The following is a 68981-nucleotide window of genomic DNA, read 5'->3' on the forward strand; positions in this document are numbered from 1 at the left end:
CAAAATGAGCATAGCCTAGGTCTAGGAGCACAAAGGTCATCCAACGGCCATAGAGGTTTGGGATACAAACCAAAGGCTAAGAAGGATGTGCCCTCTTACCATAGAGTTCCATATAGTTATGGAATAAACCCTAGGTCTAGAGGTCAAGTTAAGGATACAAGGGAAGATATCCCTAGAAGTATCTTTGCAACCAAAGTGACTAAGACATCTAAGAAGTCTAAGAAAGTCACTAACAAGGTCACAAGGGAGGTTATCCCTAGAGTTGACCTAGAAAATGTGACCAAGGCTTCTAAGAAGCCCAACAAGGTCACTAGGAAGGTATCTAGGGAAGTTATCCCTAGTGAGTACCTAGAGCATCCAAGGAGCACCAATAGGTGTTGGGTTCCTAGGAGCATTTTCTCTACCCCATAAATGGGTTAGAGAGTGTCAACTCCGATTAGAAGGGTAGTTAACCCAACTTTGAGGAAATTGACACTCAAGGAGCATTTTTAAGGTTTTTGTTAACCTTTGAAAATGAAATGGAACTATTATTTACTCCTTGAAAGAGTAAAATGTGCCTAGTGGTGAAAAGTTGATTTTAATCTTAAAAGGCACATATTGGGAAATTCATAAGAGCTACCAAGTTGGGATTTTGGTATGTTCTTAGGAAATTTAAGGCAATCCGGGCCTTAACTTTAAAGTGCTACTCTTGTGGAAAAATGAAATATGCCAACATTTGAGGAATATGCTTAATTTCAATTGGCATAAATTAATCAAGGGAATTAGAAATGCCAATTTAGGTTTTGGCGTTTTCTTGACGCACTTAAGGGCAATCTAGGTTTAAGTTGTAAGTTTAGCTAAGGTTTTAAGGATACTTAGATAGGTAATCTAGGTATATTTTATTTATGCTAAACCTTGCCATGATTGTTTGCTCATAATATGCCATGACATCATATTTTATCTTATGTGTATTTTGCATTCATGACTTATTATGAAAAATACAAGAATACCATGTCATGACATTCATACATCATGTAGTTATAGGATATTTTCTTTTGAAAATTATTTCCTTTTGATGTATGCCATAACATTATCATGCATTAGTTTAATTCCTTGTAATTAAGGATAAATGGCATTTAACAACACTTATTAACAAGTGACATCCTAGGTGGATGTCTAATATCTTTGAAATGTCTAGATAGATATGCATGATCCCTAGATTAGGGCAAAACCAAAATCTACATCTCACAAAGACTATAAGGTGACTTGTATGTGCTTTAGTGCACATTAGATACAAGTGAGATGTTAGGATGATGAACAAAGCTCAAGATGTTGATTTAGTGCATTCATTTGAGTTTTTAAGTTCATCAAAACACATAGTTATGTGGTTTCCCATCATTGGGAAAGCTAATGTACAAGTCATGTGCATTAAGCCCAAGGAATATGGTGGGATATTGGTTTTGAAAAAGTTTTTAAAAATGATTTTGGAAAACCTTGGTGAAGGCTATCTTTTGATAGTAATCACCATTGAATAGTTAGACACAAACTTGAAGAAAACACTAAAGTTTTTGCAAATTTCAAGTTTGTGTCAATCTTTGAAAATATGATGTATTTTCATAGAAAACTATTTTTCCTTGATAATATATACCCTAAACAATGTCTACACGAAATTTCATAATTTTTGGATTTTTGTAGAATTTTCTAGGGGTTTCTGAAGTTGACTGAAATGGAATTTCAGCAACTATCAGAGCTCCGATCGATCCATGGATCGATTGGAGTGCCTGAATCGATCCATGGATCGATTCAGAAGGCAAATCTCGCGAGCAGTAGCTCGCTGGATCGATCAGCCGATCGATCCAGGTAGTCTGAATCGATCAGTGGATCGATTCAGAAAGGTTCAATCGATTGGAACCCAACTCCAATCGATCCAAGTTGCTGATTTTGGCTGGGAAAGCCTGATTTCAGCACTTTGAACCTATTTTTAGTCTAGGTACTCATTCCAAACCCTTAAAATACATTTGTATACATAAAAAAGGGTGTTTTCGTGTTGAAAACAAGGATGGAATGGTAAAGGAAGACTTCATTGAAGTTTAGGTTGAGGTTTGTTTCAAATTTTGAACAGTTGAACCTCAAAACTTCTAAATCTGGGTTTCCTAAAGGTTTAGGGATTCCAAGTCATTGTTGGTGCAATGACAGAAGTTTCCACCATGTCTTTAGGGGGAGGGACTCTTTAAAGACATGAAAATTATTTTTCATGAACCTTGGAAGGTGGTTAACCTTCTGTTGTGAACTTGCTCAAGGTTGAGCATTTAAACTTGAAATGGGGATAAATGGGGAGTGGATATCCTCATCATTTCAAGTGGGAACTCAAGATGTTAGAAAATGCTCAAGGTTGGGTATTTGTCTACATTGAGGAAGAAGTTAAGGATAAATGAAGGGTATGGGACCTTCAATATTGAGTTGATCACAATGAGTAAAAGTGTGATTACGATGAGCAACTCTTCAGGGGGAGAGTCTTCAACAAATGGAGTTGTTGAAGTGTGCCCAAAATTGGAGCATAGGTTGATGTGTGTCCAAAGACGGGTTGATGTGTTTTATTAGTAGGGGGTTGATGTGTGCCAATAGGGGGAGAATGAAAGGAAGTAAGTTAGGTTTTCATTACCTAGAGGGAGTTTGCCCTCTTAGGGGAGAATGGAAAGCTTAATTTATGGGTTCATTACCTAGTGGCATGAAGAAGGAGGCTATAGGATTAGCCTAACTTACATGTGGGATTGTAAGTGTTATTGTGGTATTGTCAAACATCAAAAAGGGGGAGATTGTTGGTGCAATATCCCTCAGGTCAAGGGTGACCTGGTTAACCAAGCTGAGTCTTGGTTAGGGTTTAGATGTTTGACAATAAGACATCAATCGAAGAAGAGTCAAGTAGGTCAAGGTTGACCGGATACTTGACTGGGAAGTCCAAGTGGCATGTTAGGCGGAAGGAAGTCCTAGTGAGTGAAGCTGGCGGAAGGAAATCGTGAAGTGAAGCGGTGAAAGTCCTAGTGAGTGAAGCTAGGCGAAGGAAATCCCGGTGAGTGAAGCCGGTGAAAGTCCTAGTGAGTGAAGCTAGGCGAAGGAAATCCTGTGAGTGAAGCCGGTGAAAGTCCTAGTGAGTGAAGCTAGGCGGAATGAAAATCCGGTGAGTGAAGCTAGGTGAAAGTCCTAGTGAGTGAAGCTAGGCGGAAGGAAATCTGGTGAGTGAAGCCGGTGAAAGTCCTAGTGAGTGAAGCTAGGCGAAGGAAATCCTGGTGAGTGAAGCCGGTGAAAGTCCTAGTGAGTGAAGCTAGGCGAATGAAAACCCTAGTGAGTGAAGCTAGGTGAAAGTCCTAGTGAGTGAAGCTAGGTAAAAGTCCCAGTGAGTGAAGCCGGGGAGAGGAAATCCAGATGGATCGAGGATGATCGGACATCCGGTGTTGGGAAGTCCAAGTAGGTCAAAGGACGGATGGATACTTGGCAAGGAAGGAAATCCAGATGGATCAAGGATGATCGGACATCGGTGTTGGGAAGTCCAAGTAGGTCAAGGGATTGTTGGATACTTGGCAAGGAAGGAAGTCCGGATGGGTCGAGGTTGACCGGACATCTAGTGGAAGTCCAAGTAGGTCAATGGGTGACCGATACTGGCACGACGAGTAAAAGTCCAAGTGGGTCAAAGGGATTGACCGGACACTTGGTGGGAGTCCTAGCAGGTCAAGGGAGTGACGGATGCGAGACATGATGTACCAACAGGTCGAGGTTGACCGGATGTTGGTGAGGAGGTTTGGGACTTGGTTTTGGGCAAAACCAAGTCTTGGATCGATCCGTGGATCGATCCGGTGGATCGATCGGTGGATCGATCCGATTCTTCCAGTCAGAAGCTCGGATCGATCCGTGGATCGATCCGAGGTCCCGATCGATCGGCCGATCGATCGGGACGATGCTGCAGCATGCGGGATCGATCCGTGGATCGATCCAGCGCTTATCTCAGAAGCTCGGATCGATCCGTGGATCGATCCAAAGCCTCCCCGATCGATTCGGAACATTCGAATCGATCGGGATCCGACCGTTGCGTCGGGTTTAAAGCCGCAGGCGAGCGTGGTCTTCGGCAGAACTTCACGATCTCTTCTCCGATTTACTCCAGCATTTCGCCAGCTCCTCCACAACACTCTCCAAGCTCGTGATCGCCAGTTCTTGAAGGTTCTTGGAAGCTTTCCAAGTCAAGAGGCGGATCAAAGCCAAGAAGAGAAGCTAGGGTTAGGGTTTGTACTCATTGTAAGGCTTGTAAGCTTGTATTTCTTGTATCCTTTCCCTCTCTTCTTGTATTGAGTCTTGTAGGGCTTCTCCGCCCTTGGTAGTTACCACAAAGGAGGTTTTATTTAGTGGAGGGTGTGTGCGTTGGTGTGGATCCTTGGATTAGTCACCTCTTGTGAGGTGGATACCAAGTAAAATCCTAGTGTTAGCGTTTTATGTTTGTTTCTGTATTTTCCGCTGCACATCCAAGAAGAAACAAGCAACGCCAAGCAACGAAGCGCACCAAGCGAACGCGACGAGCTATTCACCCCCCCTCTAGCTACTTTTGGTCCTAACACCATCAAGGTATTTTATATTAATTGAAAAGTAATCTCAAAATTTATTTGAGTAAATACTCATTCATATATAGAGAGATTCATTAGTCTACACACTCATTCGATGTATATTTCTGGACGATCCTCACAGGTTCAGATGCTCGGAACCATCCCAGGCGCCCCGATTTACTTTTGAGAATCGGGACGTCCGGACATGCGAAGGTCTCCCAGGAGTGTGTACCGAATGAGTGTCCAAGTTAACATCTCATTATATATAAAGTGAGAGATTTATTAGCCTACACACCCATTTAGTCCACACTCATAGGCGACCCTTATAAGTGCGGGTGCTGGGAGCCCCTCCCAAATGCCCGATTCACTTTTGTGAATTGAGACGCTCGGACATGTGAGAATCTCCCAGACATGTACACCGAACGAGTGTCCAAGTTAACATCTCATTATATTTAAAGAGAGTGATTTGTTAACCTGTACATCCATTCGATCCATATTCATAAATGATCCTCATATGGCCCCACGGGGTTATCCGGAGTGGTTAGTGCGTAGAAGATTGCCCAAAGAAATCATGGATTCGAACCGCGGGGTAGTCAGGGCGTAAATCCCTGGTCCCCGTGTCCCTCTTCCCACTGCGCACTAACTTCTCCGATTACCGTGATTAACCTCCCTCATGATAGCTTTGGGCGAAGTCCACGGGAGTGCTGGGAACGAACATTATCACCTTTTGCCCAATAAATGATCCTCATATGTCCAGATACTCAGAGCTCCTTTCAGACGTCCTAATTCACTTTTAAAATTTAAGATGCCTTAAAGAACATTCGGATGGCCAGATATATGAGAATCGTCTGAAAATAGGTACCGAACAAGTGTATAAATATATATAACGAGTTAATCCGTGGGAGCGATTTTTTTAATTTAATTTTCTAACAAAAAAAACAAAATTAGAGAAGGGAGGAGCAAAACAAATTTAGCTCTGTTTCTTGGATTCACGCTCACAGAAGTGTTCCACTTGGCGAACGATCGAGTAAGTGTTTTGTCAAAAGTTAAAAAGCTCTGATACGCAACGCTGTTTGCCTTTCCATCAAAAGCCATCACTTTTGTCTTTAAACTCCCTTAATCTATTCTATACCCCGTTGCGGCTCCCCTCCCTTTTCATCACGTGTTTATTTGCGCCTCCTGTCCTGTCATGTCTACAAAACCCCCCTTCGTCTTCTTCTCCTTCTCCGTCCCGGTCCACCACAACATCCAAAGAGGAAGCGGACAATGGAGGTCCAGGAGATGGAGTTGAGAAGAGGGCCTTGGACGACGGAGGAGGACCGCGCCCTGATGAACTACATCGCCCTCAATGGCGAGGGGAAGTGGAATTCGCTGGCTCGTCGCGCAGGTACTCGTTCACTCACTGCACCGGAACAGAGTGCTCTGTTTTTCTTTCCGGGGAAGAGTAAAAAATGGGATTTTTTTTTTAAAAAAAAAAACAGGGCTGAGGAGGACAGGGAAGAGCTGTCGCCTCCGGTGGCTGAACTATCTCCGGCCGGACGTACGGAGGGGCAACATCACGCCGGAGGAGCAACTGCTCATCTTGGAACTCCACTCGCGGTGGGGGAACAGGTGGCTCGTCGAATTCTTACTCTCTTGGTGTGTTGTTTGGCGAAATTGATGATTTGATTGTGTCTGCGTTCTTGCGAAGATGGTCGAAGATAGCGCAGTATTTTCCGGGGAGAACCGACAACGAGATCAAGAACTACTGGAGGACGCGGGTGCAGAAGCACGCGAAGCAGCTCGAATGCGACGCCGGCAGCCAGCAGTTCAGGGACGTCGTGCGCTACCTGTGGATGCCCCGCCTCCTGGAGAGAATCGGCGGCGGAGGCTCCAGTACGTCCGCCGCTGCGGAGTTCGGGGTTGCGACTCCGGCGATCACGGAGACGGAGGCAAAGCCCAGCCCGGAGAATTCGACCGCCGCTGCGTCGTCGTCGTCGGTGGATTCGGTCAGCGCGCAGTTCTCGCCGCAGCCTCCTGTTTCCGGCGGCCTGATGCATCCAGGCGGCGAGCTGTGGCCGGAGTCGCTGCCGAAGGCCTTCGACTTCCCGGACTTGGAGCAGATGGTGTGGCCAGCAGGGGACGATCTGTGGAGCGCGGACGACATCTGGTTGCTGCAGCAACAATTTTAACCGGAATCAATGAAGAAAGAAGCATAAAAAATATCTTATTTCTGGAGAAGAACTGCACGCATCGATCATCTTCTTCAAATAATTTCCTTTTTTTTGTCTGTCACTGTGATTCTTTGGATGAACCTGTGCATGATTAATTGGATTCGAGATTCGATAACAAAGCAACTCGATGATTAATAGTAGATTAAATGATGGGAATTTGTTATTAGAGGTGAATAATGATGATGAATGCTTATTTGGTTGGGGATGGAATACACTGAGATAGTGGAAGAAGTCGCCGTCTCTATATTTGTTGCGTGCGATGTATGTATATATATCAAATATTTTAAATACTTTTATTTAATTATAACGGATACATTTATTTATTCGTAACTTATTCAGAATTATTGTATCGGATGCATGACATGGGAACAATTTAGCAAATGTTTGCTTAGAAGGAAAGTTAAACAGCAAATAGAAATGAATCTTTTCGCTTTATATTTGATTGATGATTTTATTAATGAATTGAATGACAAATTAAATTAGTGATTTTATTTTATTTTTATTTGATAATTTAAGATTTTAGAGTGATTGATTCAGTCCTATGAAAATTTCTCATCAAATTATGATAAATCATAAAGTACTCATAGCGAACGGTCCAGTATTCTATTTACTTTACTACTATATCACATCCGTTGGAGGATGATTTTATTTCTATTCGACCAGCTATATTGGAGTCGAGATTAACGTAATCTAGATAGTATCTTGGCTCCTTGCATATGATAACCTCAATCCGATTTAAACTATCACACGTAATTTTAATTATATGATTATCAGATAATTATACAATTAAAATTATAAAAACAAAATAACATAATATTATTTGGTGTGCAGGCATAGGGACGACGAGGTTACGTAGGCAGCACTGTCGACGGACGACTCCCCAGGTTTGTGTGCAACGAGTGGGCAGGATCACCTGGACCAACGATGCTTACCGGAGGATGGTGTGTGGATCAATAATAATCTTCAATCAAATATGCCCTAAAAGATACTTCTTTATTCTTTTAGGAACCTTTAAAATAGGTCTACAGGGCTATGAAAATCGTATCATAAGAATGCTATCAAGAATATCATTTTGATGCTACTAAAATTCTTGCGTGAATAAATGAAGAGGCTTACCATTGTATGGAGAGAGGCAAAGAATATGGTCCGAGCCTAATTAATAAATTCGCTAACCATGTGAAACCACCACAATAATCTGATTTTAATGAAATTGATATGATTATTTTAGTGGTCTGACAAGTCAGAGCTCGTTTGGGTCTTTGGCTACGCCTCAGGACTGGTCAATGAGTGGCAAGAATTATAATACCATATCATTCCACGCGTGCTTATATTTGGTGGTAGCCATTAGCCATGAGCCCATGGCCCCCACCATTACACGCATAATTAGGCACTTAAGCTTCAAGCAATAGTGACAAAGACGAGTTAACTAAGAGTATTACACTAATATTAAATGAGATTTAAATCTATCGACAATGTGAAATGAGAAAAATGTGAGGAATTTTTGTTTGGATAGTTTCTCTAACATACTTACCATGCGACCATATGTTTCCTCTAATTGCTAAGCATAACTAATGCATAACTCACAGATCAGTAGGTGCTGAGGAGACTTGTTGCAGGTGCAAAATTCACTGCGTTCATCAAACTTTTTGCCGTTGCCAACACCGGTAAGCTCAGGCGTCGTCCACGTCGGCAAGCAACAGCCCGGTTCAGGTAGAGGTTCATAAGACAATTGGTCTTGCAAAAGCTAAAATCACCTTACTAAGATCAGTCATACACAAACACAAAGGGACGTTGATTGGGATTGCCAAATGTCAATGCTGAACAGCATACAAAATGCAGACTTAGGATGCAAAGATTGGGTCTAATGCACTGTCTATTTTCCTATTATTGGAGCTTACTCCACAAGCAAGGAAATCTCTAGATTAAGTGTGAGTATCCTTTTAAAGCTAACAAGGCAAAAAAGAAGGGCAGAGAACCTACTGGTTAGTGTGTTTTAACAGTTGGATAGATTGATCAAGATGGATAGCTTATAAGCATTTCCACTGTGTTGTTTGCTTGGATGGACAGATTGGAAGATGCATAAGAACAAAAGTATTGGAAAGCATCAATCCCAACTTGATCCACCCAATTAGGGGAATCAAAATGAAGTAAGAAACCCCATTTCAGTTTTCCCAGTATTCCATCCCTTCTAACCCATCTAGCAAAGTAAACAGCAGTATCATCCTCGTCACTCATTGTCAGCCAAAGTACAGACCCTAACCATGATTAACTTGTAAAAACCAGTTTACTGCTTCATGATATAACTCTATAAATAGATATTAACAATAGATATAAGACATCCAGGTTTCAACAAAGGGATGCAGAAGAAGAAAACAGGGAATGATCCGCTCAATCAATCTCTTGAAGGTTCTTCCCTCAGCTGTCACATAGTGCCTCAACGCACGGAGACACACTCCCAAAATCAAGATCGTGACAGAGTACTCTGCAATCGAACTCCACGAAATGAACAGGAAAGAAAAACAAAATTGGCACCCAGAACAGCCCAACAGTATTGAATCTCCATCAAAATATCATAGGACCCTAAAAGATCTCATTTTGAAGAAACTGTTAATACTTTCTAATTTTAATTGTTAAATGCCGAAATGATCCTTTAACTAATTGAAAATCAGCGAAGGAAAGCAAATAGAATCTACCACGCAGATCTACTGGAGAAATCGCCAAATCCAACGTCAAACCAACGCAAAGATAAAAACAAACATCAACAGAATTGAAAGGGACTAAGAATAAAGAGGTACGAACCGATCATCTTGGAGATAAGCGTGAGCTCGTCCTTCGCCTCCTCGATGAGCTCCTCGACCTGGCCGCACCCCAGGCGGTTCTCGATCTCCTCCCAGTCATCCTCCTCCAGGCAAACGTTGAGGCGTTGGCGGGTGAAGCTCTCGACGGCCTTGCGGTAGCCCTCGTCCGGGGGCACGACCTGGATCTCCCTTAGGGTGCGGGTGTAGAGGGAGATCAGCACCTCGCGGGCGTTGGGCACCACGTCGAGCCCCACAATCCCGGTCGTCTCCTTCACCTTCTTCCCTACTTGCGTCGACATAGCCCGCCATCCGCCGCCCAACAGCACTCGCCGCAGGAACATCTTCGCCTCAAAATCGAACTCGATCACCGTGGAAGAGCGCATATAAACAGACAGAAAAGGGCAACTCCAGGATGGCTGCGGAATCCGATCCGACGGCTCCAAATCGTCTATTGATAGGTCCAGTAATTTGACGATTCATGGGCTAAAAATTCTGGGCTCATCTTAGGGATATTGGAACTGCTAAAATATCCTCAATGATTACTTTAAGGAGGTGTTGGGTAGGCGAATTTATGATGTTGGAGTGGGAATGAAATTTGTTTCATTCTCATTTTTTTTGGTAAAAGGTGAATACGTTCACCCCTAGTATCCCGTCAATCCGTCCCAAGGTCAATACGGAGGAGGTAAATCACGGGCGGCTAGTAGCCTTTGAAATAGTGACTAACACATAAGGGAGGTATTTACCTCGGCTTTGCCAAGATTCGAACCACAGACCTCATTGTGGCAACTCCTCATGTGCTAGCCACTAGACTCATCCGAGTGGACTCATTCTAAACCCTAAGACCCATTTGAACCTCAGACCTCATTCTCATTCTTGATGCTTGGTAAATGGGAATAAGAATCAAAATATAAATTTGATAGCCCTAATTTCATAACCCACCCACTCCTAGGTTATTGTTAAACTCATTCCTCCTTATTCATTTGGTTTTTTTTTCACGGCTCATCCCCCCTCCTCCGAACCTTTTTCTTCTTTTCTTTTTTTTTTCTCTTTTACTTTGCGTGTTTCATCTCAGTGCCTTTCTTCCTCGCTCGTTGTCGCGTCTTTGCTTCCCCGCTCGCCGGTCCACCCGCGACTGCTTCCCCGGCTGCTCGCCCGATCACCGGTGCTTCTTCTTCCCCAACCCCACCCGCAATTCTTTTTCCCCGACCCCGCCCGTGGCTCTGCTTCCCCGGTCGATCGCCCACGCTTCTTCTTCCCTGATCGGCCGCGTTTCTTCTCCCCCCCCCCCCCCCCCCCCCCCCCCCCCCCCCCCCCCCCCCCCCCCCCCCCCCCCCCCCCCCCCCCCCCCTACTCGGCCGCCAACGCCTCTTCCTCTCGGCCACCCCTGGTAAGTTGTGATAGACAATTTCTTTATGTGTACGTATCAATAAAATTAATTGTGTAACTTGTCGTATGTAAAATGTGAATGCATTTTAATTCTGTATGCATCAGTGAATGTGAACACAATCAAATGTAACTTGTCATAGTAAATTAATTAACATGTCATTAATTAACTGCTAAAGCATATGCATTTTCTTTAATCATATAAAAAATTAAAGTGGAGAGGTCATGCGAAGTCTATTCATCAGGTTTTGTTTAGATCAAGAGCTTGCTGCTTCTATTAATCTATGGCGATGAATTAATATTTCACAGTACTTGCTTATTCCTAATGAACCAATGGGCAAGAGAGTCTCTTCTCTTTATTTGATTTCTAATTACCTTTGTGAAACAGATCATTCCATCTGTGCAAAATGTCGATTCTGACTTCAAGTTACTCAGTGCATAGGTTGAGGGATTTATGTAAATTATTAGCTCACAATTTGAGTCAATGTCACCTTGGGTTCAAGGTAAATCCTCAAAAATGCCACAAGTTCTTGAGATGTTGGATAAGTATGATTTCGTTGGTAAGAACAAGTATAAGGCTGCTCAAGTAATTTGTGAAGATCTTGTGAAGGTTGAGTTATTGTTCAGTTTGGATCCCTCTGAAGTTGAAGATTTTATACTCAGTTGTGTGGAATAATATGTTTGTGATGTCGTTGGATTTGATGAATACTTTTTTACTTCTATCATTTTTGATATTGTGATAGATGTTTTGATTATGCAAGACCGTTGACAGAGTTGTTGCCACCGTATTACGTTTTTTTAATAAAATTGTTCAGTTCATGACTCTATGTGATTATTTTTATATTTTACTTATAAGGGTAAAATGAGAATTTTGATCGATTTTCATTCCATAATTTAAGCCAAACCAAGCAACATTAATGGGAATAATATTCATTCCAGTATGTATACCAAGCACCATCAATCTAGTAATCATTTCCATTGTCATTAACCCCTCAATCAAAATCCATTATCATTCTCATTGTTAAATATATACCAAACGCCCCCTAGGGAATCTTTGGTTGATGGATTTGGGTAAAATGAATGAAATGATAGAAGATAGTGTTTGGATTATAAATTTAGAAATGACAATTTAGAAATGATTTCTAAATTTATGAAAATCAACCAAACTCATATAACTAAGTATATTTTATTCTCATTCTCATTCCACCTCATTATCAAACTCATACTCATTATCATTGTCATCATTTAACCAAACACCACCTAAGAATTACCCTTTAATATTTAATAGCATCAAAATCATACCCATCATTTAACTAAACGTCACCTAAAAATTACCTTTTAATATTTAATAACATCAAAATAACACAACGCTTCCATTTTATTCTTTTGAAATTACCATTCAAATTATGATAAATGTCATCTATGATAAAAGATAAATGCAAATCAATTCATATGATATAAACAAAAACAGATAAAAAAATATACAAAAAACATTATATTCATTTTGGAAAGCATTCAGCAAGTATCGTATGCACCTAAAAGACTAAGAAAAATAAACTACAAGATGAACACTTTACGAACAAGTGCGGCAGTTGAATAAAGACCTACTACCAGTTCGACAACATTCAGTAAGACACAAACTGTACTGGAAGTATCAAAAACCAAAGTGCGCAACCTCTTCATCTTCACCTTCATCTTCCTCTGTCTCTTCCTCAGAGAATCTAATATCCTCCAACTCCTCTTCCTCATCCTCCTCCTCTTCCTCATCCTCCATCTTAAGAGATCCTTTGTCTTTTAGACCAGTGTTAAGTACGACTGTTTGCCCTTTAGATTTCTCCATGTCTTTGGGAGTCTCTCCATGTTTTCCTTCCTGCGGTTAGTTTCTAGACGCTGTTTCTCGGCCCTTCTCTTGTCGAGGTCAGCTCTGTATAGAAAATGGAATAAATCCCAATAATAATTGAAGTCGATTTTAGAACAAAATAAGTTCGGTGGTTGGTTGTTACTCTTAGTTCTCCTTGTATTCTTTAACACTTGATTCAATTGCAGTGAAAAAGGCTTCCATTCCATCACCAGAAACTGCTGAAACTCCCACGGAGTGCATATTTTTGTAAAACTCTTCGAGCGCCAGAGCAAGACTTCTTGCTAAAGTTGATGTGTAGGATGAATCAGTGTCCAATGCTGCCTGAAATGCTTCAAAATCCTGCATCCACTGATACCAGAACAATGAACTGTAAATTGTGAAGAAAAAGAAATTACGAGGTACATGCAAATTAATATGTAGCCTAGGTTAAGTTTATTACGCAAAGGTTAAGTGAAAGGGAAATCAGTGATTTCCTCAATCTTCTGAATGATTTTAGCAAAAAAAAAAACACTTGACTATCGGCCTCTGTCGTGGGAGAACACAAACTATGAAGAAGGTAACGTCACAAATTTGGTGTCATCTTGTTTTTAAGTTGGAGCATGGATTCCATTGAAACAAGAAAAGATAGACACGATCCTCTTTAGTCTCAGAAAAGTGACATCAACCCTCTGTTTGGGAGGAGATGAGGGAAGGGTAACTAAAGGGAAGGGGTACTCCAAACCTTGTTTGGAAGGGAGTGAGCTAAGGAAAGAAAGATAAGGAAGGGTAAGCTTTAACCTTCCTTACCCATGAAATGGAGGATTTCCTTGCACCCCAAGGGTAAGAGGATTAAAAAAAAATTATCTCAATTTTATCCCTGTTTCATAATATTAATTCCCTTCCTCTCGCCTTCCTTCTCTTCCTCCTCGCGTAGGCCCTCACTTCACCTTCTCCTCCGTCACAATCTCCCCCAATCGACATGGCCTATGCCATGAGTTCAAACCCTCTGTCCCCAATATCACCTGTCCCCGTATCCCACTCATCGCCCCAGCCCACTGTTGGCGGCCTCCGGCCGCTGCCCCAATCAATACTATAACCCTTGGGGAAGGTGAACCCAAGGGGGTCGCCATCAGCACGATCGGTGCCGGAATCCGGCCAGATCTAAGCAAACTTTCCTCTACCGTTGATCTAAGCCCCTGCTATGATCCGGCCGGATTCCGGCGCCGATCGTGCCGCTGGCGACCCCCTTGGGTTCACCTTCCCCAAGGGTTATAGTATTGATCGGGGCTGCGGCCGGAGGCCACCAGCAGTGGGCTGGGCCGATGAGTGGGACACGGGGACAGGTGAAATTGGGGACAGAGGATTTGAACTCATGGCAGAAGCCATGTCGATTGGGGGAGATTGAGACGGAGGAGAAGGTGAAGTGAGGGCCTACGCGAGGAGGAAGAGAAGGAAGGCGAGAGGAAGGGAATTAATATTGTGAAACAGGGATAAAATTGAGATTTTTTTTTTATTCCTCTTACCCTTGGGGTGCAAGAAAATCCTCCATTTCATTGGTAAGGAAGGTTAAAACTTACCCTTCCTTACCTTTCTTTCCTTAGCTCACTCCCTTCCAAACAAGGTTTGGAGTACCCCTTCCCTTTAGTTACCCTTCCCTCATCTCCTCCCAAACAGAGGGTTGATGTCACATTTCTGAGACTAAAGAGGATCGTGTCTATCTTTTCTTGTTTCATTGGAATCTATGCTCCAACTTAAAAACTAGATGACACCAAATTTGTGACGTTACCTTCTTCATAGTTTGTGTTCTCCCACGGCAGAGGCTGATAGTCAAGTGTTTTTTTTTTTTGCTGAAATCATTCGGAAGATTGAGGAAATCACTGATTTCCCTTTCACTTAACCTTTGCGTAATAAACTTAACCTAGGCTACATATTAATTTGCATGTACCTCGTAATTTCTTTTTCTTCACAATTTACAGTTCATTGTTCTGGTATCAGTGGATGCAGGATTTTGAAGCATTTCAGGCAGCATTGGACACTGATTCATCCTACACATCAACTTTAGCAAGAAGTCTTGCTCTGGCACTCGAAGAGTTTTACAAAAATATGCACTCCGTGGGAGTTTCAGCAGTTTCTGGTGATGGAATGGAAGCCTTTTTCACTGCAATTGAATCAAGTGTTAAAGAATACATGGAGAACTATGAGTAACAACCAACCACCGAACTTATTTTGTTCTAAAATCGACTTCAATTATTATTGGAATTTATTCCATTTTCTATACAGAGCTGACCTCGATAAGAGAAGGGCCGAGAAACAGCGTCTAGAAACTGACCGCAGGAAGGAAAACATGGAGAGACTCCGTAAAGACATGGAGAAATCTAAAGGGCAAACAGTCGTACTTAACACTGGTCTAAAAGACAAAGGATCTCTTAAGATGGAGGATGAGGAAGAGGAGGAGGATGAGGAAGAGGAGTTGGAGGATATTAGATTCTCTGAGGAAGAGACGGAGGAAGATGAAGGGGAAGATGAAGAGGTTGCGCACTTTGGTTTTTGATACTTCCAGTACAGTTTGTGTCTTACTGAATGTTGTCGAACTGGTAGTAGGTCTTTATTCAACTGCTGCACTTGTTCGTAAAGTGTTCATCTTGTAGTTTATTTTTCTTAGTCTTTTAGGTGCATACGATACTTGCTGAATGCTTTCCAAAATGAATATAATGTTTTTTGTATATTTTTTTATCTGTTTTTGTTTATATCATATGAATTGATTTGCATTTATCTTTTATCATAGACGACATTTATCATAATTTGAATGGTAATTTCAAAGGAATAAAATGGAGGTGTTGTTTTATTTTGATGTTATTAAATATTAAAAGGTAATTTTTAGGTGACGTTTAGTTAAATGATGGGTATGATTTTGATGCTATTAAATATTAAAGGGTAATTCTTAGGTGGTGTTTGGTCAAATGATGAGAATGATAATGAGTATGAGTTTGATAATGAGGTCGAATGAGAATGAGAATGAGAATGAGAATAAACTATACTTAGTTATATGAGTTTGGTTGATTTTCATAAATTTAAAAATAATTTCTAAATTGTCATTTCTAAATTTATAATCCAAACACTATCTTCTATCATTTCATTCCTTTTACCCAATTCCATCAACCAAAGATTCCCTTAGGGGGCGTTTGGTATATATTTAACAATGAGAATGATAATGGATTTTGATTGAGGGGTTAATGACAAAGGAAATGATTACTAGATTGATGGTGCTTGGTATACATACTGGAATGAATATTATTCCCTTTAATGTTGCTTGGTTTGGCTTAAATTATGGAATGAGAATCGATCAAAATTCTCATTTTACCCTAGTAAAATATAAAATAATCACATAGAGTCATGAACCGAACAATTTTATTAAAAACGTAATATTGTGGCAACAACTCGTCATAGCCTTGCATAATCAAAACATCTATCACAATATCAAAATGATAGAAGTAAAAAAGTATTCATCAAATCCAACGACATCACAAACATATTATTCCACACAACTGAGTATAAAATCTTCAACTTCAGAGGGATCCAAACTGAACAATAACTCAACATTCACAAGATCTTCACAAATTACTTGAGCAGCCTTATACTTGTTCTTACCAACGAAATCATACTTATCCAACATCTCAAGAACTTGTGGCATTTTTGAGGATTTACCTTGAACCCAAGGTGACATTGACTCAAATTGTGAGCTAATAATTTACATAAATCCCTCAACCTATGCACTGAGTAACTTGAAGTCAGAATCGACATTTTGCACAGATGGAATGATCTGTTTCACAAAGGTAATTAGAAATCAAATAAAGAAAAGAGACTCTCTTGCCCATTGGTTCATTAAGAATAAGCAAGTACTGTGAAATATTAATTCATCACCATAGATTAATAGAAGCAGCAAGCTCTTGATCTAAACAAAACCTGATGAATAGACTTCGCATGACCTCTCCACTTTAATTTTTTATATGATTAAAGAAAATACATATGGTTTAGCAGTTAATTAATGACATGTTAATTAATTTACTATGACAAGTTACATTTGATTGTGTTCACATTCACTGATGCATACAGAATTAAAATGCATTCACATTTTACATACGACAAGTTACACAATTAATTTTATTGATACGTACACATAAAGAAATTGCCTGTCACAACTTACCAGGGGTGGCCGAGAGGAAGAGGCGTTGGCGGCCGAGTAGGGAGGAGGAGGAGGAGGAGAGGGGGGGGAGAAGCAGGCGATCAGGAAGAAGAAGCGGGAGATCGACGGGGGAAGCGGGGCCACGGGGGGGGGGGGGGTCGGGGAAAAAGAATCGCGGGTGGGGTCGGGGAAGAAGAAGCACCGGTGATCGGGCGAGCAGCCGGGGAAGCAGTCGCGGGTGGACCGGCGAGCGGGGAAGCAAAGACGCGACAACGAGCGAGGAAGAAAGGCACTGAGATGAAACACGCAAAGTAAAAAAGAAAAAGAAAAAGAAAAGAAGAAAAAGGTTCGGAGGAGGGGGGATGGGCCGTGAAAAAAAAACCAAATGAATAAGGAGGAATGAGTTTAACAATAACCTAGGAGTGGGTGGGTTATGAAATTAGGGCTATCAAATTTATATTTTGATTCTTATTCCCATTTACCAAGCATCAAGAAGACGATCAGAAGACAAGCAGTAGCTCCTGCTACTAACCTGATCGGTCCCTGGACCGTTCAGGGAACCTCCTGATCGGTCCCTGGACCGATCAGAGAACCTCATGATCGGTCCCTGGACCGATCAGAAGACGATCAGTAGCCTTCTGTTTGGTTACTGATCGGTCACCAGACCGATCCTATAAGTCCAAGTATCACTGGATCGGTCACCAGACCGATCAATGCCTTAGAGCTTCCCAGCCCTAAACACTAAGGCCTTCCTGGTCTAGAGAACGAGCTACCGAGCCCTCTCTGACCTAGTCTAGAGAACGAGCTACCGAGCCCTCTCCGACTTTCACATCCGGTCCAGAGAACGAGCTACCGAGCCCTCTCTGACCTAGTCCGGGGAACGAGCTACCGAGCCCTCTCCGACTTTCACGTCCGGTCCAGAGAACAAGCTACCGATCCCTCTCTGACCTAGTCCGGAGAACGAGCTACCGAGCCCTCTCCGACTTCGTCCGGTCCAGAGAACGAGCTACCGAGCCCTCTCTGACCTAGTCCGGAGAACGAGCTACCGAGTCCTCTCCGACTTCGTCTGGTCCAGAGAACGAGCTACCGAGCCCTCTCTGACCTAGTCCGGAGAACGAGCTACCGAGCCCTCTCCGACTTCGTTCGGTCCAGAGAACGAGCTACCGAGCCCTCTCTGACCTAGTCCGGAGAACGAGCTACCGAGCTCTCTCCGACTTCGCATGCCAAGCTTCCATACTTGGACTTCTCCCGTGCCAAGCTCCCTGCTTGGACTTTTCCGTGCCAAGTCTCCATACTTGGACTTTTCCCGTGCCAAGCCTCCATACTTGGACTTTACCCGTGCCAAGCTCCCTGCTTGGACTTTTCCGTGCCAAGTCTCCATACTTGGACTTTACCGAATCAGGTCAACTCAAGTCGGGTCAACCTTGACCAAATGTTGCACCCTTAATCTCCCAAGTTTGTATTCTTGTCAAACATCAGAATACAACTTTTCTTATTCTCGTCTTTCCTCGTCTCGTCAAACATCAAAATACAACTCGAGTCAGGTCAACTCGAGTCGGGTCAACCAGGTCAACCTTGACCTAAGGTTGCACCAACAATGTGTATGTTTAGATCTTAGGGATTTCGAATGTTGGGTCTAGTTACTCATATGTTTCTTCTATGCTCTTCATCATGAGAATTTATGAGTCTCATATTAATTTTATGTGTTATATTCTAGTTATATCTATATTTTTCTTGATTTCTATCAAGATGACTTAGTGAGTCATATGTTAAAATTTTATGCCTATATTTCTTTTGGTTTTATCTTGATAACATAATAAGTTATGTGTTAATCCTTTTATGTAACTTGGACTTATTTTAGCTATGCCAGTGTTACTTCATGTGCTAAGTTGTAATGGTATATAGATAGCATTTCACCTAGCCTTTTTAATATGGATTTATTTGATACAAAGAAGAGAGAGTTCGAATAGCCATAATCATGAAAATTAATGGAGAATTCGAAGAGTCATCATAATGATAATTAATGAAGAATTTTAAGGTATTTGATAGTATGTAGTAAAATTTAATAAAGTGTGTCGTTTACCCTAAATTTTAGATATATTAATAGAAAAATTGATGTGGATACTCTAATGAAGTAATCATGCCATCCTAATTAATGAAAACCTAAATAAAATGATTTAGTATTAGTTTTATACTTAAACATATTTCTATAAAAATTAAAATTAATTAGTGTTTTTAATGACCAGAAACTATTTGTTTTTATAAAACAATATTATTTCATGTATAAATTAATTTATCTACTATTACTTTTAAATTTTATCACTATGAAATTAAAATTATAACCATAATTATAAGATTTTTTTTATTTTAGCTTGCAAACTTCTTTCCCATTATTATTATTATTATTATTATTATTATTATTATTATTATTATTATTTCTATTTAATTATCGGAGACGTTGAAAATGAACTAATCAACTTTCACCACGTATCACATATGATCCGGCGGAAAGAATGGGGGACCCACAGAGGGGGTCCCGTCCGAGCGGAATCAGAGATTACCCAGCCAAAGGTTTGGGTTTCCGACGCCCAAGCAGTAGAACCGGAGCCGAGTGGCCGAGCGGAGGTGTCCGCTCGGCCGAGGACAGAGTGGCCGAGCAGAGGTGTCTGCTCGGCCGGAATCGTGGCGAGGGAACAGTGCTTAGCCGAGCGGCCTATTCGCTCGGCTCAGGATATGGTATGTCAGCAAAGGCATGATGATTAGACTCTACGCAAGATTACACTATTAAAGGCCCCACCATCACATCACGGAGAGGTTGATACAGTAGCGGTATGGTCTTATGGATGCCCTTCTGACAGGCCCATACCTAGGCATGGTCGAAAGCAGGTGATTGCTTCGATTGGTGTGCCCAGGCTCCTTCGAGAGGCCTATATAAGGCCTCCACTTCTTCACCGGAGAGGGGGAAGTCTACATTTTCTAAGCCACTTTCTTATTCCTTCGCCTAACTTGAGCGTCGGAGGGCCGTCGCCAGGACACCCCCCCCCGGCTCGGTTTTGTTGCACATCCCCAGCGTCCGTTGACTCCTGGTTCGGACAGGATCAATTTGGCGCCGTCTGTGGGAACGCACCTGCATCTGAGCAGAGGCAATGGACGAGGCTGGAAGACTACATACCGTGGCACTCTCACAAGAAGAGTTTGACGCTATAGTCGAGGCGAGGGCAGCCAAGATAGTGGCGCAACAAAAGGAGAAAGCACAGGCTAAGCTAGCGCAACAGCAAACAACCTCGGCTTCAGCAGGCCGGGCGGCGCAAGCAGACCGCTCGGAATATGTTTCAACAGGAGGGTTCCCGCTCAAGGGGAGCAAGGATCTTCATCCGATGAGCCTCCCGGTCGGGATCATAGGAAGGGCAAAGCTCCCCGAGCGGACGCACCACCTGAGCAGGTTCATCGACAGTTCTCTGATGCCATACATCGGGATCCGTTACCAAAATACTATACACCACTGCCGATCGGCGCTTACAATGGGACGACCGACCCCGACGATCATTTGGGGAAGTTCGACAGCATCGCCACCTTGCATCAGTACTCCGATGGCGTAAAGTGCCGGGTATTTCTTACCACTCTATCGGAGTCGGCACATAGGTGGTTTCGGAGGCTGCCGGACGGCTCTATAACTAGCTTCCAGGAGTTTCGAACGGCATTTCTTCATCACTTTGCGAGCATCCGACGTTATCAAAGGACAAGCGTCAGCCTGTTCACCATCAAACAAGAACCAAGAGAATCTCTCCGGGCGTATATACAGCGATTTAATCAAGTAGCGATGGACATCCCCACGGCCACCTCGGAGACAATGGTAAACGCATTCACGCAAGGCCTCGTGGAGGGGGACTTCTTCCGCGCGCTCATTCGCAAACCGCCCAGAGACTACGACCACATGCTACACCGGGCGAATGAGTATATAAATGTGGAAGAGGCGGAGGCTGCCCGACGAAAGGGAACTCATGACGAACGTCCGGCCCAAGCCGAACGGAAGCAGCCCGCTGCCCATCAGCCACCAAGAGGACCAAGAGTTGAGGCATCCCGGGCGCATCATGCGAAGTCCCCGGTGGTCCAAGAGGTAGCGGCCGAGCGGGCAAGGATGAAGAAAAAGAGGGTATGGACCCCGATGTTTTGCTCTTTTCATAATACTGACTCCCACAACACCCGCGACTGTCGAGGCCTGCCTTCAATCACCCATCCCGTACGACGGGGTGGCCCTCGTCGATCGCCTTCACCCGACCGCCGGCAGCGGCATCAAGAGTCTGGTCGGCGAACATATAGGAGAGCTCCCGAACAGCGTTTCCCTCCAAGGCATGAAGATCGCTCGCGAAGGTCCAATGAGCAACCTAAGCAGTCCGCTCGGGAAGAGGAGAACAGAAACAACACCTCCCGGGGAGAAATTAATATTATTGCGGGTGGGCCGACTGGAGGAGATTCACACAGAGCGAGAAAAGTGAGCGCTCGGCAGCTCAGAATCCATGAGGTAGGGTGCATCCAAGAAAGGGCGAGCGGACCCGAGATCAGTTTCGGGCCCAAGGATCTTGAGGGAGTTGAAGTGCCGCATGATGATGCCCTCATCATCAAAGCGGTGATAGCCAACTACACCATCCACCGTATCTTCATTGACACTGGCAGCTCGGTCAACATCATCTTCAGAAAGGCCTTTGATCAACTACAAATCGATCAAGCCGAGCTGCTGCCCATGACAACCCCCCTCTACGGGTTTACGGCCAATGAGGTTCTTCCGGTCGGACAGGTAAGACTGGCTATCTCCTTATGGGAAGAACCGCCCGGAGAACGAGGACAACAAACTTTGTGGTGGTCGACTCCCTTCATCCTACAACGTGATACTGGGGCGACCAGCGTTAAGCGAATTCCGAGCTGCTGTGTCGACGTTCCACCAGAAGATCAAATTCCCGGTCGAGGACAAAGTCGGTGAAGTACGAGGAGATCAGTTAGCCGCTCGGAAATGCTATGTGGAAATGGTCCGAGCCGAATCCAGCGCCGCGCGAAAGGCTCCACGGATCGAGGTACACGCCATAACCGAGAAGCCCCCTGCTTTAATTTATGATGAAAGGGAGGAGGTTCAGATCCATCCGAGCCGCTCGGAGGCTACAACCTTTATTGCCGCCGACCTGGAGGACGAACAGAAAGAAGAGGTGGTCAAATGCCTCCAGATGAATTATGACGTCTTCGCCTGCTCGACGCATGAGTTGCCCGGTGTCTCCCCCAGCATAGCCCAACATAAGCTTCACGTCCGGCCGAACGCTCGGCCAGTAAAATAAAGGAGAAGAGATTTCAGCACCGAGCAGAATATTATCATTCGAGCGGAGGTAGAAAGGCTCTTAGAGGCCGGCCACATACGGGAAGTTCAATTCCCAAGCTGGTTAGCAAATGTGGTGCTCGTCTCCAAGCCGGGCAACAAATGGAGGGTGTGCATCGACTTCAGAGATCTGAACAAAGCTTGCTCTACCCTCTGCCCCGAATCGACCAGCTCGTAGATTCTACAGTCGGATGCGAGCTTATATGTATGCTGGACGCCTACCAAGGCTATCATCAAGTGCCGCTCGCCCCGGAGGATCAGGAAAAGGTTAGCTTCGTTACACCGGACGGGACGTATTGCTATACGGTGATGCCGTTCGGACTGAAGAATGCCGGAGCAACATATCAAAGATTGATGAATAGGGTCTTCCGCGAGCAAATCGGACACAACCTGGAGGTCTATGTAGATGACATCCTCATCAAATCCTTCCGAGCGGCCACTTTATGCAAAGATATGGAAGAAACCTTCCGTACACTCAGAAAATATGGGGTCAAGCTAAATCCTCATAAGTGTTTGTTCGGCGCCAAAGGAGGACGTTTCTTGGGCTATATTGTGACCGAACGGGGTATTGAAGCTAATCCTAGCAAGGTGAAGGCTCTTCAGGACATGCCACCGCCCAGAAACATGAGGGAAGTACAGAGGCTGACCGGTCGGATTACAGCGTTATCACGCTTCATCTCCAAGACTGCCGACCGGAGCCTTCCGTTCTTCAAAATCCTCCGCAAAGCTACAAAGTTCCAATGGAATGAAGACTGCGATCGGGCCTTTGAAGAACTGAAGACGTACTTAAATTCCCTACCTGTGCTGGCCAAGCCAGCTGTCGGCGAACCGTTGCACATTTATTTATCCTCAACCGAGCAGGCAGTGGGATCAGCGTTAGTCCGATCGGGAGGCGAGGAGCAACCTGTATATTTCCTTAGTCATATCTTGAAAGATGTTGAAACCCGCTACACCGGACTCGAGAAGTTGGCCTTTGCTTTGATCCTTGCCGCTCGGAGGCTTCGTCCTTATTTCCTGGCGCACACGATTATCGTCAAGACCAATAGCCCGTTGGGGCGAGTGCTTTTAAATCTAGAAGCTTCCGGACGGCTCATCAAATGGACAACCGAGCTAAGCGAATTTGATATCCAATATCAACCCCGCTCGGCTATCAAGGCACAAGCCTTAGCCGATTTTGTGACGGAGATGCAGGGCCCGGAACCCGAGGCTGTGTGGAAAGTGTTCGTGGATGGATCGTCCACTAAACATGGGAGCGGAATTGGCATAGTTTTGCTGTCCCCTCAAGGAGAGCGGGTGCAGCTCTCCGTCCGGCTAGATTACCGAGCGACCAACAACGAAGCAGAATATGAAGTCCTTATTGCTGGATTGCAGGCCGTTCGGCACGTTGGAGCTGGCCGGGTCATCCTCTATTCAGATTCCCAGTTGGTTGCTCAGCAAATCTCGCGGATTTTCGAGATAAATAGTACAAGACTCAAGCTCTACGTGGAGGCTATTGAAAAACTTAAGCTCAACTTTAGGGAGGTGATTATTTAGAAGATCCCCCGGGCGGAGAATCAAGTGGCGGATGAATTTGCCAAGCTGGCAAGCGCGTTATCCCCGGTCGGCCCTCAGAAGCCGATCGAGCAAGTATCTTTAGTAGCACATGTCGATCGGATGGAGGGCATCACATACCCGAGCGACTGGAGGACAACTATTGTGGAGTTTTTGCGCTCGGGAGCTATCCCATCCGACCGGGAAGAAGCTCACTTACTGAAGAGAAGGGCTAGTCGGTTCACCCTCGTAGGAGATCAACTCTATAAGAAGGCCTTCTCCCGTCCGCTCCTAAAATGCGTCAGCTGGGAAGATGCCGAGTACATCCTTCGAGAAGTGCACCAAGGTTCGTGCGGTAGACATCCAGGCGAACGGTCGTTAACCGTGAAGATTTTGCTAGCCGGGTATTTTTGGCCAACACTTCAAAAGGATGCCGCCCGGATCGTTGTAAATTGTCTATCCTGGAGGTATCACAAGATGTCCCACCGACCGGCAGATGAGATGAAAGCATCAATCGTGGCCTCTGCCCGTTCGACCAATGGGGATGGACATCGGGACCCTTCCCCATGGCTACCGGGCAACGGAAGTTCTTAGTGGTGGTCGACTACTTCTCCAAATGGGTAGCCGAGCCACTTGCAAAATATCCGAGCAGATGGTTAAAAGTTCATATGGCAAAATATCATCCGCTTTGGCATCCCAAGACGACTCGTCTCCGACAACGGACGCCAATTCACTGAAGCTCGGGAGTGGTGCGAAAGTTATGGCATCAGCAAGACTTCACATCGGTGGCATACCCCGAAGTAACGGCCAAGCCGAGGTAACCAACCGAGAGATCCTCGAATTTTACGTTCGCTCGACCACGAAGGAGGCAATGGCAGACGAGTCACGGCCTTATGGGCTCTCCGACGACACCAAAGGAGGGAAGGCGCCACTCCATTTCACTTGTATATGGAGGCGGCATCATCCCGATCAAGTTGTGGAGTCCGTTCGGGTACAAAATTATGATGAAGATAACGCCGAACGGAGGAGCATGGAGCTAGACTTGGTCGAAGAGGAAAGAGCTAAAGCGTTCGTCCGGCTGATGGCGTACCGACAACGTATGAAACAGAGCTACAACCGTCGCGTTATCCCCAGAGCCTTTCAAGTAGGAGACCTAGTTTGGAAGAAAGTTAAGCCGGTCGGAGATGTCGGCAAGTTGGAAGCTCCCTGGACAGGACCCTTTGAAGTGGTCGAGAAGCTCCGTTCGGGCGCTTATTACCTCAAGGATGCGGAAGGTCGGATGCTGGATCGGCCATGGAGTGCAAATCACCTTCAGCCATATAGAGCTGGGTGAGAGGTGCACTTTTGCTCTATTTTGTGTAAATTCAAGATAACTGTACTCCTTTTATCGCAAGAAACAAATTATTCCCAAGGCATTCTGGGTTCATAGCCGAACGGCTGGTTATCCGAAGGCCCCCGAGCCGCTCGGCCGGGAGACGGTCCGGCGTCTATAAACCCTCCGGCCGGGAAACCGGGAGACGAGCCGGCGTCTATAAATCCCCGAGCAGAAGACCGACGAGCTCCGTCGTTAAAAATCGAGAGACGGTCCGGCGTCTATAAACCCTCCGGCCGGGAAACCGGGAGACGGTCCGGCGTCTATAAACCCTCCTACGGAAACCGGAGACGAGCCGCCTATAAATCCTCGAGAAGACCGACGAGCTCTGTAAAAATCGAGACGGTCCGGCCTATAAACCCTCCTACGGAAACCGGAGACGGTCCGCCTATAAACCCTCCGGAAACGGGAAACGGTCCGGCCTATAAACCCTCCTACCGGAAACCGGAGACGAGCCGCCTATAAAAGTCCGGGCAGAAGACCGACGAGCTCCGTCGTTAAAAATCGAGAGACGGTCCGGCGTCTATAAACCCTCCGGCCGGGAAACCGGGAGACGGTCCGGCGTCTATAAACCCTCCGGCCGGGAAACCGGGAGACGGTCCGGCGTCTATAAACCCTCCGGCCGGGAAACCGGGAGACGAGCCGGCGTCTATAAATCCCCGAGCAGAAGACCGACGAGCTCCGTCGTTAAAAATCGAGAGACGGTCCGGCGTCTATAAACCCTCCGGCCGGGAAACCGGGAGACGGTCCGGCGTCTATAAACCCTCCGGCCGGGAAACCGGGAGACGGTCCGGCGTCTATAAACCCTCCGGCCGGGAAACCGGGAGACGAGCCAAAATCCACGTTGAGCGCCAAGGCATACAAATCGAGAGCCGAGCGGCTCAGGGATATCAGCAGCAGCGAAAGGAGACGACCGCCCGCTCGGACAAACAGACGAGCCGGCTATAAATATCCTCGCCGACGAGCTCCGTCGTTAAAAATCGAGAGACGGTCCGGCGTCTATAAACCCTCCGGCCGGGAAACCGGGAGACGGTCCGGCGTCTATAAACCCTCCGGCCGGGAATCCGGGACTGACGAGCACCATCGTTAAAAATCGAGAGTCGGTCCGGCGACTATAAATACCCCGGGCGGACGAACGAATACCAGAGAATAAGAACCCGCGGAAACCACAAGTATTAAAACATTTAGGCCCGCTCGGGCGCTGGTCCTTCGATACTTGGCGTTTGTTGAGTTCACACAGGCTAGATACGTGCAGAGCGAGTAGGCCATCCCGCCCGGACTTTGTTTAATGGGTTAAGCTGATTGGCCGCGTGACGGGGAACACTTAGAGCATGACTAACTCTAAGCATAAACGTTAAGCAAACAGAAGAATATTATGGATAATGATCAGGAAGACGCAAGCAAAGACATAATTGCATTAAAAGGAAAGCATGCTGAACGGCAAGTACAAAAAGTTGCGCTCGGCGTAAGAAACGCAAAAACAAGATAGAGACAAGGAACACTCCTCACTCGGGGTCTTCGAAGTTGAAGAAGCCGTCCCGAATATCGTCTATCATGACCGCCAGATCGGAGGCGGGAATGTGCATTCCCGCAGGAAGGTGGCCACCCTTCTTCAAGTAGGCCATAGTGACCTTAACGGCCTCGGCAAAGGTTGAAGAGACGCTGCCGCCAAATTTCGTGCCAAACCTCTCCGAGCGGAGGTAATCTTGACGAACAGCGGCCAGACGAATCGACTCTTCTTCCTTGTACTTTCTGAACGCCACCCGGGAGGCAATTAGTGAATCTTGGAGAACTTTCTGGTCCACCTCCGCTTTAGTGCGTTCAGCTGAGCGCCCATCCCGTTCGGCAGTTAGTTGGGTTTCCAGCTCCTTAGATCGCTGATCTAGGGCTCGGACTTCAACTTTCATCTTGTCCAGATCAGAGATCGCCCGCTTCTTCCGGCCGCTGGCGCGCTTCACGTCTTCGTCGCGCTTCTTCACCAAGCCTTCAAGTCGAGCCACCTCTGTAGCAAGGTCGGCGACCTTCTTCTGTTCGGCCTCGCAGGCTTGTTTCTCCCGCTTGGCCGATGGACCCCCCGAGACTTGGAGTTTTTCCATGAGATCCTCCAGCTCGGCCAAACGATGACTAGTGGCGATGTGCTCCGCCCAATGCTGTAAGTGAAATAATAAAATCAGGAACCGAACAGTAGCATGGCACAGGAAGAAAAATGAACCTACCTGAGTGGCCTGCTACATGTGATTATCGTCGAGCTGTTTGGGCGTCATAAGGGCCACCCGAATCTGGGCGTCCTCGAAAAGTTTGGCGAGCGGACCCGTCAAGGTTATTTCATGAACGGGGCTTGATGGCCGATCGGCAGACAATAAATATTCCTCCGAAGGGAATCGAAGGGTAGTCTTGATGGTCGGGTGGCCGGCCGGCCCTTCGTCAGCCGCAGTCGCCTGGCCCGAGGACTCCCCTATGGTCGAAGTTTCGCCCAACCGTCGTAAGCGACGACGAGTCCGTGGAGGAGAGCCGAGGGTCAGCGGTGGGCGAGGTCACGGGTCCCGATCTGCGACGCGGCGATCCGCGAGGCGATCTCGATCGGCTACCGTGGTTCGCCTCTTGGTTCGGAAGGTCGGAGTTTCTTCGACGCTTTCCGAACTCCAATGATGAATCCCCTACTGGGGACCCCACTGGAGCAGAGGAACAGATCCGCCTCAACTTCCGCTGCGGATTGGGTAACTTCGCTTGTGGATCGCCCCACCTCTCCGCACCGCCGGTGGGATAAGACCCGCCACGAAGTTCTTTTTGTAGCCCAATTTCCACCTTCAATTTCAAATGATCAGAGCCTTGGAGCGCCACATGACTTCAGCTGCAGTAGAAGAAATTAAAATTAGTTAGACACAAAAGGCGAAGGAAGTAAAGAGTCCTTACCCATGCGGTAGGGGAGATTGGCCCGAACGGGAGATAGTCCAAAAATGTACAGCACCCCCTTGAGAAGCGGCTGGTCGATTTTATACCGCTGACCGGATAAGCAGTTTGCCGCATGAAGGTAGGCCGGATTGCTTCTGAATTTGCCGAGCTCTGGCTGGGTCGGCACAGCGGTCTGCCATTTGGTTCGGAATGCTGGACGCTCGGGAAGCCGTATATAGAAGAAGAACTCCTTCCAGTGCTTGTTGGAGGTCGGCATGTTCTCAAAAAATTTGAAGCCTATTCTACTTTGGAAAATAAAAGTACCCAACTCGGATTGTTTGGGGTCGAAGAAGTAGTGAAATATTTCGGGGTCGAGTGGGATACTATGTAGCCTAAAAAGGACGACCACCCCGCTCAGTAGCCTAAAGGAATTCGGCACAAGTTGGCCGAGCGGGATGCGGAAATAATTACAAACTTCCAAAATAAATGGATGGGTAGGAAATCTAAGGCCGCCCTGGAATTGGTCCAGAAAAAAACAAATGGTACCGGTCGGCGGGTTATGGGGCCGGTCAGTCGGGCCGGCTACTACTATTTCATAGTCGTTCGGGATCCCGAAGGTCCTAACAGGGCGCCGGGTGCGCTCCTCATCGAACCTACTCTCCATACTCATATACCACGGACCGTGAACCGCGGTAGCGGGTGCAGAGGTGCTCGCCATGACTAAAGAAGGGAAGGAAGCCTAGCGATACTCGGAAACAAGGGAGCGAGAGGAGAGAAGAAGCTTACTGAGGGAAGATCAAAGGAAAGAATCCCCAGGAAGTCGAAAACCGCCGGAAAGCAAGCACGGGAAGTCGCCGGAGTAAGGTAGCAGCAGACAGCTTCGATAGAGGACGCGCGATGAAACAGAGAGTGCGGCGTGACGGCAAGAACGAGGGCTTTATACAAACGAGACCGCTCAGCCTCGTCCGTCGGATGCAGGGCACAAGAGACAAGGTCATCATCTAGCCGTTCATTTCAAAACAAAGGGCGTCCCATCGTACGGAGCGTCACCGCCACTAGAGACGAGCCACGTGGCGCTCTATCACCGGGCGCCATTAATGCGCCCATACCGCGCATGCTTCGGCTTAATGAAAAAGACTTGCGCGATTTTCGAGAGGATTTATACAAGCAAACATCCACGTTGAGCGCCAAGGCATACAAAGCGAAGGGCCGAACGGCTCAAGGGATATCAGCAGCAGCGATAAAGCGACGACCGCCCACTCGGATACACAGTCCAGTCAGTCGGACTCACTGCCTCCTTCGACTAGACTTGAAGGGGAGGCAAGTGATCCGGCGGAAAGAATGGGGGACCCACAGAGGGGGTCCCGTCCGAGCGGAATCAGAGATTACCCAGCCAAAGGTTTGGGTTTCCGACGCCCAAGCAGTAGAACCGGAGCCGAGTGGCCGAGCGGAGGTGTCCGCTCGGCCGAGGACAGAGTGGCCGACGAGGGAACAGTGCTTAGCCGAGCGGCCTATTCGCTCTGCTCAGGATATGGTATGTCAGCAAAGGCATGATGATTAAACTGTACGCAAGATTGCACTATTAAAGGCCCCACCATCACATCACGGAGAGGTTGATACAGTAGCGGTATGGTCTTATGGATGCCCTTCTGACAGGCCCATACCTAGGCATGGTCGAAAGCAGGTGATTGCTTCGATTGGTGTGCCCAATTTCGATTGGTGTGCCCAGGCTCCTTCGAGAGGCCTATATAAGGCCTCCACTTATTCACCGGAGAGGGGGAAGTCTACATTTTCTAAGCCACTTTCTTATTCCTTCGCCTAACTTGAGCGTCGGAGGGCCGTCGCCGGGACACCCCCCCCCCCCGGCTCGGTTTTGTTGCACGCCGCGTCCCCAGCGTCCGTTGACTCCTGGTTCGGACAGGATCAACATACTTTTTAAAGAGGACTACTTTTCCCACCCCTCTTACACTCTCCCCTCCCGGTCCCACTTGATTGTTTACCTTTATACCCTTTTCCCTTATTCTCTTTTCCCTTATTCTTAAGTCCACGGTTTTTTTTTAAATTTTGTTTTTTTGTTATTGGTTTTTTTTTAATCATTTTTTTATCAATTTTATTTTTTTTAATAATTATTTTATTATATGTTTATAATTTTTTTATTTATTTTTAAATTGTAAATTTTAGGAGTTATTATTTGTAAAAAATTTAAAAAGTATAAAAATATTTATATTGATCAGAATAAAAATTATATAAATGAAACTAATAAAAATACTAATAATTAATAGTAACACATTTATATCTTATGAATAAATATTTTTTTCAAATGAAGAGTACATGTATTAATACATAAAAAAATACATAAAAATATATAAAAATAAATTTTTTAATTAATATTATCTTCAAATTATGCTCCCGACACGTTTGATGGTGACGTGTTTATTATTTTGTATCACAAATGAACATGTGCCTTATAATGAGTGATCCATCCTTTAGCTTTGTTCGATGAATGTTGTCATCACCATGTTGGAATGGGTGGTACAAGGTAATGAGGGTGTAACAAAATTTGTACGAAGTGATTGTCAATATGGACAATAGCTATTTCTCGATGTTCTTGGTTTGAAATTGGAGGAGTTCTTAATAGCAAATGAGTAAAAAACTCTCAACATTCTCACCAAATGTATACAGTACAAGATTGTACCTTGATATAAAATAAAAAAATTGATAAAAATAATAATAAATAAAATTGATTAAAAATAAAACTAAATAAAAATTAAATAAAATAAAAAAAATAAAATAATAAATAAAATTGATTAAAAAATAAAATTAAATAAAAATGAATAAAAAAAATTTGATAAAAATAATAAATACAATTGATTAAAAAAATAAAACTAAATAAAATTTAAAAATATATAAGTACTGATGAGAAAAAATAATAAATAAAATTAATTAAAAAAATTAAATTAAATTAAAATGAAAAAAAAAGAGGAGGATAGAAGTGTCATTTGGAAGGGAGAGAGAGGAGAGGGGGAGGGGGGTGCTGTCAGATGGGAGGGGGAAAAGTAATTTATCTTTTTAAATCATGAAAAATATTTATTCTAGTATAATAATCCTTTATTCAAATAAGATTAATCATCCAATATAATATTTTATATCAATGGTGAATTAATCGGTTGATGCCAATATATAAAAGCTAAGTAACCACCCATATACCAATACTACCGATCCGTGAGAATTTTGGCTATTTAAAAGCTACTTAAATCGGTGAATCAAACAACATTTATTAAAGTTTTAATCCGAATAACTATTTTAAAGACGGGCACGTTCTGACAATATTTATCAAATTGTGAGCATTCATATTGACTAAAAAAACTTTTTCTTTTTCTTTTTAATCATTTCCCTACAGTTTCCTGAACCCTAAACTTCCTTCTCTCCTCACCACCGCCGCCCCGACCGCCGCGCAGCAGATCCATCAAAGCTACGCCGCCGAAGCTTATTGCCCTACCTCTGCACCCGCCTTGGTCGAGCTCCGCCACTACGCCGCTACAGACGGGTCGGCCGCCCCCTCCGTTATAGCCGAGCTTCACCGTCTCATACCACGTCTTCCTCTCCTCTCCCGAAAAGCACGACGAACGTATCGCGAACAGGTACTTGTCAAAAACCCTAGTCCCGAAGTCTTTATTCGTAGCACACTATCGCGAGCGTCCATACCCATTTGCTTCACCGTCGTTCTCCGGAGAACGTATCGGCGTCGTCCTTACCTCCCTCCTGCACCGACTTATTTGCTCGAGGCAATTTAGTACCCCGGTGGCATATCATGGATGTGGATCCGAACCCCAATTCGAGCATACAGATGCTCATAGATTCGAAAGAACCAGTTGCTGATAAGGTTGGAAACAGTTAATTATCTCTTATTTTTTCTATTGGTGATCGTTTTTTTTAGTCCCTGTCCCTCATGCCTGTTTGCCAATTCGAAAGGGAAAGGCGAAGGATGATCTCTCAGACTCGATCAAGGGCTTGCAGATATCTGATTCATCAAGTATTACGTTCAAAAGGAAACCTGTTATCATCATCCTTGTTGGAATGGCAGGTATGTTATAGAATTGTTATCTTCTTTTTTTTTCCTCCAAGTTTGTAATTGCAGCAGTGGTTTCCCATTTTTGTAGGGAGCGGTAAGACTACATTTCTCCACAGATTGGTCTGCCACACTCAGGCTTCGAACATTCGAGGCTATGTGTTGAACCTTGACCCGGCTGTGATGACCCTTCCTTTTGGTGCAAATATTGACATTAGGGACACTGTTCGCTACAAGGAAGTAATGAAGGAGTACAATCTTGGCCCTAATGGTGGAATTATGACATCACTGAATCTCTTTGCAACAAAGTTCGATGAGGTTGAATATTTTTCTGTTCTTCTAAGTTGTGAGCATCTAGTTTTGTAAAAGTTTCGGTTTTCCTTCAGATGTTTCTAGTTTCATGGATTAACAAATCATAGCCTCTTTTTGGCAATGAGATAGTTTAGTCTCAATCATTCCACGTCGTGTGTTTTGTAGGTAATATCAGTCATAGAAAGACGGGCTGATCAGCTTGACTATGTTTTGGTGGATACACCTGGCCAGATTGAAATTTTTACTTGGTCAGCTTCTGGAGCAATAATTACTGAAGCCTTTGCTTCGACATTTCCCACGATAATTGCTTATGTTATGGATACACCTCGCTCTTCAAATCCAGTTACTTTTATGAGCAATATGCTATATGCTTGTAGCATACTCTACAAAACGAGGCTGCCTTTAGTACTGACTTTTAACAAGATTGATGTGGCTAAACATGGATTTGCGTTGGAGGTATTCTAGTTCCTACTCCGTTACTTCTTCCTTGTTTTTCATATTATTTTTTTGTCATCCTGAAGATATTAGCTTGACTGGCATGCTCTTGAATGTATTTAGCATTCTTAACTAGTAGAGAACCAAAAACACAAATGCATATCGGCTACTCTGATCACTACCTATCAAACAACAAACTTACCTCGTCTCCTCAGAATTATTCTGCCCTCTAGATTTTGTTAAACATGATGCATACTTCTTCATGTTGACAATAGCAAGTGTCTTAACCTTTTTGAATAAATACTGATGTGCTTACTTCTTGTGTTTACATTATAGACAAGACATTTGTATAAATCATAACCTTGTCACTGGCTCGTATATGTGCTTATCTATTATTGTCTTTGTGTTGTAAGTCCATAGTGGAACATTTTCTATATTATAAATCATGTCAGAATTATCCATTGAATTAGTTAATTCTGTAAAAAACAGACATGGTAAAGAATCTCATACTCATTTACTAATTTTGAAATTATCCATCTAATTTGGAAATTTAGAATCTCAAATTCTTTAGACATGGCAAAGAATAAAATATGGGTCTAATGAAATTAAGAGATGAAGTAAAGAGCTTTGAATGTGGGAAGTTACACTTGCTGCTGTAAAAATTTTATGATAAGTTGCTTGAAACGAATACAAGGTAGACAAGGAGATCAGAACATCAAGCAAATAGGTCTGAATAGATCTGAGAGAGTGAGAGAAGAAGTCTGCTTTGTCTGTCTCTGTTATTGTTTAGTTGTCTCAGCTTTACTCATTGCGATTTTATTTTTGAGATAGCCATCCTACTTCACTAATAACTGTCTTTGGTGTGTCTTCTCTTTTGGCATGTAAGAAAAAGTCATTTAAACTATATTCTTGCCTTTTTTAAACTTTACAATCCATAAAAATATTCCTTGATCTTCCCAAACTTTTAAATCCACATGGTACTTTCAATTTAAAGATACTTTTGGGAAGCCTTAAGTCAAGTCCTCCAACTCAGTCAAACCAACTATTTCGCCATTTTAAGTTTTCTCCAAACTGAACACAGTTAGCCTCTGTTTGGATGGGGGTGAGGGAAGGTTTATTAACGGAAGGGGAAGGGAGGGGAAATAAAGTATCTATGTTTCCCTTTGTTTGGGAGGGAGGGAGGAAAGGTTCATTAACGTAATATATATTACCTTGTTTGGGAGGAAGGAAGGGTAATGAAGGTTAAATATATAAAACTACAAATGTATTCTCATTGACAAGATAAGGTTATATTTTCCCGCTCTTCTCTTCTCTTCTCTTCTCTTCTCCTCCCTGATCTTTCCCCAACTCCTCTCAAATTCCCTCCTTGTAAATGTCCTCAGGACCTTGTGCCTGTACTATCGGCATGAAAATTAAACATCTTGTTTCACTGGACTGGTTTGGATAGAAATTTGAGTAACAAGAGTACTTAATTTACATCAAAATCTAATATAAACTAAGTAATATTTTAATTGGATGAAGCAATGTTGTCTGGGGAAACCGGAGTGGTGTTGCAGGAGGCTCCGGTGCTTTGGCTGCTGTTCCTAGTGGCTCAGCCTCCGCCGCCGCCGCCGCTTCTGCTGCCGGAGAAGGCCCTCTTTTGCTGAGTCATCAAATTGATCTCATGCGGAGAAGAGCATGGCAGAGGCCATGTCGATTGGGGGAGATTGAGACAGAGGGGAAGGTGAAGTGAGGGCCTACGGGAGGAGGAAGAGAAGGAAGGCGAGAGGAAGGGAATTAATATTATGAAACAGGGATAAAATTGAGATAATTTTTTTTGATTCCCCTTACCCTTGGGGTGCAAGAAAATCCTCCATGTCATGGGTAAGGAAGGTTAAAGCTTACCCTTCCTTACCTTTCTTTCCTTAGCTCACTCCCTTCCAAACAAGGTTTGGAGTACCCCTTCCCTTTAGTTACCCTCCCCTTCCCCTTCCCTCACCTCCTCCCAAACAGAGGGTTGATGTCTCTTTCCTGAGACTAAAGAGGATCGTGTCTATCTTTTCTTGTTTCATTGGAATCCATGCTCCAACTTAAAAACAAGATGACACCAAATTTGTGACGTTACCTTCTTCATAGTTTGTGTTCTCCCACAGCAGAGGCCGATAGTAAAGTGTTTTTTTTTTTTTTTTTTTTTTTTGCTGAAATCACTCAGAAGATTGAGGAAATCACTGATTTCCCTTTCACTTAACCTTTGCGTAATAAACTTAACCTAGGCTACATATTAATTTGCATGTACCTCATAATTTCTTTTTCTTCACAATTTACAGTTCATTGTTCTGGTATCAGTGGATGCAGGATTTTGAAGCATTTCAGGCAGCATTGGACACTGATTCATCCTACACATCAACTTTAGCAAGAAGTCTTGCTCTGGCGCTCGAAGAGTTTTACAAAAATATGCACTCCGTGGGAGTTTCAGCAGTTTCTGGTGATGGAATGGAAGCCTTTTTCACTGCAATTGAATCAAGTGTTAAAGAATACATGGAGAACTACAAGTAACAACCAACCACCGAACTTATTTTGTTCTAAAATCGACTTCAATTATTATTGAAATTTATTCCATTTTCTATACAGAGCTGACCTCGACAAGAGAAGGGCCGAGAAACAGCGTCTAGAAACTGACCGCACGAAGGAAAACATGGAGAGACTACGCAAAGACATGGAGAAATCTAAAGGGCAAACAGTCGTACTTAACACTGGTCTAAAAGACAAAGGATCTCTTAAGATGGAGGAAGAGGAGGAGGAAGAGGAAGAGGAAGAGGAAGAGGAGTTGGAGGATATTAGATTCTCTGAGGAAGAGACAGAGGAAGATGATGGTGAAGATGAAGAGGTTGCGCACTTTGGTTTTTGATACTTCCAGTACAGTTTGTGTCTTACTGAATGTTGTCGAACTGGTAGTAGGTCTTTATTCAACTGCTGCACTTGTTCGTAAAGTGTTCATCTTGTAGTTTATTTTTCTTAGTCTTTTAGGTGCATACGAGACTTGCTGAATGCTTTCCAAAATGAATATAATGTTTTTTTGTATATGTTTTTATCTGTTTTTGTTTATATCATATGAATTGATTTGCATTTATCTTTTATCATAGACGACATTTATCATAATTTGAATGGTAATTTCAAAAGAATAAAATGGAAGCGTTCTGTTATTTTGATGTTATTAAATATTAAAAGGTAATTTTTAGGTGGCGTTTAGTTAAATGATGGGAATGATTTTGATGCTATTAAATATTAAAGGGTAATTCTTAGGCGGTGTTTGGTTAAATGACGAGAATGACTATGAGTATGAGTTTGATAATGAGGTGGAATGAGAATGAGAATAAAATATACTTAGTTATATGAGTTTGGTTGATTCTCATAAATTTAAAAATTATTTCTAAATTATCATTTCTAAATTCATAATTCAAACACTATCTTCTATCATTTCACTCCCTTGTGCCCAAATTCATCAATCAAAGATTCCCTTAACGGGCGTTTGATATATATTTGGCAATGAAAATGATAATGGATTTTGATTGAGGGGTTAATGATAATGGGAATGATTACTGGATTGATGGTGCTTGGTATACATACTGGAATGAATATTATTCCCATTAATGTTGCTTGGTTTGACTTAAATTATGGAATGAGAATCGACCAAAATTCTCATTTTACCCTTATAAGTAAAATATAAAAATAATCACATAGAGTCATGAACTGAACAATTTTATTAAAAAAACACAACTCTGTCAACGGTTTTACATAATCAAAACATCTATCACAATATCAAAAATGATAGAAGCAAAAAAGTATTCATCAAATCCAACGACATCACAAACATATTATTCCAAGCAACTGAGTATAAAATCTTCAACTTCAGAGGGATCCAAACTGAACAATAACTCAACCTTCACAAGATCTTCACAAATTACTTGAGCAACCTTATACTTGTTTTTACCAACAAAATCATATTTATCCAACATCTCAAGAACTTGTGGCATTTTTGAAGATTTACCTTGAACCCAAGGTGACATTGACTCAAATTATGAGCTAACAGTTTGCATAAATCCCTCAACCTATGCACTGAGTAATTTGAAGTCAAAATCGACATTTTGCACAGATGTTAGAAATCGAATAAAGAGAAGATACCCTCTTGCCCATTAGTTTATTAGGAATAAGCAAGTATTAGGAATAAGCAAGTACTGTGAAATATTAATTCATCGCCATAGATTAATAGAAGACAAAACCTGATGAATAGATTTCGCATGGCCACTCCATTTTAATTTTTTATATGATTAAAGAAAATATGTATGCTTTAGCAGTTAATTAATGCCATGTTAATTAATTTACTATGACAAGTTACATTTGATTGTGTTCACATTTTACTGATGCATACAGAATTAAAATACATTCACATTTTACATACGACAAGTTACACAATTAATTTTATTGATACGTACACATAAAGAAATCGTCTGTCACAACTTACCAGGGGTGGCCGAGAGGAAGAGGTGTTGGCGGCCGAGTAGGGGAGGGAGGAGAAGGGGGGGGGGAAGCAGAGCCACGGGCGGGGTTGGGGAAGAAGAAGCGCGGGCGACCGACCGGGGAAGCAGAGCCACGGGCGGGGTCGAGGAAAATGAATCGCGGGTGGGGTCGGGGAAGAAGAAGCACCGGTGATCGGGCGAGCAGCCGGGGTAGCAGTCGCGGGTGGGCCAGCGAGCGGGGAAGCAAAGACGTGACAACGAGCGAGGAAGATAGACACTGAGATGAAACACGCAAAGTAAAAGAAAAAAAAAAAGAATAGAAGAAAAAGGCTCGGAGGAGAGGGGTTGGGTCGTGAAAAAAAAAACCAAATGAATAAGGAGGAATGAGTTTAACAATAACCTAGGAGTGGGTGGGTTATGAAATTAGGGCTATCAAATTTATATTTTGATTCTTATTCTCATTTACCAAGCATCAAGAATGAGAATGAGGTCTGGGGTTCGAATGGGTCTTAGGGTTTAGAATGAGTCCCCTCGGATAGGTCTAGTGGCTAGCACATGAGGTGTTGCCACAATGAGGTCTGGGGTTTGAATCTCTACAAAGCCGAGGTAAATACCTCCTTTATGTGCTAGTCACTATTCCAAAGGCTAGTAGCCGCCCGTGATTTACATTCTCCGTATTGGCCTTGGGACGGATTGGCGGGGGCGCTGGGAACGAGCATATTCACCTTTTACCGCAAAGAATGAGAATGAAACAAATTTCATTCCCACTCCAACATCATAAATCCGCCTACTAAAATCGACTTCAATTATTATTGGGATTTATTCCATTTTCTATACAGAGCTGACCTCGACAAGAGAAGGGCCGAGAAACAGCGTCTAGAAACTAACCGCAGGAAGGAAAACATGGAGAGACTCCCAAAGACATGGAGAAATCTAAAGGGCAAACAGTCGTACTTAACACTGGTCTAAAAGACAAAGGATCTCTTAAGATGGAGGATGAGGAAGAGGAGGAGGATGAGGAAGAGGAGTTGGAGGATATTAGATTCTCTGAGGAAGAGACAGAGGAAGATGAAGGTGAAGATGAAGAGGTTGCGCACTTTGGTTTTTGATACTTCCAGTACAGTTTGTGTCTTACTGAATGTTGTCGAACTGGTAGTAGGTCTTTATTCAACTGCCGCACTTGTTCGTAAAGTGTTCATCTTGTAGTTTATTTTTCTTAGTCTTTTAGGTGCATACGATACTTGCTGAATGCTTTCCAAAATGAATATAATGTTTTTTGTATATTTTTTTATCTGTTTTTGTTTATATCATATGAATTGATTTGCATTTATCTTTTATCATAGACGACATTTATCATAATTTGAATGGTAATTTCAAAGGAATAAAATGGAGGCGTTGTGTTATTTTGATGTTATTAAATATTAAAAGGTAATTTTTAGGTGACGTTTAGTTAAATGATGGGTATGATTTTGATGCTATTAAATATTAAAGGGTAATTCTTAGGTGGTGTTTGGTCAAATGATGAGAATGATAATGAGTATGAGTTTGATAATGAGGTCGAATGAGAATGAGAATGAGAAATGAGAATAAACTATACTTAGTTATATGAGTTTGGTTGATTTTCATAAATTTAAAAATAATTTCTAAATTGTCATTTCTAAATTTATAATCCAAACACTATCTTCTATCATTTCATTCCTTTTACCCAATTCCATCAACCAAAGATTCCCTTAGGGGGCGTTTGGTATATATTTAACAATGAGAATGATAATGGATTTTGATTGAGGGGTTAATGACAAAGGAAATGATTACTAGATTGATGGTGCTTGGTATACATACTGGAATGAATATTATTCCCTTTAATGTTGCTTGGTTTGGCTTAAATTATGGAATGAGAATCGATCAAAATTCTCATTTTACCCTTATAAGTAAAATATAAAAATAATCACATAGAGTCATGAACTGAACAATTTTATTAAAAAAACGTAATACGGTGGCAACAACTCTGTCAACAGTCTTGCATAATCAAAACATCTATCACAATATCAAAAATGATAGAAGTAAAAAAGTATTCATCAAATCCAACGACATCACAAACATATTATTCCACACAACTGAGTATAAAATCTTCAACTTCAGAGGGATCCAAACTGAACAATAACTCAACATTCACAAGATCTTCACAAATTACTTGAGCAGCCTTATACTTGTTCTTACCAACGAAATCATACTTATCCAACATCTCAAGAACTTGTGGCATTTTTGAGGATTTACCTTGAACCCAAGGTGACATTGACTCAAATTGTGTGCTAATAATTTACATAAATCCCTCAACCTATGCACTGAGTAACTTGAAGTCAGAATCGACATTTTGCACAGATGGAATGATCTGTTTCACAAAGGTAATTAGAAATCAAATAAAGAAAAGAGACTCTCTTGTCCATTGGTTCATTAAGAATAAGCAAGTACTGTGGAATATTAATTCATCGCCATAGATTAATAGAAGCAGCAAGCTCTTGATCTAAACAAAACCTGATGAATAGACTTCGCATGACCTCTCCACTTTAATTTTTTATATGATTAAAGAAAATACATATGGTTTAGCAGTTAATTAATGGCATGTTAATTAATTTACTATGACAAGTTACATTTGATTGTGTTCACATTCACTGATGCATACAGAATTAAAATGCATTCACATTTTACATACGACAAGTTACACAATTAATTTTATTGATACGTACACATAAAGAAATTGCCTGTCACAACTTACCAGGGGTGGCCGAGAGGAAGAGGCGTTGGCGGCCGAGTAGGGAGGAGGAGGAGGAGGAGAGGGGGGGGAGAAGCGCGGGCGATCAGGGAAGAAGAAGCGCGGGCGATCGACCGGGGAAGCAGAGCCACGGGCGGGGTCGGGGTCGGGGAAAAAGAATCGCGGGTGGGGTCGGGGAAGAAGAAGCACCGGTGATCGGGCGAGCAGCCGGGGAAGCAGTCGCGGGTGGACCGGCGAGCGGGGAAGCAAAGACGCGACAACGAGCGAGGAAGAAAGGCACTGAGATGAAACACGCAAAGTAAAAAAGAAAAAGAAAAAGAAAAGAAGAAAAAGGTTCGGAGGAGGGGGGATGGGCCGTGAAAAAAAAACCAAATGAATAAGGAGGAATGAGTTTAACAATAACCTAGGAGTGGGTGGGTTATGAAATTAGGGCTATCAAATTTATATTTTGATTCTTATTCCCATTTACCAAGCATCAAGAAGACGATCAGAAGACAAGCAGTAGCTCCTGCTACTAACCTGATCGGTCCCAAACTTACCCTTTCTACTAACCTCATTGGTAAGGAAGGTTAAAACTTACCCTTCCTTACCTTTCTTTCCTTAGCTCACTCCCTTCCAAACAAGGTTTGGAGTACCCCTTCCCTTTAGTTACCCTTCCTTCATCTCCTCCCAAACAGAGGGTTGATGCCACTTTTCTGAGACTAAAGAGAATCGTGTCTATCTTTTCTTGTTTCATTGGAATCCATGCTCCAACTTAAAAACAAGATGACACCAAATTTGTGACGTTACCTTCTTCATAGTTTGTGTTCTCCCACGGCAGAGGCCGATAGTCAAGTGTTTTTTTTTTTGCTGAAATCATTCGGAAGATTGAGGAAATCACTGATTTCCCTTTCACTTAACCTTTGCGTAATAAACTTAACCTAGGCTACATATTAATTTGCATGTACCTCGTAATTTCTTTTTCTTCACAATTTACAGTTCATTGTTCTGGTATCAGTGGATGCAGGATTTTGAAGCATTTCAGGCAGCATTGGACACTGATTCATCCTACACATCAACTTTAGCAAGAAGTCTTGCTCTGGCGCTCGAAGAGTTTTACAAAAATATGCACTCCGTGGGAGTTTCAGCAGTTTCAAGTGATGAAATGGAAGCCTTTTTCACTGCAATTGAATCAAGTGTTAAAGAATACATGGAGAACTACAAGTAACAACCAACCACCGAACTTATTTTGTTCTAAAATCGACTTCAATTATTATTGGGATTTATTCCATTTTCTATACAGAGCTGACCTCGACAAGAGAAGGCGTCTAGAAACTGACTGCAAGAAGGAAAACATGGAGAGATTCCGCAAAGACTTGGAGAAATCTAAAGGGCAAACAGTCGTACTTAACACTGGTCTAAAAGACAAAGGATCTCTTAAGATGAAGGATGAGGAAGAGGAGGAGGATGAGGAAGAGGAGTTGGAGAATATTAGATTCTCTGAGGAAGAGACAGAGGAAGATGGAGGGGAAGATGAAGAGGTTGCGCACTTTGGTTTTTGATACTTCCAGTACAGTTTGTGTCTTACTAAATGTTGTCGAACTGGTAGTAGGTCTTTATTCAACTGCTGCACTTGTTCGTAAAGTGTTCATCTTGTAGTTTATTTTTCTTAGTCTTTTAGGTGCATACGATACTTGCTGAATGCTTTGCTGAATGCTTTCCAAAATGAATATAATGTTTTTTGTATATTTTTTTATCTGTTTTTGTTTATATCATATGAATTGATTTGCATTTATCTTTTATCATAGACGACATTTATCATAATTTGAATGGTAATTTCAAAAGAATAAAATGGAAGCGTTGTGTTATTTTGATGTTATTAAATATTAAAAGGTAATTTTTAGGTGACGTTTAGTTAAATGATGGGAATGATTTTGATGCTATTAAATATTAAAGGGTAATTCTTAGGTGGTGTTTGGTTAAATGATGAGAATGATAATGAGTATGAGTTTGATAATGAGGTGGAATGAGAATGAGAATAAAATATACTTAGTTATATGAGTTTGGTTGATTTTCATAAATTTAGAAATCATTTCTAAATTGTCATTTCTAAATTTATAATCCAAACACTATCTTCTATCATTTCATTCCTTTTACCCAAATCCATCAACCAAAGATTCCCTTAGGGGGCGTTTGGTATATATTTAACAATGAGAATGATAATGGATTTTGATTGAGGGGTTAATGACAATGGAAATGATTACTAGATTGATGGTGCTTGGTATACATACTGGAATGAATATTATTCCCATTAATGTTGCTTGGTTTGGCTTAAATTATGGAATGAAAATCGATCAAAATTCTCATTTTACCCTTATAAGTAAAATATAAAAATAATCACATAGAGTCATGAACTGAACAATTTTATTAAAAAAACGTAATACGGTGGCAACAACTCTGTCAACGGTCTTGCATAATCAAAACATCTATCACAATATCAAAAATGATAGAAGTAAAAAAGTATTCATCAAATCCAACGACATCACAAACATATTATTCCACACAACTGAGTATAAAATCTTCAACTTCAGAGGGATCCAAACTGAACAATAACTCAACCTTCACAAGATCTTCACAAATTACTTGAGCAGCCTTATACTTGTTCTTACCAACGAAATCATACTTATCCAACATCTCAAGAACTTGTGGCATTTTTGAGGATTTACCTTGAACCCAAGGTGACATTGACTCAAATTGTGAGCTAATAATTTACATAAATCCCTCAACCTATGCACTGAGTAACTTGAAGTCAGAATCGACATTTTGCACAGATGGAATGATCTGTTTCACAAAGGTAATTAGAAATCAAATAAAGAGAAGAGACTCTCTTGCCCATTGGTTCATTAGGAATAAGCAAGTACTGTGAAATATTAATTCATCGCCATAGATTAATAGAAGCAGCAAGCTCTTGATCTAAACAAAACCTGATGAATAGACTTCGCATGACCTCTCCACTTTAATTTTTTATATGATTAAAGAAAATGCATATGCTTTAGCAGTTAATTAATGTCATGTTAATTAATTTACTATGACAAGTTACATTTGATTGTGTTCACATTCACTGATGCATACAGAATTAAAATGCATTCACATTTTACATACGACAAGTTACACAATTAATTTTATTGATACGTACACATAAAGAAATTGTCTATCACAACTTACCAGGGGTGGCCGAGAGGAAGAGGCGTTGGCGGCCGAGTAGGGGGGGGGGGGAGGAAGAGAGGGGGTGGGGGGTGAAGAAACGCAGGCGATCAGGGAAGAAGAAGCGTGGGCGATCGACCGGGGAAGCAGAGCCACGGGCGGGGTCGGGGAAAAAGAATTGCGGGTGGGGTTGGGGAAGAAGAAGCACCGGTGATCGGGCGAGCAGCCGGGGAAGCAGTCGCGGGTGGACCGGCGAGCGGGGAAGCAAAGACGCGACAACGAGCGAGGAAGAAAGGCACTGAGATGAAACACGCAAAGTAAAAGAGAAAAAAAAAGAAAAGAAGAAAAAGGTTCGGAGGAGGGGGGATGAGCCGTGAAAAAAAAACCAAATGAATAAGGAGGAATGAGTTTAACAATAACCTAGGAGTGGGTGGGTTATGAAATTAGGGCTATCAAATTTATATTTTGATTCTTATTCCCATTTACCAAGCATCAAGAATGAGAATGAGGTCTGAGGTTCAAATGGGTCTTAGGGTTTAGAATGAGTCCACTCGGATGAGTCTAGTGGCTAGCACATGAGGTGTTGCCACAATGAGGTATGTGGTTCGAATCTTGGCAAAGCCGAGGTAAATACCTCCCTTATGTGTTAGTCACTATTCCAAAGGTTACTAGCCGCCCGTGATTTACCTCCTCCGTATTGACCTTGGGACGGATTGACGGGATACTAGGGGTGAACGTATTCACCTTTTACAAAAAAAAATGAGAATGAAACAAATTTCATTCCCACTCCAACATCATAAATCCGCCTACCCAACACCTCCTTAAAGTAATCATTGAGGATATTTTAGCAGTTCCAATATCCCTAAGATGAGCCCAGAATTTTTAGCCCATGAATCGTCAAATTACTGGACCTATCAATAGACGATTTGGAGCCGTCGGATCGGATTCCGCAGCCATCCTGGAGTTGCCCTTTTCTGTCTGTTTATATGCGCTCTTCCACGGTGATCGAGTTCGATTTTGAGGCGAAGATGTTCCTGCGGCGAGTGCTGTTGGGCGGCGGATGGCGGGCTATGTCGACGCAAGTAGGGAAGAAGGTGAAGGAGACGACCGGGATTGTGGGGCTCGACGTGGTGCCCAACGCCCGCGAGGTGCTGATCTCCCTCTACACCCTCACCCTAAGGGAGATCCAGGTCGTGCCCCCGGACGAGGGCTACCGCAAGGCCGTCGAGAGCTTCACCCGCCAACGCCTCAACGTCTGCCTGGAGGAGGATGACTGGGAGGAGATCGAGAACCGCCTGGGGTGCGGCCAGGTCGAGGAGCTCATCGAGGAGGCGAAGGACGAGCTCACGCTTATCTCCAAGATGATCGGTTCGTACCTCTTTATTCTTAGTCCCTTTCAATTCTGTTGATGTTTGTTTTTATCTTTGCGTTGGTTTGACGTTGGATTTGGCGATTTCTCCAGTAGATCTGCGTGGTAGATTCTATTTGCTTTCCTTCGCTGATTTTCAATTAGTTAAAGGATCATTTCGGCATTTAACAATTAAAATTAGAAAGTATTAACAGTTTCTTCAAAATGAGATCTTTTAGGGTCCTATGATATTTTGATGGAGATTCAATACTGTTGGGCTGTTCTGGGTGCCAATTTTGTTTTTCTTTCCTGTTCATTTCGTGGAGTTCGATTGCAGAGTACTCTGTCACGATCTTGATTTTGGGAGTGTGTCTCCATGCGTTGAGGCACTATGTGACAGCTGAGGGAAGAACCTTCAAGAGATTGATTGGGCGGATCATTCCCCGTTTTCTTCTTCTGCATCCCTTTGTTGAAACCTGGATGTCTTATATCTATTGTTAATATCTATTTATAGAGTTATATCATGAAGCAGTAAACTGGTTTTTACAAGTTAATCATTGTTAGGGTCTGTACTTTGGCTGACAATGAGTGACGAGGATGATACTGCTGTTTACTTTGCTAGATGGGTTAGAAGGGATGGAATACTGGGAAAACTGAAATGGGGTTTCTTACTTCATTTTGATTCCCCTAATTGGGTGGATCAAGTTGGGATTGATGCTTTCCAATACTTTTGTTCTTATGCATCTTCCAATCTGTCCATCCAAGCAAACAACACAGTGGAAATGCTTATAAGCTATCCATCTTGATCAATCTATCCAACTGTTAAAACACACTAACCAGTAGGTTCTCTGCCCTTCTTTTTTGCCTTGTTAGCTTTAAAAGGATACTCACACTTAATCTAGAGATTTCCTTGCTTGTGGAGTAAGCTCCAATAATAGGAAAATAGACAGTGCATTAGACCCAATCTTTGCATCCTAAGTCTGCATTTTGTATGCTGTTCAGCATTGACATTTGGCAATCCCAATCAACGTCCCTTTCACGCGTGCTTATATGATTATTTTAGTGGTCTGACAAGTCAGAGCTCGTTTGGGTCTTTGGCTACGCCTCAGGACTAATGAGTGGCAAGAATTATAATACCATATCATTCCACGCGTGCTTATATTTGGTGGTAGCCATTAGCCATGAGCCCATGGCCCCCACCATTACACGCATAATTAGGCACTTAAGCTTCAAGCAATAGTGACAAAGACGAGTTAACTAAGAGTATTACACTAATATTAAATGAGATTTAAATCTATCGACAATGTGAAATGAGAAAAATGTGAGGAATTTTTGTTTGGATAGTTTCTCTAACATACTTACCATGCGACCATATGTTTCTTCTAATTGCTAAGCATAACTAATGCATAACTCACAGATCAGTAGGTGCTGAGGAGACTTGTTGCAGGTGCAAAATTCACTGCGTTCATCAAACTTTTTGCCGTTGCCAACACCGGTAAGCTCAGGCGTCGTCCACGTCGGCAAGCAACAGCCCGGTTCAGGTAGAGGTTCATAAGACAATTGGTCTTGCAAAAGCTAAAATCACCTTACTAAGATCAGTCATACACAAACACAAATAAGCATAGCAATTCATTATGGAGTTGCCTAACAATGTCTTGCAATTGTGTCCTTCAGGGAATTAAAACATTTTTGAATCCTAGCGATATTATTTTCATAAGTGAAAGCTCGGTCCATCATTAGCACCAAAAAATGCTGGAAATATATATTGTCAAACCAAGCAAAAGAGTGAGCATTCAAGTTTTTAACTGGGGTGCAGTTTCATCCTTGGGAGGCGAATCTGTCGTGAAGGCCTCCAACGTCTTAAAGAACTCATTGGGGAGAGGGGAAGGTCGGTGATGTGGAACATGTTTAGGAATTGGAGTGTTATCTTCGATAACCTTACATTCGTAGTCCTCAGGAACTCCCCATGGATCCCACTCTGCATTGCAATATAAAGACAACTAGCCTTAAGAAGTTGTGAGGAATAAATATACAAAATAGTTAATGAAAGAGAATAATGATATTGGAAACATCCATGAGCATAGTGAACAGATGCTTGACGAGATGTGTAGGGATCTAAATAAGGAATAAGTCTCCCTTCGGGTTTCATATTCTATGATGCAACTTCATATCCAAGGCTAACTAGAATTGTTAGCTATCAATTTTTTGAAACTAACATAATGTTCACAAAAGCAAATTAGGAAGTACATGAAATATATTAGACCATATTAAGTTAGCCTAACTGTAAATATCAGGGCTAATAAGAATAGTTGGATCAAAAAATATCCATATCATTCAAATTTTAGGTATACTTGTCACCATCAAAGATCATTGTAGTGATTAGTTTCTTGAAATAAGAGAAGTTGAAGATAAATTGTTGGGAGTTACTATTTCCATCTACTACTACAATTGGTGTGTTTCTTCAGAAACACACATACACACCTCTTGAAGGAAAGCAAGCTCGAGATTTCTTATAAAAATAGTGGATCCAATCAGTTTGAGAATGGTCAATTTTGAAATTTTCATGGATTATTTGCTTTAGTAATATGCACTGTATGAAATAAGAATTTCAGGTAGAGTTCTTGAATGAAGATTCTTTCAATAGAATGAATGACCATAACAACAAGCGTTGGCTCAATCTTAAGGAAACTATGCAGAAACGTTACAAATTTGTGACAAAGATATACGACCAGAAATTGATTCCTAGGCCATACACACAAGCAATAGAGTATGTGAGGGAAGGCATTCTGGCACAAATAGCTGATAAGAAAGACCCACATCATCCAAAAAAATGAGTACAAGATTGTTATGTATAAAATTTGAAGAAAATGTTTTTTTGAAAGACTTCTCTATTAACCAGAATTGTGTGAGCTTTAAGTCTGCAGTAATCAGAGAGTATGGGACGAAACAAGTGGAAGAGGTTATCAACAGATGAAGATAAATGAACTAAGCAACAAACACAGTCATGCAACAAGGACGGCTAGAAGACTCAGAGTGAAAGGGACGTTGATTGGGATTGCCAATTGTCAATGCTGAAAAGCATACAAAATGCAGACTTAGGATGCAAAGATTGGGTCTAATGCACTGTCTATTTTCCTATTATTGGAGCTTACTCCACAAGCAAGGAAATCTCTAGATTAAGTGTGAGTATCCTTTTAAAGCTAACAAGGCAAAAAAGAAGGGCAGAGAACCTACTGGTTATTGTGTTTTAACAGTTGGATAGATTGATCAAGATGGATAGCTTATAAGCATTTCCACTGTGTTGTTTGCTTGGATGGACAGATTGGAAGATGCATAAGAACAAAAGTATTGGAAAGCATCAATCCCAACTTGATCCACCCAATTAGGGGAATCAAAATGAAGTAAGAAACCCCATTTCAGTTTTCCCAGTATTCCATCCATTCTAACCCATCTAGCAAAGTAAACAGCAGTATCATCCTCGTCACTCATTGCCAGCCAAAGTACAGACCTAACCATGATTAACTTGTAAAAACCAGTTTACTGCTTCATGATATAACTCTATAAATAGATATTAACAATAGATATAAGACATCCAGGTTTCAACAAAGGGATGCAGAAGAAGAAGACGGGGAATGATCCGTCCAATCAATCTCTTGAAGGTTCTTCCCTCAGCTGTCACATAGTGCCTCAACGCACGGAGACACACTCCCAAAATCAAGATCGTGACAGAGTACTCTGCAATCGAACTCCACGAAATGGACAGGAAAGAAAAAAAAAATTACCACCCAGAACAGCCCAACAGTATTGAATCTCCATCAAAATATCATAGGACCCTAAAAGATCTCATTTTGAAGAAACTGTTAATACTATCTAATTTTAATTGTTAAATGCCGAAATGATCCTTTAACTAATTGAAAATCAGCGAAGGAAAGCAAATAGAATCTACCACGCAGATCTACTGGAGAAATCGCCAAATCCAACGTCAAACCAACGCATAGATAAAAACAAACATCAACAGAATTGAAAGGGACTAAGAATAAAGAGGTACGAACCGATCATCTTGGAGATAAGCGTGAGCTCGTCCTTCACCTCCTCGATGAGCTCCTCGACCTGGCCGCACCCCAGGCGGTTCTCGATCTCCTCCCAGTCATCCTCCTCCAGGCAGACGTTGAGGCGTTGGCGGGTGAAGCTCTCGACGGCCTTGCGGTAGCCCTCGTCCGGGGGCACGGCCTGGATCTCCCTTAGGGTGCGGGTGTAGAGGGAGATCAACACCTCGCGGGCGTTAGGCACCACGTCGAGCCCCACAATCCCGGTCGTCTCCTTCACCTTCTTCCCTACCTGCGTCGACATAGCCCGCCATCCGCCGCCCAACAGCACTCGCCGCAGGAACATCTTCGCCTCAAAATCGAACTCGATCACCGTGGAAGAGCGCATATAAACAGACAGAAAAGGGCAACTCCAGGATGACTGCGGAATCCGATCCGACGGCTCCAAATCGTCTATCGATAGGTCCAGTAATTTGACGATTCATGGGCTAAAAATTCTGGGCTCATCTTAGGGATATTGGAACTGCTAAAATATCCTCAATGATTACTTTAAGGAGGTGTTGGGTAGGCGGATTTATGATGTTGGAGTGGGAATGAAATTTGTTTCATTCTCATTCTTTGCGGTAAAAGGTGAATATGCTCGTTCCCAGCGCCCCCGCCAATCCGTCCCAAGGCCAATACGGAGAATGTAAATCACGGGCGGCTACTAGCCTTTGGAATAGTGACTAGCACATAAAGGAGGTATTTACCTCGGCTTTGTAGAGATTCAAACCCCAGACCTCATTGTGGCAACACCTCATGTGCTAGCCACTAGACCTATCCGAGGGGACTATTCTAAACCCTAAGACCCATTCGAACCCCAGACCTCATTCTCATTCTTGATGCTTGGTAAATGAGAATAAGAATCAAAATATAAATTTGATAGCCCTAATTTCATAACCCACCCACTCCTAGGTTATTGTTAAACTCATTCCTCCTTATTCATTTGGTTTTCTTTTTCACGACCCAACCCCTCTCCTCCGAGCCTTTTTCTTCTTTTCTTTTTTTTTTTCTCTTTTACTTTGCGTGTTTCATCTCAGTGTCTATCTTCCTCGCTCGTTGTCGCGTCTTTGCTTCCCCGCTCGCTGGCCCACCCGCGACTGCTACCCCGGCTGCTCGCCCGATCACCGGTGCTTCTTCCCCGACCCCACCCGCGATTCATTTTCCCCGACCCCGCCCGTGGCTCTGCTTCCCCGGTCGGTCGCCCGCGCTTCTTCTTCCCCAACCCCGCCCGTGGCTCTGCTTCCCCGGTCGGTCGCCCGCGCTTCTTCTTCCCCAACCCCGCCCGTGGCTCTGCTTCCCCCCCCCCCCCCCCCTACTCGGCCGCCAACACCTCTTCCTCTCGGCCACCCCTGGTAAGTTGTGACAGACGATTTCTTTATGTGTACGTATCAATAAAATTAATTGTGTAACTTGTCGTATGTAAAATGTGAATGTATTTTAATTCTGTATGCATCAGTAAAATGTGAACACAATCAAATGTAACTTGTCATAGTAAATTAATTAACATGGCATTAATTAACTGCTAAAGCATACATATTTTCTTTAATCATATAAAAAATTAAAATGGAGAGGCCATGCGAAATCTATTCATCAGGTTTTGTCTTCTATTAATCTATGGCGATGAATTAATATTTCACAGTACTTGCTTATTCCTAATAAACTAATGGGCAAGAGGGTATCTTCTCTTTATTCGATTTCTAACATCTGTGCAAAATGTCGATTTTGACTTCAAATTACTCAGTGCATAGGTTGAGGGATTTATGCAAACTGTTAGCTCATAATTTGAGTCAATGTCACCTTGGGTTCAAGGTAAATCTTCAAAAATGCCACAAGTTCTTGAGATGTTGGATAAATATGATTTTGTTGGTAAAAACAAGTATAAGGTTGCTCAAGTAATTTGTGAAGATCTTGTGAAGGTTGAGTTATTGTTCAGTTTGGATCCCTCTGAAGTTGAAGATTTTATACTCAGTTGCTTGGAATAATATGTTTGTGATGTCGTTGGATTTGATGAATACTTTTTTGCTTCTATCATTTTTGATATTGTGATAGATGTTTTGATTATGTAAAACCGTTGACAGAGTTGTGTTTTTTTAATAAAATTGTTCAGTTCATGACTCTATGTGATTATTTTTATATTTTACTTATAAGGGTAAAATGAGAATTTTGGTCGATTCTCATTCCATAATTTAAGTCAAACCAAGCAACATTAATGGGAATAATATTCATTCCAGTATGTATACCAAGCACCATCAATCCAGTAATCATTCCCATTATCATTAACCCCTCAATCAAAATCCATTATCATTTTCATTGCCAAATATATATCAAACGCCCGTTAAGGGAATCTTTGATTGATGAATTTGGGCACAAGGGAGTGAAATGATAGAAGATAGTGTTTGAATTATGAATTTAGAAATGATAATTTAGAAATAATTTTTAAATTTATGAGAATCAACCAAACTCATATAACTAAGTATATTTTATTCTCATTCTCATTCCACCTCATTATCAAACTCATACTCATAGTCATTCTCGTCATTTAACCAAACACCGCCTAAGAATTACCCTTTAATATTTAATAGCATCAAAATCATTCCCATCATTTAACTAAACGCCACCTAAAAATTACCTTTTAATATTTAATAACATCAAAATAACAGAACGCTTCCATTTTATTCTTTTGAAATTACCATTCAAATTATGATAAATGTCGTCTATGATAAAAGATAAATGCAAATCAATTCATATGATATAAACAAAAACAGATAAAAACATATACAAAAAAACATTATATTCATTTTGGAAAGCATTCAGCAAGTCTCGTATGCACCTAAAAGACTAAGAAAAATAAACTACAAGATGAACACTTTACGAACAAGTGCAGCAGTTGAATAAAGACCTACTACCAGTTCGACAACATTCAGTAAGACACAAACTGTACTGGAAGTATCAAAAACCAAAGTGCGCAACCTCTTCATCTTCACCATCATCTTCCTCTGTCTCTTCCTCAGAGAATCTAATATCTTCCTCTTCCTCTTCCTCTTCCTCTTCCTCCTCCTCCTCCTCCTCCTCCATCTTAAGAGATCCTTTGTCTTTTAGACCAGTGTTAAGTACGACTGTTTGCCCTTTAGATTTCTCCATGTCTTTGCGTAGTCTCTCCATGTTTTCCTTCGTGCGGTCAGTTTCTAGACGCTGTTTCTCGGCCCTTCTCTTGTCGAGGTCAGCTCTGTATAGAAAATGGAATAAATTTCAATAATAATTGAAGTCGATTTTAGAACAAAATAAGTTCGGTGGTTGGTTGTTACTTGTAGTTCTCCATGTATTCTTTAACACTTGATTCAATTGCAGTGAAAAAGGCTTCCATTCCATCACCAGAAACTGCTGAAACTCCCACGGAGTGCATATTTTTGTAAAACTCTTCGAGCGCCAGAGCAAGACTTCTTGCTAAAGTTGATGTGTAGGATGAATCAGTGTCCAATGCTGCCTGAAATGCTTCAAAATCCTGCATCCACTGATACCAGAACAATGAACTGTAAATTGTGAAGAAAAAGAAATTATGAGGTACATGCAAATTAATATGTAGCCTAGGTTAAGTTTATTACGCAAAGGTTAAGTGAAAGGGAAATCAGTGATTTCCTCAATCTTCCGAGTGATTTCAGCAAAAAAAAAAACACTTTACTATCGGCCTCTGCTGTGGGAGAACACAAACTATGAAGAAGGTAACGTCACAAATTTGGTGTCATCTTGTTTTTAAGTTGGAGCATGGATTCCAATGAAACAAGAAAAGATAGACACGATCCTCTTTAGTCTCAGGAAAGAGACATCAACCCTCTGTTTGGGAGGAGGTGAGGGAAGGGGAAGGGGAGGGTAACTAAAGGGAAGGGGTACTCCAAACCTTGTTTGGAAGGGAGTGAGCTAAGGAAAGAAAGGTAAGGAAGGGTAGCTTTAACCTTCCTTACCCATGACATGGAGGATTTTCTTGCACCCCAAGGGTAAGGGGAATCAAAAAATTATCTCAATTTTATCCCTGTTTCATAATATTAATTCCCTTCCTCTCGCCTTCCTTCTCTTCCTCCTCCCGTAGGCCCTCACTTCACCTTCCCCTCTGTCTCAATCTCCCCCAATCGACATGGCCTCTGCCATGCTCTTCTCCGCATGAGATCAATTTGATGACTCAGCAAAAGAGGGCCTTCTCCGGCAGCAGAAGCGGCGGCGGCGGCGGAGGCTGAGCCACTAGGAACAGCAGCCAAAGCACCGGAGCCTCCTGCAACACCACTCCGGTTTCCCCAGACAACATTGCTTCATCCAATTAAAATATTACTTAGTTTATATTAGATTTTGATGTAAATTAAGTACTCTTGTTACTCAAATTTCTATCCAAACCAGTCCAGTGAAACAAGATGTTTAATTTTCATGCCGATAGTACAGGCACAAGGTCCTGAGGACATTTACAAGGAGGGAATTTGAGAGGAGTTGGGGAAAGATCAGGGAGGAGAAGAGAAGAGAAGAGAAGAGAAGAGCGGGAAAATATAACCTTATCTTGTCAATGAGAATACATTTGTAGTTTTATATATTTAACCTTCATTACCCTTCCTTCCTCCCAAACAAGGTAATATATATTACGTTAATGAACCTTTCCTCCCTCCCTCCCAAACAAAGGGAAACATAGATACTTTATTTCCCCTCCCTTCCCCTTCCGTTAATAAACCTTCCCTCACCCCCATCCAAACAGAGGCTAACTGTGTTCAGTTTGGAGAAAACTTAAAATGGCGAAATAGTTGGTTTGACTGAGTTGGAGGACTTGACTTAAGGCTTCCCAAAAGTATCTTTAAATTGAAAGTACCATGTGGATTTAAAAGTTTGGGAAGATCAAGGAATATTTTTATGGATTGTAAAGTTTAAAAAAGGCAAGAATATAGTTTAAATGACTTTTTCTTACATGCCAAAAGAGAAGACACACCAAAGACAGTTATTAGTGAAGTAGGATGGCTATCTCAAAAATAAAATCGCAATGAGTAAAGCTGAGACAACTAAACAATAACAGAGACAGACAAAGCAGACTTCTTCTCTCACTCTCTCAGATCTATTCAGACCTATTTGCTTGATGTTCTGATCTCCTTGTCTACCTTGTATTCGTTTCAAGCAACTTATCATAAAATTTTTACAGCAGCAAGTGTAACTTCCCACATTCAAAGCTCTTTACTTCATCTCTTAATTTCATTAGACCCATATTTTATTCTTTGCCATGTCTAAAGAATTTGAGATTCTAAATTTCCAAATTAGATGGATAATTTCAAAATTAGTAAATGAGTATGAGATTCTTTACCATGTCTGTTTTTTACAGAATTAACTAATTCAATGGATAATTCTGACATGATTTATAATATAGAAAATGTTCCACTATGGACTTACAACACAAAGACAATAATAGATAAGCACATATACGAGCCAGTGACAAGGTTATGATTTATACAAATGTCTTGTCTATAATGTAAACACAAGAAGTAAGCACATCAGTATTTATTCAAAAAGGTTAAGACACTTGCTATTGTCAACATGAAGAAGTATGCATCATGTTTAACAAAATCTAGAGGGCAGAATAATTCTGAGGAGACGAGGTAAGTTTGTTGTTTGATAGGTAGTGATCAGAGTAGCCGATATGCATTTGTGTTTTTGGTTCTCTACTAGTTAAGAATGCTAAATACATTCAAGAGCATGCCAGTCAAGCTAATATCTTCAGGATGACAAAAAAATAATATGAAAAACAAGGAAGAAGTAACGGAGTAGGAACTAGAATACCTCCAACGCAAATCCATGTTTAGCCACATCAATCTTGTTAAAAGTCAGTACTAAAGGCAGCCTCGTTTTGTAGAGTATGCTACAAGCATATAGCATATTGCTCATAAAAGTAACTGGATTTGAAGAGCGAGGTGTATCCATAACATAAGCAATTATCGTGGGAAATGTCGAAGCAAAGGCTTCAGTAATTATTGCTCCAGAAGCTGACCAAGTAAAAATTTCAATCTGGCCAGGTGTATCCACCAAAACATAGTCAAGCTGATCAGCCCGTCTTTCTATGACTGATATTACCTACAAAACACACGACGTGGAATGATTGAGACTAAACTATCTCATTGCCAAAAAGAGGCTATGATTTGTTAATCCATGAAACTAGAAACATCTGAAGGAAAACCGAAACTTTTACAAAACTAGATGCTCACAACTTAGAAGAACAGAAAAATATTCAACCTCATCGAACTTTGTTGCAAAGAGATTCAGTGATGTCATAATTCCACCATTAGGGCCAAGATTGTACTCCTTCATTACTTCCTTGTAGCGAACAGTGTCCCTAATGTCAATATTTGCACCAAAAGGAAGGGTCATCACAGCCGGGTCAAGGTTCAACACATAGCCTCGAATGTTCGAAGCCTGAGTGTGGCAGACCAATCTGTGGAGAAATGTAGTCTTACCGCTCCCTACAAAAATGGGAAACCACTGCTGCAATTACAAACTTGGAGGAAAAAAAAAGAAGATAACAATTCTATAACATACCTGCCATTCCAACAAGGATGATGATAACAGGTTTCCTTTTGAACGTAATACTTGATGAATCAGATATCTGCAAGCCCTTGATCGAGTCTGAGAGATCATCCTTCGCCTTTCCCTTTCGAATTGACAAACAGGCATAAGGGACAGGGAGTAAAAAAAACGATCACCAATAGAAAAAATAAGAGATAATTAACTGTTTCCAACCTTATCAGCAACTGGTTCTTTCGAATCTATGAGCATCTGTATGCTCGAATTGGGGTTCGGATCCACATCCATGATATGCCACCGGGGTACTAAATTGCCTCGAGCAAATAAGTCGGTACAGGAGGGAGGTAAGGACGACGCCGACACGTTCTCCGGAGAACGACGGTGAAGCAAATGGGTATGGACGCTCGCGATAGTGTGCTACGAATAAAGACTTCGGGACTAGGGTTTTTGACAAGTACCTGTTCGCGATACGTTCGTCGTGCCTTTCGGGAGAGGAGAGGAAGCCGTGGTATGAGACGGTGAAGCTCGGCTATAACAGAGGGGCACTATGCAGACGGCGACGGATGGGGCGGCCGACCCGTCTGTAGCGGCGTAGTGGTGAGGACTGAGGAGAGAAGGAAGTTTAGGGTTCAGGACACTGTAGGGAAATTATTAAAAAGAAAAAAAAAGTTTCATAATTTGATAAAATATTGTCAGAATGTGCCGTCTTTAAAATAGTTATTCGGATTAAAACTTTTATAAATGTTGTTTGATTCACCGATTTAAGTAGCTTTTAAATAGCCAAAATTCTCACGGATCGGTAGTATTGGTATATGGGTGGTTACTTAGCTTTTATATATTGGCATCAGCCGATTAATTCATCATTGATATAAAATATTTTATTGGATGATTAATCTTATTTGTATAAGGTCATATGTAATGGGAGGTTTATAACATGTAATATATGCTATAAATTTTTCAATATAAATCCCTCTCTTATTATATAGGTGGAGTTTATAATTATTTTTATAAATCTATATCAATATCTTGAGACCAGATTTATAAAAAAAATAATGAAGGAAGGATAGAGAGAGAATTTTAAAAAAATGAAGTTTTTAAAAGAAAGATGTTTTATGATAATAGAGAATGATTTTTAAAACAAGTAAGCTTTTGATGTGATAATGATGTGACAATTGCGGATGTCCTAAAGGATTATTATAGTAGAATAAATATTTTTCATGATTTAAAAAGTATGTGATACGTGGTAAAAGTTGATTCGTTCGTCTTCAAAATTAAATAGGGAAAATAATAATAATAATAATAATGGGAAAGAAGTTTGCAAGCTAAAATAAAAAAAATCTTATAATTATGGTTATAATTTTAATTTCATAGTGATAAAATTTAAAAGTAATACAAGATAAATTAATTTATACATGAAATAATATTGTTTTATAAAAAACAAATAGTTTTGGTCATTACAAAAACACTAATTAATTTTAATTTTTATAGAAATATTTTTAAGTATAAAACTAATACTAAATCATTTTATTTAGGTTTTCATTAATTAGGATAGCATGATTACTTCATTAGAGCATCCATATCAGTTTCCTTATTACTATATCTAAAATTTAGAATAAATGATATACTTTATTAAATTTCACTACATAATATATCAAATACTTTAAAATTTTCAACATCCTTAATTTTTTTTATTTATTTATTCTCTTTTTTCTATTTTTTATTATTATACTTATGAAATGAGTGGAAGGAGAGAGGTTGAAAAGATTGAGTGGAAGGAGAGAGATTAAACAGAAATATTATTTTATTTTTAAGATAGAGATTTATTTCCTAAATTTAGAGAATCATAGGATTTTTAATTATCCTATCAAAATTTAAAGTAAAATTTTTGGAAAGTTGGATGTCCTTAGAATCGCTGGTAATAAAATTCAAAAAATGAATGCCCAATGTCTTGGGAGTATAGTGCAATGATAAATTATAAGACAGACTTCCCATGTAATGACGGTTCGAATCTCATTTAGGGAATATTTGAAGAATTTGAATTATTCATCTGTTAGGAATCGTACTTCTCAATTTATTCGAATGATAGATGAAAAAATTTCGTAATATTGAACCAGTCACTTGATTAGTCGGATTGTATGAGATATCTGGATTTAAAAACATAGATAAACTTTGTAAAAAAATAAGACCTAAAAAACTTTTTTTAACAAGAAATCAATGGCATGAGTCTCTTTTTTTTTTTTTTTTTTTCCTTTTTTTAATAAAAAATGCTCCATCCCAACAGTCCCCTTAAAATGGAACACAACCTACACGTATATTATTTGATATTATTATCTTATATTGTATATATTAAATTCAAATTAATATTATAACAATTATAAAATTATAATCACTATCATCAACAGATAAACTACATGGGGCTAAGGGGACTTTAGCTTCCCATGAGTTTATCGAAATCATCTAGTATGACGGTTCCTTACTATGGGGATTGTTTTTACCGCCTCAGTTTTTTTCTTTTGAAAATAAATCTATTTTTAAATTCGTGAAAAACTCATAGCCTTTATTTATTTGTTTAAATACTCTTTAGTGGAACGACATCATTCCACTAAAGGGTGTTAAAAAAAAAAAAATCTTTTCACAAGGTCGAAGACTGAGCCTTCATACGAATTTTCTCCCAAATTTCCTCATTTCCTAATTCTTCTCCTTCTTCCTTCCTTCTTCTTAGTCTTCACCATTTCAAATCAAATCCTAACTAGTAACCACCCAACCTCCAAAAAAAAATTATATATATTTATTTAGCCACATAAAAAATTATCAGTGCAATTTACTTTCCAAAAAAAGGAAAAAAAATTCTTATTCCACCCCTAGCTAACGTCGTTATAGCAGCTACCATGTGAATGCTATTGAATAAAATATGTCTGTATTGTAATAATGACGGACAAGATAATGATTATTGTATTGGTTGATGAAAAGACAAAAAAGAGACATCATCGTCCTATAGATTTTTCTAAAAAAATATTTTTTAATAACCGAAGATCATTTCTTAAACAGTCAAATACATATTTATATAGACTCTAAACCTTAAGAAAGAAAATAAATCCTATGATATATATAGCTCAATTCCTAACTTATAAAGAAAAGAAAGAAATTCAAAAAAAAAATACTCACAATCCTAGACATCTAAACATCAAAATAAAAAATAATAAAAATTACCAAAAATTCATAAAATACTAAAACAAATAAAATTTTTCAAAAATTTAAAATTATCAAAAATAATAATAAAATCTTCAGATCCTCTTGCATCAGTCACCTCGGACTGAAAGAATTCGTCCTCTAGTTAAGAGTAGTTTCAGGTAGTAAGTAACCCAGGAGGAAGATCATCTACCACAAAATCAACAAAATTTACTAGTAGTCATTGGACTTTTAAAAATCCTCATCGATCCAGATAATGAACATAGTTATACTAGAACTATGTGTATCCTCATCAACCCAAAGTCATCAAGCTAAGCTATATGTTTATCATGCAAACCTGCATAACTTAAATACACATATCAAATACAAGGATAAACCTAACTTTAACTCTTTTCCCAAACATAAAAATTCATAGTCACACCGAACCCTCAAGATTGCTTCCAATATTCTTCCCCTTTTTGATATTTGGCAATACGTTTAAGTTAGGGAAAACATAATACCAATCAACCATGTCAAGTCACACTTGGACTTATGTTGCTAAGGCTATATACTTAGACTTACACCGCCAAAAAAATATGCAACATGCATTGGAACTCATCACAAGGCTCCCCCTACACTTAAGCTCCCCATTGAGCTACGAATTTTATCACAAGGATATTTAAAAACCTATCACAAGGCTCCCCCTATACCTAAACTCCCCATTGAATTAGGAATTTCATCACAAAGGTATTTAAGGTTTTTCATACTTAAACCTTACTTCTCCCTCTTTGCCTAATATCAAAAATCTTCTAACAATATCCTAATTATCAAAACTTGATCATCTAAACTGACCTTAAACTCGTGTATTTATCCCGCAAGAATCTCTTACACCTATATGAGTTGTCTCGGTCAAACTTAATGTTGAAAAATAATTTCAGACTTGTACTAGTCGACTGCCACAGTTACCAATAGGCTGCCCTTATCGAATTCAACTCATAGAACCATTCTGTGTTTGATAAATATTATTACCAGTCAACTGGTATCTGGATCAGTTGATTGACATCTTGTTTTCAGCCTAAATATTATTTCTGCCCCAACTTTAGAAATGCACTAAAAATCCACAGACATCCAAAAATCTCTAAATTTTGTGGAGATGTCAGTTTTACCCGTGTTTACTCAGAAAAATACATTTAAAAATATACATATCTTGGATCCCAAGATTGACATAAAACTCAAAACTATCCAAATTGTTCAATTGAACCTTTGCTAGTTCTAGTTTTGGCTTCCTCTTGATGTTACCCATACAAAATCATAATGCATCCCTAGCATTAGTTGATATGACATGTATACATCAAAAATAAATTTTCATGTCATATGGCCCTAATGTCATATTTCCATGCATGAACTCAACTCAATTGTGTCAATTCCCTTGATTTGAGACTCAAGTTCATGTCTAAACCACTTTGGCACATTTCATGACCCATCTAGAATCCGAAGCAAGGTCCACTTGAAATCCATTGACCATGGGTCCACTTTTGAGCTCTCCCTATAGCTCTTAACCTTAGCCACCACCCTAAGTGACTCATATATTGTGTTTAAACCATAATGATGCCCCTTAGAAGATTTCTTTATCTTCTTAACCTTGGGCACTTTATCCTTGCCATGATCATATCAACCCTAGTATATTTCTTCTCATTGGCCTTCGATGGCTCTCCCTTGCCATTATCATTTGCCACCCTAGCATATGATTTCTTTTTGGCCTTGGAGAAACTACTAAATCAGTATCTCAAACCTGATCTATCATTATTGGGTCTTTGGCTACCCAACACCATATCTAACCCTTTAGATCCAACATTAAATCTCTCTAGGATTTTCTCCAAATTACCAAGCTTTGCCTTCCCAGCGTGATTCTCCTTTTCTAGATTCCTAGCTCTAGAATTGACTTATCCACCTTGGATATTCCTAAACCTATCCATTTTTCTAAGCATATGTCTCCCATTTTTGGGATTTTTTCCTAGCTTCTCAATTACCTTCTTCTCCTTAGATAATGAGAATCTAACATGTCTAAGTTTATCATGCATAGGTACCTTAGGATTAATTCTAAAATTTACCCTACTTCTATCATGATATCTAAAATCAAAATTGTGCATGGGCATACTATGATTAGTGATCCTGTCCGAATCACCGAACCAAAGGACGCTGGGCACGTGGCGCGCTTCTAGTCGATGGCGTAGGCCTCCGTCGGGTCATGCGAAGCTCCGGCGAACCTGCACAGAAGTCGGGCCGGGAAAGGTTCCCGGCGGCGACCCTCCGACGCTCAAGTCAGGCAAGCAAACAGTGTAAAAGGGTGGCTCCAGAGATGTTTCTTGCGCGTACCTGCGGCGAAGTAAGAGGCTCTATTTATAGAGCGAGGAGAGAACTAATGCACGTTCACCAAGGTGTAGACGTGTCAGCAACCCATACTTCGGTATGCACTTGTCAGAGAGCTTACCTGACACCATACTGCTACAGTTCGAGCATGTCTTCGATGGGACAACAGGACACCCCGTTACCAGACTAGGAGTATGACGTAGCCATGCGACTTGACGGCTGTCAGAGGGTGTTCCCTTCCTTTACCCACCGCCCGGCCGGGACGTCCGTCCGGTCGACCGGGCGAAGAACGGCGTCTGGACGGCCTTAATTCCCTGCGTCGGCCGGGCGGCACGTCCCTCCGCTCGGTCATTATGTACTGTTTCATTGAGCGTCGGAACCCTGGTCCTTACCAGGGTGCCTTTTACTACCAGATGTCCCTTTCTTCCAAATCCGGTCGGCTTGTCCTTCTCCGGCGGGCCACTGGGCCCTTTGACCTCCCCGTGGCGTTGACCCCTCGTTATGGGGTTCCGGATTCTTACCACCGGATCACTTGCCTCCCCGTCGAGTCTAGTCGAAGGAGGCGAAGTCCGACTGACTGGACTGCCGATCTGACTGAGCAATGACCCTTGCATTAGTCCGCTCGGCCAGGCATAAGGATGCTCATCCGTTCGGCAGTGTCTTGTCCGTGCCTTGTGCTTCTCTCGGAATCCATGTCCAATGCTCCCCCCCCACTATTTATCACGTGCCCTGCGCACGATAAGGGGAGCTCATTAAATGCGGCCAGTATCCCGTTGACACGTGGCGATCGTGTGCTTGTCAGCGTATGGCGGTGGCGTCACTTCCGATGGGACAGCCGCCGTTCGAAATGAACGGCTGGATGATGATCTGGGTATCCGTGACCTGGATCGGACGGTGGACAATAATGGCGGCCGTCCATATAAAGCTCCCGACCCATGTTCCTCGCCGCATTTCATCCTCCTCATTTCCAGACACCCTGCTGCTCCTTCTTTCGCCGGCAACCTTGTGCTCAGGCTTTCCGACGACCATACGGCTTCTTCTGACCATCTCCCTCGCTTGTAAGACCCTTTTTCTTGCTCTCGACGTTTTCTTCTTTCTGTTATTCGTCCCCTTCAGTTGGTTTCCCTCCATTCTCTGCTTGAACCCTCCTTTTTTATCCCGCATTCTTGTCTTTCGATCATGACCAGCACCTCGCAGTCGGCCGGCGGCGCTCCGGGTTTGTGGTATACGACCATGGAGAGCCGTTTTGACGAGGAAGACGCATTGCGTCTCGTTCGGACTTACGACCTGCCGACTGACCATCAAATAGTGCTAGCCACGCCGGCCGATCGGCCTCATGAACCGCCGTCTGGCACCGTTCTTTTCTTCCGAGACCAATTCCTGGCCGGACTGCGTTTTCCACCCCCTAAGTTTTTCTTAGAAGTTTGCAACTATTTTCGCATTCCGCTCGGCGGCCAAGTGGTTCCTAACTCTATTAGGCTGCTGAGCGGAGTGATAGTTCTGTTCAAACTGAACGGCATCCCCTTAACCCCAAAAATTTTCCACTACTTCTACTATCCCAAGCAAGCCGAGTGGGGTACCTTTGTTTTCCAGTCTAGGATAGGCTTCGTCCTTTTTGATCATATGCCGAGCTCCAACAAACATTGGAAGGAGCATTTTTTCTATATACGTTTTCCCGAGCGGCCAACTTTCCGCACCAAGTGGCAGACGGCTATGCCCGCGCAACCGGAGCTCGGCAAGTTTAGAGGCGACGCGGACTATCTCTCTGCAGCCGAACGGCTAGTCGGTCAGCGCTATCATATTGACAAGATGCTCCTTTCGGGAGTAATGCATATATTCGGCTTGTCTTCTACCCCAGCCGATCTGCCCTGTAGCATGAGTAAGTTCCCTTATCTCCCCCTTTATTATGTTCTAACTGATTTATTTTCTGCTTCTGCAGCTGAAGTCATGTGGCGCGCCAAAGCTACCGAGAGGCTCAAATTGAAGGCCGCTTAGATTGAGGCGGTGACGAGCAAGGAGGCCGCCGAACGGGGCCTTGCTCCGGCTGATCCGGCCGGCGAAGAAGGTGCGGGGACACCAACTGTCCCTGAAGCTTCAGACGTCCCCGCTCCCCCTGATGAGGCCGCGGGCGGCATAGAACCTCCTACCGAAGCTGTGGTGGAGGACCGCTCGGCCGATGATGTGCCGCTACGCACTCGGAAACGTCGACGATCGGATTCCGCACCTGCCTCTACATTTGACGAGCCACAACCCGAGCGGGGCGCGGATGTACCGGTGTTGTCCGGTACGGTTTCCCTCGAGAGTACCCCGACCCCTCAGGGTTCTCCGAGGGCCAGCTCGGAGGTGCCGCCCTCCAGCCCTTCAAGAACTTTGCGCCGTATCAGGCGTTTGGGCGAGCTTCCTTCCTCGTCCACCGGCAAGGCCGGTGCTTCCCAGAGCGAGCCGAGCGGCTCGAATTTAATAAAGACCGTTGTGCGCCTCCCCTCAAAGGCTTACATGGCTGCTGCTGATCGGCCAGTGGTCCCCGAGCAGCAGATTACTCTGACGGGCCCTCTTGCACAAGTGTGGATAGATGCTCGGCGTCGAATAGCCAAGATGACTCCCGGGCAGCTCGGTGACAGCAACCTACAACAGGCCACCGGGGTATGTTCTCCTTTTCTTGGTTGGCATATTCGAATTATGTTTTTAACCTGCGCACATTTGCTGGCAGAACTGGGTGGAGCAGATCGCTATTAGCAATCGATTGGCCGAACTGGAGGACGAGTTGAAAAAAGCTGCGGGGGACAACGGGCAGTCGACGGCCGCTCTGGAGAAGGCCAAAAAACTACTGGACGCCGAACGGAAAAGGGCTAACGATTTGGCGAGCAAGGTCGTCCGGCTTGAAGCGATGGTCAAGCAACGAGATAAAGATATCAAGACGGCGACCACCCGGAAGCTCCAGGCCATCGATGATATGGACCGGATGAAGGTGGAGATCAGGGGGCTGGAGCAACGCATCAAAGACTTGGACGCCTTGCTGACCACCGAGAAGGAGAGCCGCTCGGCGGATCTCCAAAGATTCGATGGAGACTTGAAAGAGCTCCAAGCCGCCAGTGACGCCGCTCACGTCACGCTCAAGGAATACAAAGAGGGGGAGTCGGCCCGCTCGGACGAAGTGAGGAAGGCGTTCCTCCGCTCGGAAGACTTCGGAGAGAAGTTCACCGACAAGATATCCCTCACGTTCGAGGAGGCGATCAAGGCGGCGGTGGGCTATCTGAAGACCAAAGGTCACCTGCCTGCCGAGTTGACCATCCCCCCCGAGGATCTAGCGAGCGTGATGGACACCATCCCCGACGCTCTTTTTGATTTTGATGTGTGAAGAGCGTTTTTATAAACTTTTTCGTATTCCCGCCGTTCGGCTCGGCTTATCTCTGTAATGACTTTTTTGGCTTGCATAATAGATAATCTTCTGTTCCTTTCACTTTTCATTTTAGCAAGAAATTTTTTCCCCATCACGACTATGTGTTCTTTAAAACCCTTCCGCTCGGAACCTCGCTATGCCAGACATGAACTGTCTTTAATGTCTTTCATCATGCGACTGAGCAGCCGCTCAGCGCGCATCGCTTTTTTCATTCCGATTAACCATCTTTTGCTTCGCGCCTCACCTCAAAGAGGTTTTCGCTGGATTTTTGCATGCGAGCCGCTCGGACGTTTATAGACGCCGGCTCGTCTCTCGATATTTAACGTCGGAGCTCGACGGCGCGGATATTTATAGCCGGTCGGCGCGGCTCTCGATCTTTAACGACGGGGCTCGTCGGCCTTCCGCTCGGATAGACGCCGGCGCCGCTCTCGATATTTAACGCCGGAGCTCGACGCGGATATTTATAGCCGGCGCGGCTCTCGATCTTTAACGACGGGCTCGTCGGCGCGACGCTTATAGACGCCGGCTCGTTCTCGATATTTAACGCCGGAGCTCGACGGCGCGAATATTTATAGCCGGCCGCGGGCCTCGATCTTTAACGACGGCTCGTCTTCCGCCCGGACGCTTATAGACGCCGGCTCGTCTCGATATTTAACGCCGGAGCTCGACGCGCGGATATTATAGCCGGTCGGCTCTCGATCTTTAATGACGAGGCTCGTCGGCCTTCCGCTCGGACGCGTTTATAGACGCCGGCTCGTCTCGATATTTAACGCCGGAGCTCGACGCTATTCCCGATCGGCGGCTCTCGATCTTTAACGACGGGCTCGTCGGCCTTCCGCTCCACGCCGGCGCCGCTCTCGATATTTAACGCCGGCTCGCCGGCGGATATTTATAGCCGGCGGGCGCGGCTCTCAACGATGGGGCTCGTTCCGCCGGACCTGCTCGCACCGAAGGGCCAGAACTGGGGCCTGCCGGCCTTCGATCCGCTGGCGATGGAGCGCGACGGGCTCGCGGCCTTCCGGGCGCTTATCCAGGCTCGTCTCTCGATATTTAACGCCTGAGCTCGACGGCGCGGATATTTATAGCCGGCGCGGCTCTCGATCTTTAACGACGGGCTCGCCGCCGGACGCTTATAGACGCCGCTCGTCTCGATATTTAACGTCGGGGCTCGACGTCGCGGATATTTATAGCCGGTCGGCGCGGCTCTCGATCTTTAACGACGGGGCTCGTCGGCCTTCCGCTCGGACGTTTATAGACGCCGGCTCGTCTCTCGATATTTAACGTCGGAGCTCGACGGCGCGGATATTTATAGTCGGTCGGCGCGGCTCTCGATCTTTAACGACGGGGCTCGTCGGCCTTCCAAGGCTAACTCCTTACCAGGCCGAGCGACCTTAGCCTTCATATCATATCCCGCGCTCGAACAATATTTATGTCCGGCCGAACAGCACGGGTCATTCGCTTACGAGTTTAAATATATAACCCTCCCTGCCGATCGGCTCGGGGGCCTTCGTTCTCGAGCTCCCAGCTCGGATATAAACCTCCCGGCCGATCGGCTCGGGGGCCTCGCTATTCGAGCGCTTGGCTCGGATAAGTTATATGCCCAGGCCGAACGGCAAGGGGTCTTCACGCAATAAGCCGTTCGGCAGAGAACGCTCAATGTGTTTTCATCTTTTTGCTTCCTGTATTACAAGTACATAGGCGACTAGCATATACACCAGAATAAATTACAATCGTGCACCTTTCATCCAGCTCGATAGGGCTGGAGATGATTTGCACTCCACGGTCGATCCAGCTGCCGCCCGTCCTCATCCTCCAAGTAGTAAGCGCCCGAGCGGAGTTTTTCAATAACCTTGAAGGCACCCGCCCAGGGAGCTTCAAGCTTGCCGACGTCGCCGACAGGCTTGACTTTCTTCCAGACGAGATCGCCGACCTGGAATGATTTGGGGATTACTCGGCGGTTGTAGTTCTGCTTCATCCGCTGCCGGTATGCCATCAGTCGCACGGACGCCCTAGCTCGCTCCTCTTCGACCAAATCCAGCTCTATGTTCCTCCGCTCGGCGTTCCCATCATCATAGCTCTGGATCCGGACGGACTCAACGCCGACTTCAACCGGAATGACTGCCTCGCCGCCATACACCAAATGGAACGGTGTGGCGCTCGTCCCTTCCTTCGGCGTCGTTCGGATGGCCCACAAGACGCCTGACACTTTATCCGGCCAACTTCCTCCTAAATGGTCGAGCCGAGCGCGCAGAATACGAAGAATTTCCCGATTGGCTACTTCGGCTTGACCATTGCTTTGGGGATAGGCCACGGACGTGAAATGTTGCTCGATGCCGTAACTTTTGCACCAGTTCTCTAGCACCTTGCCTGTGAATTGCCGCCCATTGTCGGAAACCAATCGGCGAGGGATGCCGAACCGACAGATGATGGGTTGCCAGATGAATTTTTTGACCATCTGCTCGGTGATCTTCGCCAGTGGTTCGGCTTCCACCCACTTGGAAAAATAGTCGACCGCCACTAGCAAAAATTTCCTCTGTCCGGTCGCCATCGGAAATGGACCGACAATATCCATTCCCCATTGATCGAACGGGCATGAAACGGTGGATGCCTTCATTTCTTCGGCCGGTCGGTGGGAGAAGTTGTGATATTTCTGGCACGAAAGGCATGTAGATACTGTCTGAGCGGCGTCTGCTTGCAAAGTTGGCCAAAAATACCCGGCCAAGAGGATCTTCTTGGCTAACGAGCGTCCGCCCGGATGCCCCCCGCATGATCCTTGATGCACTTCCTGGAGGATGTAAGCCGAGTCCTCCGAGCTCACGCATTTCAACAACGGGCGCGAGAAAGCTTTCTTGTAAAGCTGATCGCCGATAAGTGTGAACCGACCGGCCCTCCTTCTTAGCAACCGGGCTTCATACGCATCGGATGGTGCGGCGCCCGAGCGGAAGAATTCTATGATGGGTGTCCGCCAATCGCTTGGAAATGTAAGGCCCTCCATTCGGTCGACGTGCGCCACCAACAGTACTTTTTCAATTGGCTGCTGAATGGTGACCGGCGTTATTGAGCTCGCGAGCTTGGCCAGTTCATCGGCTGCTTGATTTTCTGCTCTGGGTATCTTATGGACAACAACTTCTTTAAAATCAGTTTTGAGCTTCTCAAAGGCTTCAGCGTAGAGCTTAAGCCGAGCGCTATTGATTTCGAAGGTGCCAGAGAGCTGCTGAGCAGCCAATTGCAAATCCGAGTGGAGGATTACCCGACCGGCTCCCACATGCTGGGCAGCCTGCAAGCCGGCTATGAGGGTCTCATACTCTGCCTCATTGTTGGTAGCTTTGTAATCCAGCCGGACGGATAAGTGCATCTTTTCTTCTTAAGGAGAGAGCAGCAATATTCCGATCCCGCTTCCGAGCCGAGTGGATGATCCATCTACATATATTCTCCACATAGCTTCCGGCTCCGGCCTCTGCACCTCGGTCACAAAATCGGCCAAGGATTGAGCTTTGATAGCCCAGCGGGGCTGATATTGGATGTCAAATTCACTCAGCTCTGTCGTCCATTTGATGAGCCGTCCGGATGCCTCTGGATTTAGTAGCACACGTCCGAGCGGGCTATTGGTTTTGACAACGATTGTGTGCGCCAGGAAGTATGGGCGAAGGCACCGAGCGGCGAGGACCAGAGCGAATGCTAGCTTTTCGAGCCCAGTGTAGCGAGATTCAGCATTTTTTAAAATGTGACTAAGAAAATATCCAGGCTCTTCTCCGCTTGACCTTACTAAAGCTGAGCCGATCGCATGCTCGGTTGAAGACAAATACATATAAAGTGGCTCACCCGCCGTCGGTTTGGCTAATACCGGGAGTGAGTTCAGATACATCTTCAAGTCTTCGAACGCCCGATCGCATTCTTCATCCCATTGAAACTTAGTGGCCTTGCGCAAAATTTTGAAGAAAGGGAGGCTCCGGTCGGCGGTTTTGGAGATGAATCTGGACAGAGCGGTTATCCGACCGGTCAAACGCTGCACTTCCCTTGTATTTCTTGGGGGTGGCATATCTTGTAGAGCTTTCACCTTGCTGGGATTGGCTTCGATTCCCCGCTCGGTCACTATGTATCCCAAGAAACGTCCTCCTTTCGCTCCGAACAGGCACTTCTGAGGATTCAGCTTGACTCCATACCCGCGCAGCATTCGGAAGGTTTCTTCCATGTCCTTGAAGAGGTCGGCCGCTCGGACGGACTTAATTAGAATGTCGTCCACATAAACTTCTAGGTTCCGCCCGATCTGCTCTCTGAATACCTTATTCATCAAGCGCTGATATGTGGCTCCAGCATTCTTCAATCCGAACGGCATCACATTATAGCAATAAGTGCCGTCGGCTGTCACGAAGCTGACTTTTTCTTGATCTTCACTGGCGAGCGGCACTTGGTGATAGCCCTGGTAGGCGTCGAGCATACAGATCAATTCGCAGCCTGCCGTAGAGTCCACCAGCTGATCTATCCGGGGCAGAGGATAAAAATCTTTCGGGCAAGCCTTGTTAAGATCCCGAAAATCTATGCACACTCTCCATTTGTTGCCCGGCTTGGAGACTAATACTACGTTCGCCAGCCAGCTCGGGAACTGCACCTCAGTTCTGCTCGGTGCTGAAATCTCTTTTTCTTTGCTTGATCGGCCGAGCGTC

General features: G+C 43.1%; 8 protein-coding genes across 12 annotated transcripts; 5 read left to right on the forward strand and 3 right to left on the reverse strand.

The window, feature by feature from the left end:
* The first annotated feature begins 5773 nt into the window (after positions 1-5773).
* Positions 5774-6896, forward strand: LOC122017066 (transcription factor MYB108-like). The gene is made up of 3 exons (XM_042574540.1): positions 5774-5955; positions 6050-6179; positions 6259-6896. Exons 1-3 carry the CDS (start codon positions 5835-5837, stop codon positions 6737-6739), a joined length of 732 nt encoding a protein of 243 aa, XP_042430474.1. The 5' UTR covers positions 5774-5834; the 3' UTR covers positions 6740-6896.
* A 759-nt stretch (positions 6897-7655) lies between these two features.
* Positions 7656-10090, reverse strand: LOC122017067 (probable NADH dehydrogenase [ubiquinone] 1 alpha subcomplex subunit 5, mitochondrial). Of its 3 annotated transcripts, none has more exons than XM_042574543.1 (2): positions 9581-10075; positions 7656-7759 (listed from the first exon to the last, which is right to left on the reverse strand). In XM_042574543.1, exons 1-2 carry the CDS (start codon positions 9960-9962, stop codon positions 7749-7751), a joined length of 393 nt encoding a protein of 130 aa, XP_042430477.1. In that variant the 5' UTR covers positions 9963-10075; the 3' UTR covers positions 7656-7748. The 3 variants fall into 3 exon arrangements, with proteins under 3 accessions (XP_042430477.1, XP_042430476.1, XP_042430475.1); XM_042574542.1 differs by lacking the exon at positions 7656-7759 and adding an exon at positions 7826-8525 and having other exon boundaries at positions 9581-10077; XM_042574541.1 differs by lacking the exon at positions 7656-7759 and adding an exon at positions 8513-9263 and having other exon boundaries at positions 9581-10090.
* A 3913-nt stretch (positions 10091-14003) lies between these two features.
* On the forward strand, positions 14004-15353 carry LOC122014121 (GPN-loop GTPase QQT2-like). The gene is made up of 3 exons (XM_042570305.1): positions 14004-14188; positions 14779-15003; positions 15083-15353. Exons 1-3 carry the CDS (start codon positions 14004-14006, stop codon positions 15351-15353), a joined length of 681 nt encoding a protein of 226 aa, XP_042426239.1.
* Positions 15354-31517: 16164 nt separating this feature from the next.
* On the forward strand, positions 31518-36019 carry LOC122016236 (GPN-loop GTPase QQT2-like). Its single transcript, XM_042573471.1, has 7 exons — positions 31518-31782; positions 31875-32024; positions 32114-32225; positions 32302-32528; positions 32688-32978; positions 35283-35488; positions 35568-36019. The coding sequence occupies exons 2-7, from the start codon at positions 31953-31955 to the stop codon at positions 35842-35844; spliced, it is 1185 nt and encodes a 394-aa protein (XP_042429405.1). The 5' UTR covers positions 31518-31782; positions 31875-31952; the 3' UTR covers positions 35845-36019.
* A 5064-nt stretch (positions 36020-41083) lies between these two features.
* LOC122017322 (GPN-loop GTPase QQT2-like) lies at positions 41084-41865 on the forward strand. Its single transcript, XM_042574904.1, has 2 exons — positions 41084-41426; positions 41506-41865. The coding sequence occupies exons 1-2, from the start codon at positions 41224-41226 to the stop codon at positions 41762-41764; spliced, it is 462 nt and encodes a 153-aa protein (XP_042430838.1). The 5' UTR covers positions 41084-41223; the 3' UTR covers positions 41765-41865.
* Positions 41866-44292: 2427 nt separating this feature from the next.
* LOC122017864 (probable NADH dehydrogenase [ubiquinone] 1 alpha subcomplex subunit 5, mitochondrial) lies at positions 44293-46329 on the forward strand. 3 transcript variants are annotated; one of them, XM_042575569.1, is made up of 2 exons: positions 44293-44774; positions 45092-46152. In XM_042575569.1, exons 1-2 carry the CDS (start codon positions 44393-44395, stop codon positions 45253-45255), a joined length of 546 nt encoding a protein of 181 aa, XP_042431503.1. In that variant the 5' UTR covers positions 44293-44392; the 3' UTR covers positions 45256-46152. The 3 variants fall into 3 exon arrangements, with proteins under 3 accessions (XP_042431503.1, XP_042431504.1, XP_042431505.1); XM_042575570.1 differs by lacking the exon at positions 45092-46152 and adding an exon at positions 46202-46329 and having other exon boundaries at positions 44299-44774; XM_042575571.1 differs by lacking the exon at positions 45092-46152 and adding an exon at positions 46172-46323 and having other exon boundaries at positions 44311-44774.
* A 27-nt stretch (positions 46330-46356) lies between these two features.
* Positions 46357-49203, reverse strand: LOC122017863 (probable NADH dehydrogenase [ubiquinone] 1 alpha subcomplex subunit 5, mitochondrial). The gene is made up of 2 exons (XM_042575568.1): positions 48807-49203; positions 46357-46732 (listed from the first exon to the last, which is right to left on the reverse strand). Exons 1-2 carry the CDS (start codon positions 49186-49188, stop codon positions 46548-46550), a joined length of 567 nt encoding a protein of 188 aa, XP_042431502.1. The 5' UTR covers positions 49189-49203; the 3' UTR covers positions 46357-46547.
* A 2413-nt stretch (positions 49204-51616) lies between these two features.
* Positions 51617-55997, reverse strand: LOC122016239 (GPN-loop GTPase QQT2-like). The gene is made up of 6 exons (XM_042573473.1): positions 55596-55997; positions 55395-55506; positions 55092-55318; positions 54642-54932; positions 52148-52353; positions 51617-52068 (listed from the first exon to the last, which is right to left on the reverse strand). Exons 1-6 carry the CDS (start codon positions 55665-55667, stop codon positions 51792-51794), a joined length of 1185 nt encoding a protein of 394 aa, XP_042429407.1. The 5' UTR covers positions 55668-55997; the 3' UTR covers positions 51617-51791.
* Positions 55998-68981: the final 12984 nt, after the last annotated feature.

The sequence above is a fragment of the Zingiber officinale genome, chromosome 8B (genome assembly GCF_018446385.1).
Source record: "Zingiber officinale cultivar Zhangliang chromosome 8B, Zo_v1.1, whole genome shotgun sequence".
NCBI classification, from domain to species: Eukaryota; Viridiplantae; Streptophyta; class Magnoliopsida; order Zingiberales; family Zingiberaceae; genus Zingiber; species Zingiber officinale.

Excerpts from the sequence above, each read along its gene's own strand:
- LOC122017864 (XM_042575569.1), top strand. The coding sequence starts at position 44,393 with ATGCGCTCTTCCACGGTGATCGAGTTCGATTTTGAGGCGAAGATGTTC. Across the intron at positions 44,775-45,091 it reads GCTTATCTCCAAGATGATCG|AGTACTCTGTCACGATCTTG; the intron begins GTTCGTACCTCT and ends GTTCGATTGCAG.
- LOC122016239 (XM_042573473.1), bottom strand. The coding sequence starts at position 55,667 with ATGGATGTGGATCCGAACCCCAATTCGAGCATACAGATGCTCATAGAT. Across the intron at positions 54,933-55,091 it reads TTGCAACAAAGTTCGATGAG|GTAATATCAGTCATAGAAAG; the intron begins GTTGAATATTTT and ends TGTGTTTTGTAG. Across the intron at positions 52,069-52,147 it reads GAATACATGGAGAACTACAA|AGCTGACCTCGACAAGAGAA; the intron begins GTAACAACCAAC and ends TTTTCTATACAG.
- LOC122017067 (XM_042574541.1), bottom strand. The coding sequence starts at position 9,962 with ATGCGCTCTTCCACGGTGATCGAGTTCGATTTTGAGGCGAAGATGTTC. Across the intron at positions 9,264-9,580 it reads GCTTATCTCCAAGATGATCG|AGTACTCTGTCACGATCTTG; the intron begins GTTCGTACCTCT and ends GTTCGATTGCAG.
- LOC122017066 (XM_042574540.1), top strand. The coding sequence starts at position 5,835 with ATGGAGGTCCAGGAGATGGAGTTGAGAAGAGGGCCTTGGACGACGGAG. Across the intron at positions 5,956-6,049 it reads TTCGCTGGCTCGTCGCGCAG|GGCTGAGGAGGACAGGGAAG; the intron begins GTACTCGTTCAC and ends AAAAAAAAACAG. Across the intron at positions 6,180-6,258 it reads CACTCGCGGTGGGGGAACAG|ATGGTCGAAGATAGCGCAGT; the intron begins GTGGCTCGTCGA and ends GTTCTTGCGAAG.
- LOC122014121 (XM_042570305.1), top strand. The coding sequence starts at position 14,004 with ATGATCCGGCCGGATTCCGGCGCCGATCGTGCCGCTGGCGACCCCCTT. Across the intron at positions 14,189-14,778 it reads GAACTCATGGCAGAAGCCAT|TTCATTGTTCTGGTATCAGT; the intron begins GTCGATTGGGGG and ends CACAATTTACAG. Across the intron at positions 15,004-15,082 it reads GAATACATGGAGAACTATGA|AGCTGACCTCGATAAGAGAA; the intron begins GTAACAACCAAC and ends TTTTCTATACAG.
- LOC122016236 (XM_042573471.1), top strand. The coding sequence starts at position 31,953 with ATGGATGTGGATCCGAACCCCAATTCGAGCATACAGATGCTCATAGAT. Across the intron at positions 32,025-32,113 it reads AAGAACCAGTTGCTGATAAG|GGAAAGGCGAAGGATGATCT; the intron begins GTTGGAAACAGT and ends CCAATTCGAAAG. Across the intron at positions 32,529-32,687 it reads TTGCAACAAAGTTCGATGAG|GTAATATCAGTCATAGAAAG; the intron begins GTTGAATATTTT and ends TGTGTTTTGTAG.
- LOC122017322 (XM_042574904.1), top strand. The coding sequence starts at position 41,224 with ATGCAGGATTTTGAAGCATTTCAGGCAGCATTGGACACTGATTCATCC. Across the intron at positions 41,427-41,505 it reads GAATACATGGAGAACTACAA|AGCTGACCTCGACAAGAGAA; the intron begins GTAACAACCAAC and ends TTTTCTATACAG.
- LOC122017863 (XM_042575568.1), bottom strand. The coding sequence starts at position 49,188 with ATGCGCTCTTCCACGGTGATCGAGTTCGATTTTGAGGCGAAGATGTTC. Across the intron at positions 46,733-48,806 it reads GCTTATCTCCAAGATGATCG|AGTGGGATCCATGGGGAGTT; the intron begins GTTCGTACCTCT and ends ATTGCAATGCAG.